We start from the raw sequence: 72,089 nt of genomic DNA, 5'->3' as shown, positions 1-72,089 counted from the left end.
GCTCTACAGAGGGCAGGCGTGAATATCAAGTGCAGTAAGTGCCAGATAGGGCAGAGTTTAGTGGTCTACTTGGGACATCGAGTTAGGAGGAGGCAAGGTTCATTCCCTCCGGGCCACAATCAAAACTATTCTAGCTTGGGAGCCCCCCAAGACCCAGGCAGAGTTGAGAGTCTGAGGGAGGCCTTGTGCACAACACCTGTGCTCAATGCTTCTGACTTCTCCAAAGAGTTCATTGGGCAGACTGATGTCTCAGAGCAAAGCAAAGGTGCCATGCACTCACACCTAAACGAAGAGGGCCTATACAAACCTGCAGGCTTCATCAATAGGAGGTTCCTTTTACAGGGAACAGAGGTATGGTGCAATTAAAAGGGAAGCTTTTGCTGTGGTCTGGGCACTGACAAAGCTGAGAGCGTGCCTGTTCAGACAGACCACAGATCCTTCATATTGTTATTGCAGATGAGAATCCCAAACTGCTGAGGTGGGTCAGCTCCCCACAGGGAATGGACTTTACAGTGGAACACTATCTTGGAACAGACCACACCAATGCTGATGTTCTCTCCACACTCTTCCACCTTAGTGACCATAACTCCCAAGGGTCTGGGTGGTTTTCCACAGTTTCTGCTGGGGTGGCACGTGTTAGACCTGGCCTCTTTGGTGTGGTTTTCCCCCTAAATGTTTGCCTCCAGATCTTCTGTTTTTGCGGACTTCATTTTACTGGACTTAGGACTCTGAGTACTTTACCATTGCTAACCAGTACTAATGTGCATGTGGTCTCTCCTTAAAACATGTTAGATTGGCTTATACCCAACTGTCTTGTATAATTTACATGTGAGTCCCTAGTAAAGTGGTACTACCTGTGCCCCGGGCCTGTAAATTAAATGCTGCTAGTGGGCCTGCAGTTCTGATCATGCCACCTACTTAAATAGCACTTTAAAAATGTCTCAGGCCTGCTGTTGCAGCCTGTCTGTGTGCAGTTCAACCTGGAAAACTAAACCTTTTGCTAGGCCCAATCATTACTTTTAATACATTTAATTCACCCATATGGTAGAGGGCAGGATGCAATGTATTTGAAAAGCAGGACATGTACTTTTAAGCTTTACATGTCCTAGTAGTTAAAGACTCTTAATCTCGCTTTTCACTACTGCAAGGCCTACCTCTCCCTTAGGATAACATTGGAGTTTCCTTATTACATTCTATGACTGTAATTTCCAAATGGGTACAAGTAAATCCTTCATGCTTGCTGCCTCTGGATTTATGATGAAAAATCCTAATTCATGGTGGTCAGGTTTTTAATTACAATTTTGAAAATGCTGCTTTAGAAAGTTGGCATTTTCTTGCCTTAGCCAAGTGATGCCTGCGGCCTGTCTCTGGTTCACATGACTGGGTAGAGTTAATGGTTCGGCTTTGTGTATTCCTCCTAGACAGCAACACGCAATGGGATGCATAGGTGTGACTTGATGGGCCATCATTGTCAGGATGGCTCGGAGAAGCTGGGCCCAGCCCCACTTACACTTGAATAGGCTGTGCCTTGTCTCCACACAAAAGGCTGCAAACCTCCTGTAATTAGTCTGGACCCAGGGCCAGGAAGGCAGGGAACCTGTGCACTTCAAAGGTACACCTCTAGAAGCTTCTCCCCATTTCCTAGGCACAACCGGGTACAAATACTGGACCTCAAACACCAACTCTTCATTACTCTTCTAGACCTGTGAATGCTCTGTCAGGAATGACTGCTGTGCTGCTGAAATGACTGCTACTCTGATGGACAGCAGCTCTGAAGGATGGCTACCCTGCTGGGTGAGAGGACTGAACATGCATCTCTTGAACCCAGAGTGCCTTCAAGGACTAGTTGGCTGGCCTCCTGTTCTGAAGCCTCAGGGACATAACAGGCTTCCAACAAGCTTGCACCTGCACCTGGCCATCTGTGAGACTACCCTGCCAAGTGGCACCACCCCAGTTCTGGACCCCTGGAAGTGGGCTTAAGGTGTTCTGCCAGCCTTGGGATCCAGCAGAATGAATGTATTTGCTTTGCTGCACAGAGCAAACCCGAACATAACACATGTATCACCTTCACAGTCCCATTGGAACCACTGCTGAGCAACGCATTCGTGGCGAAGGCCCTCGCATCTCTTGTTAACTGCAGCAACGATAATGACGCCGGACTCCTCATTGCAGCCTCACAGCTCCTCAGAACACCCAAACTGCGCGCTACATCCTCGACACTAGACTTTGCATCGCAAGCCATGTCAATGGGATTCTCGATGATGACGCAGGCCCTCACATCGCAACCTCACAGCATTTCGGAACCGATGCATCGATTTGGCCACAGGATGCATCGTCGAAGCGGATCCTAAGGTACTGTGTTCAGCGGGATTAACTGGCCTTTTTAGCCGGGGAAGTCAAACACGGTTGGCCTGAACTTGTGACTTGTACCAGTCCAGCGTGACCAGATCTCCACAGTTGGCACTTTGTGCTTTCTGGCACTATTTCCCCTAAAAATCTTTAAATGGAATATCTTCGGTTCTATCAATTGGATTTTTGTCTTTTGGGGCTTGTTTTATTTATTAAAGACATTTTGAATTTCTAACTTGGCACGGGATCCCTTTTGTGTGATGGTTTCACTTTACTACTGTTTGTAGTGTTGCACGGATACTTTACACTGTGCTTCTAAGTGAAGCCTGACTGCTCTATTCCAAGCCACCAGAGGGGTGAGCACAGGTTAATCCAGGGTTGGCTTGTGCCTCACCGCGACTTGGATCGTAGTTGCTGCATGACCAAGGTTCACACCCCAGTCAACCAACAACCCAATTTCTCACATCAAACATCTCTTGTATGACCTCAAAGAGATGCTGAAAACTCAAATGGGAGCAATGTTCATGTGGATATACCTTGAACAGGTGTTGACAAAGCTAGAGGCATCTGTCTGTGGCTATTCACAGAGTGGGTTTGGGAGTGAACGTAATCCATTGGATCACACTCTTGTATTTGACTCTGACATGTGGATGGGAAAACTGGTACCTACCTCATACATATTTCAATGAGGTACAAGAAAGGGATGCCTTCTGTCTCTAATCATGTTCGCTGTGGCAATGAAGACTTTTGCCAATATTGCTCAGAATCGAAGGAGAGGGTGAGGAATACCACTAGCAGCCATCAGACACAGTGTGTCTCTATACGTGGATGACTTGCTGTTGTTTCTCAGAACTGGGAGGAAGGTTAGTGAGGCACATCTTAGGACTAAGGCCAAGTTGGAGGAAGAATTGGATTTTCCCAATATTTCCCTATATGGTGACAAACCCCTAGAACTGGGTATCACCAAAGTTCTGTGGGAACAACACTTCTATTGATAGCCAATGATCTGCATATACCACTCAACCAACAGCCGCTGAACTGGAAATCTGGGCTTGGATATGTAGTTGCTGCGGCGCTGTGTCGATTTCAGGAGGATGCTGCCCCAACTAGTAACGGGCCACAATGTATGGGCAAAGATGATGATGCTCCAGCACCTCTCACATAACTTTCTCCAACCTTCCACTGTGGGTCCCTGGATCTTTTCAAGACACTAAACACTTTATTCATCTGAGTAGCGCTCACTAAGTTGAAACGTTTGTTGTAGAAGGGCAGTTTGGAAGCACCAGAGTTGGACTTTGTAACTTGGTGACACAATGCTGTAAGCAGCCAGGGGGGTTAAGGGGTGTTGACCTACAGATTGAAGAGGTTTCCAGCACAAGATGAGAGGATGGAGTACTTCCCAACCTGTTTGTGGGTAGCAGATCTGTGACTAAGTAGCTCTTTGACTACTCTTCGTGACCCTGAACTGTTGAAGCAAGGGTGCAATAATGACCAGATCAACTTGGCTCTATGACCCAGCCCTGACCTTGGCAGGCTTGCCACTCTCACTGGGATACCTGAGACGCAGACAGTTGGAGAAATGGATGGGGGTGGGATTAAAGATGGAGGGGTATTGCTACTCTGCCAACAAACTGAGACCCTGGTGTCGCTGACTAAGAAGAAGGGCTCTTGAAAGAGCAATTTCTCCTATATGGAAGGATGCTAGGCTCATTTCGCAGTGGTTGGGGGATGCTGCACGAAGGAGGAAAGCAGGAAGTTGGTGACTTGTTTTCACACGACCTTATCTAATATGATGAAGACGAATTTAACCAGTAGTAGACACCCCTTGGACTGTACTACTTGAACATGATAAAAAGTATATAGAAATTATCTTTCATCCCAAAGAGAATTTATGATTCACAACCTGAATACACCACAGTGCCCTAAAGGCACATACGAGGATGGTACGGGATTGCGCCTTCATAATCATATTTCGGAATAGGGTAACTCCGCCATTGGGAAGAACCGGATAGGAAAGGTTTATACTCACCAAATTCGTGTCTACTAGGGATATTGCCATGGCCAAGAGAAAAATAGTCTGCACTACATTCTTGAATCCGATGCTACCACTGACCAAAAGAGCGATAACGATGGCTTGGAAATCGGAAACTACCCCTAGAGGGAGCGGCACAGAGCAACAGAGTTGAACAGTAGGTACTAAAAGGGCCACCAGAAGGAGGGACGTGGGAGTGTGTCGACCATGACTCGACTGACACATAACCACATATGCAACTTATATAAAGGCTGTAAAGTATATCTGAGTGGGGATGTAGGTGACCTGCACAGCTTTCCTAATAGTAATCCGTCCCACCCCCCCCCCCCCCCCCCCCCACTACGAAACGGGGACTTCGCACCAGCAGACTGCATAACTCGGTCTACTTTAACCGTGAATTGTGACACCTGATGCCCACACAGCCTGTACGGTGAGTGTTTTTATGTTTCTGATTGACCTGTATTGATAGAAAACTGACCAATTTCCATCCATGCATGGAAGCACAGAATACGCTAGTGTCACAGATTCAAACAATAATACTGATTTGCTAGATATGCGTGTACTACCAGTATGGTGGTATATGTGAATATGCCTGCATACATGAATACAATTGTTAAAAATATGATAGCTAATGCCAACAGACTGTGCATGTTTTTGGTATATGTGGTAAAAGGCCAATCTCACACTGCTTGAACCTTTTTCATATTTATATGTTTTCGTTTATCTGAAATTTGAAATGCTAAAAAAGAAATGGAAAACTTTTCAAATCCACATTTGTCAACCTTTAAATAGATGGTATTTTTGTAGTTGCCTTAAAATTTCATTCATATGCATTTGGTGTTGCTCTAGAGACGCAGCTAATCTATCATATTTTTTGGCTATATGGTTATAAAGACATCCAAGAGCGCCATACACAGCACATCTATAAACCTATATAAGTGAGTGTTTCCATAGAAATAATGTATGTATGAAACGTTGTGTCATAGTGGAAATAATTACTGTCAAAACAGTTTATGAAATCATTCTTTTTGAGGCACTGGGCCATATCACATAAAGTGAGCACTGGAAGTGCTAACTTAAGAATCTATTTGCCTCAGTTTTGGGATGACTGGTGCCTGAACTGGTTGAAGGCCTGGAGCAGCAGTATTTTACCACCATAGACAGTGATAAAGAGTTGTTTGTCACGGGCACTTTAAAGTAAAGAGATGCTTTTGGCTGTAAATGAGGCAGCACGTGTTGGTGTCTCTCAAGTGATTACAGACCACAACTGAAAACAGCACAATAACAACACATAACAGTACACAAGACAACATTCAGTCAAAACTGAAAACAAAAGTCAACAAAACAATTGAATAATGCAGTACAAAAGCACAACAGCACAACAAATAATACGACACATCACACGCACCAAAATGCAACACAACAAACATGCATAAATATTCTTGTCGTGTTACAACCTTCACAAATCTGTTTTCATATTAATGTGGTAGAAGATATTTATACCAAACGATGTCTAACTTAAAACTGAATAGCGCCTGTCAAAATGTTTTGCCATCGGGCTCCCCAGTGTTTTGAAAATTGTGTCTAAATAATATCGTTGTCACCCTGTATAAAGAACCTTCTTGAAAAAAATAAGTGTGATTTATTATTGCTTTGGAAAAACATTCTCATTCGCCCAAGGAGTTCCATAATTCAGGCCAGCCCTGAATTTACATTAACAACTAAAATGGCAACATAGCAGGAGGTATGCTTACAAATGGGCCAAAACCCAAATTAAAGATTTTTAGAAGAATGTCTCTGGGGGCTCAGGACGGGGGCGAGGTTATCATCCCCCTTGCTCTCGCGCAAAGCCTGCCCAGCCCTGAGCTTCTTAGCTGTCAAGTGAACAGTATCAAGCCCCAGATTGAGAAGAGAAAGTAATACTTCTATCTAATGCACACATCTTTACGAACCAGCAAAGAGCTGATGCAAAAGATTGGTAGTATTTTGTCTGTCTCATAAACATTGTGCTGCTGTGCATCAAGTCTGTTTACCGAGCACATCATTTTCCGATGGGCACATAAATGTATTTATGTTGTCTAGCATGGAGATCCAACATAGAGTATAATCGATGCCAAATTTCAGGATTTCCAGATTTTTACACAAAATACATTTACATACAGTGACTATCAATGGAAAAATATTTACATAGTGATTATCTTGAAAAGGGTGGGAAGGAATCTTCCGTCTTGGATAAAAGCGAATATGCTATTGTACATTTTGCAGACTTTGCTTAGACAAATTCTTAAATCAGAGATTTCTTCTGAGACCTTAACTGTCAATGTGTTCCTCGTTCAAAAGGGTGACTATCTCTCCCCTAACATCTCTAACCATGGTGGGACTGAAAGCAGGCATATTTAAAACATCAGCAATGAAGTTGAGAGAAGTTGGGAAACATCACTGTTTGCAAAGGAAGGCAAAATTGCCATAGTTCGCCCCACATTGCCGCAGATGAAGTTTAGCTTCTCCTACCCCTACTCCCTCGCAGCCGGTTGTCCCACCTCATGATAGGCAAGACTTGAGGCATCAATGAACCGGCTTCTGAACAGTAGTTTTCCTCACTTCACTCAGAGCTAATATGAGTTGAAGCGTGGAAACACAATAAATTACTTCCCAGCAAAGATTCCACACTACTGTAAGCCTTAGGATGGGCTCTTTCCCAACACCAAATGGAGTTTACATCACCCAGGAGCAGAAAGGAGGAGGTATCAGCAGTGCATTCACAGCCTTAAGGAATAGCAGGAAAGTTCCAGCAGTCGCAAAGTGCCCCTTTTTCTTTAGCCATAAATATTTTTTCTATTTCTGATTGTCCAAACTTCAAAAAACCAATAAAGTTTGTGAAATGGAAAGTTGTGAAGAATGGACGTTGCTACTTCGCACACACCTCACTCCTATTTGTAGCTCCTCTTTTTCCCATTACAACTATGAGCCAACAAGTCCCAGAATGATAAGTGATGCTCAATGAAAAATCAGTAGTGTATGAAAGTTTCTCTCATGACATGGAGCCGGTTGGCAGCTATTCGAGTTATTTCTTGTTCATCTTCAATGTTCCTTGAAAATGACAACAACAGATAGTCTATAATGGCATAAATCAATCATTGCAAGGCAGACTGGAAGTTATCAAATGTCATTCCAGTCTGCCAGCTTGGCTCAGGGCACCTTTGTGTTTTTAAATACCAACAAAATCTGTGAGGAAACCAATCCATGTGAAGTGTCCAGTCATCCCACTGCTCGCAGACAGGTAATTGTCTTTATAATTGCATTGCTTTACTGAGGATAATGGGAGCAGATCAAAAAGGAGCATATCACTGACTGGAATCAGCAGAGTCAATCCTCCTGCCTGGGCTTCTGTGCAGAAGAAAGTCAATTTCAAACCCTCCCAGACTGCCCTGAGCTAAGGGGTCAGTGAAAGCAATTTGCATTTGGAGAGTGGGCTCTGACTGCGCGGGTCTCCTGTGCAATATGCCTGCCCCGCTGGCGGGAGGGACGATGAACTCCTTAAAGGTGGCGACATTCATTTCGAAGACTGTCATAAGTGGCAAATTGGGCAAATGCTATCATAACTTCATTCCCCAGCAGTGTGCTAAGCGGGCTCCTTCCCACGTCAGGGTCAGGTGAAGTGGAAGGATGGGTCAAGTGTGTATACAGAGTGTGTGCTTTGAAGAGCTCCTTAAGAAGACAGCCATTTTCTGGAGGCCACGAGGGCCTCTCACTTATGCAGCATTATCATTTCTAAGGTGCATTTTTCTTTAAACCCTTTTTCAGTTCTTCACGTTATATTGTAAATTATAATATAAAATACGGTTTGTGACAATGTGCAATCATTCTTTCAATTTTTTTAGGACTGGATAGTTTTTGATAAAAGAACTAATGCATTCACCAACAATTTTAAGAAGGATCTGCTTCTCAGTAAAGAGCACTGGAGCTTTTTCTGTAAGCCTCGCTTCAGACAGGTTTAGCCATCTATTGGATAGAACTATTGTCTCCAATGTAGATAGAGAGAGCTTTACGTCAGCCCCTTACTCATGTTTGGATGGCTTTGTTGACTATCTCACTTCAATGGCTTTGTACCCTATTCTTTCGTTTGCCCCACCCAAGAGCATTTCAGTCTTACATTGTTCTTATTGGATGAGTTGTAGCCTTCCGCTGCTTAGTTTTTCAGTCAGCACTCCACGGAAGTGCGTGTGTTTCTTGGTCTCTCTCCTGCGTGTTGCTTTCCCCTCATATTCATTCCACCACCCAGCTCACATGTTGCTTCCTCAGCTCCTCTCTGTCCTGCTTGTCTCTTTATTTATTTTTTAAAACCCACACATTCAGCTCCTCAATTGTCCCCCTTCCCTTGCTCCTGACACTCATTGGTGTTTACTTTTCCTTTCCTTACCACCGGTTCTACCATTGGGTCCCCATCCCTCCCCACCATGACCCTTTAGCAGTAATAATAATAATTATAATCATTATAATTATTATCATTAATGATATTATCATTGTTGCTGTTGTTGTTATTATTATTTGTTTTTTTGGATGGCGCAAAGCATGGCTGTCGTTCTACAATGGGTTTCCTTCGCAAGGAAACTCATTTGCAGAAAGCCTATGTAAACCCCAGCGCAATCGCGCGGTGTGGAAAATAAAGAGATAAAGTAGTCCGGAAACCATGCTGAAAACATCGAGCCTCATATTTTTTCAGTAGTATACCAGTGCTGTGTAGGTGGGCTAAACCCTGGAAAAGGCATGACATATGCATGCCTTTCACAAATGAACGCAAGCAGATTTTAAAAGGCAAGCCTATAAACCAATGAAAGTGACTGACGTGGCATGGGCGTGGTTAGAAGCCTAAAGAGAGATTACAGAGGGGATGGAGCACTTTGCGCACGCCCCTAAAAAAACTGCCTTTGCAATGCTTTTTAGTCCTGGCTAAAGACAGCTTCGGGTGTCTACCCAACATTACGCCATCACAATACACCCATTACAACATCCGTATAGCATACAGAAGGAGGCCATGGGTAATTTTTAAACACACTTTCTTAATAGGTTGATCCTCATTTAGGCAGAGCCTTTCTGGGTCACCCGTCATGTACTTTTATCAGACAAAATCATTTCATGGATGTGTACATTTTGTGCAGTTCTTTCTGGCAGAAACTGGTAAATAAGAAAAAATGATTCTTTGTTTTGTTGTTGGTAGTATTCTTTTTTAATGCAAAAATAGTTGATTTGTAATACTGTGTGGGTGTTGCTTTCAGGTATGCATCATGTTATGTTTTTGGAGGGGACTTAGTGGCATACTTATAGGCTCCTAACGCCACCTTGCGCCACATTAATGTAATTATTTTTTATGTTAATGTGGCCCAACGAGGCCAAAATCCCTGCGCTATATTTACAGAGTGGTGCAATGCATGCATTATGCCACTCTGTAACCCTTTGCGCTACATTATGCCTATTCCAAGGATAATGTATGCAAAGGGGGCGTTCCCCCATTAGGGGAGCCGTAAAAATGGCGCAAGGAAATCTATTAGATTTCTTGCTCCATTTTTTAGGGCACTTTTAACACATGCTCAAGAGCAGGTGTTAAAAGGAGGCTTCTATTCTTTAGAATGGGCCCCTGTGTACTTTGCAGGAGTAGCGCCAATATTTTGGCGCTACTCCTGCATAGTACATCAATAGCGTCATGAAAAATTATGCTATTACCCCTACCCTGCACCATGGTGTGCCATATTTTAAATACGGCACATACATGGTGGCGGTAGAGGGGTGCTAAGAGGTGCAGGGAAAGTGGCGCCACGCTCAGTGCAGCACCACTTTCCATAAATCTGCCCCTTAGTACTTTCTAGTGTTTGAAGCCTCAGCTTTGAAGGTCTCATACAGCGAGGCCCAGGGAACATATACTGTGCCACAACGTTGACCATGCATGTATCATTCCCACTGAATAAGAAGGGGAATCCCCTATTGTAATAGGGCCCCACATGACCCTGATGACAGTGAGAAGTTGCTGTGCATTCAGTGATGAGTATTTTTCTTTCCTTTTTTTGCTTTTGGTGAGGAATTTTATGCGTTTATATGTTGTGCCGTAATAACAACATGCAGAAGGTATTTTCACACTTGATTACACCTACATATTGATATAGTACTGTTGTCTTTGAAACAAATTTTCTGTTTCCTGTAGATGTGCATTTAAATGACCCTTGTTAGCTAGGCCTCAATTTGGCTCTAAATACAATTCTGACCACAATGGAAGTCACCCTTGTCACTCATGTCTTTCCCCTGCACATCTCATTGTCTGTCATTTCTGCACCACATAGTCAAGCATTGTTTATTCCCATTGTCATTGTTCATGCTGCCTTCAATGAACCCGACTCAGGGCCTGATTTAGATTTCAGCAGACGGGTTACTCCGTCACAACGGTGACAGATTTCCTGTCCGCCAAACATAAATCCTTTAGGAAATAATGGGATTTATATTTCGGGGGACAGGACATCCATCACCGTTGTGACGGAGTAACCCGACTGCAGAAATCTAAATCAGTCTCTCAGCCATGAATGCAACAATTTTTTCTAGGTCCTTCTGCTAGATCTCTGTGCCCTATTCATTCATATAACACACTTGAGACAGACTAATTTCGGGTGATTTTGCATTTCTCTGTATTGCTGAGAGCCTTTATGGCATTGTCTCTGTATAACCATGCTTTTGAATTTTGTGATTAAAACCTTTAACTTTTCCACTGAACTGGAACTTAGCTATCGAGTGGGCCAATTTACTTAATTGACTGTATTTCTGATACTTTGATGCCCTGGGTAGTGCCTTTACGTGGGGACACATTGTCTCATGAAATTGAGGTTTAATACCATCTCTGATCCAACGAATTGTGGACATTCCAAGGTGAGTTTTGGTGTGTGTAAAATGTGTGGGTTCAACGCACCCACAAATATTGATAACAGAGGATGGTTGCACGTCAAAGAGCACTTCCGTCTGCTATAAAAATTCCCTTTTACCCAGTCCTTAGTGTTAGTGGGTTTCCCGGTATGGATTTTCCTGGTGGATTTTGCCAAGGACCGTACTTTCAGTGCTGTTCCTGAATGATTTGGACTGTAAGTATGACTAGTGTGTAATGATTCTGAAGATCGAGAGTGCTTTTGGTGTGTTATAGAGGTGTTGAGTTATGTGTTGCATGATGGATTGTTATTCTGTATTTGAGGCTTTTGGTTATGCATTGTTGATTCTGGGTTCAATTAGTGGTTTAATCCCCATGTTTTTGATGTACTATTCTTATTTCTGACTTGCATTGAAAGACTTCTATTTTTTTTATTATTGGTTGGTTTGGTTATCGGATTAGTTGAAATCCAAGATCTGGACACGTTGTTACACTTGTATGCACAAAGACAATGGGCCTCATTCCGACCCTGGCGGTCATGGACCGCCAGGGCCGTGGTCGGAGGATGCACCGCCAACAGGCTGGCGGTGCATCAAGGGCAATTCTGACCGCGGCGGTAAAGCCGCGGTCAGAAAAGGGAAACCGGCGGTTTCCCGCCGGCTTTCCCCTGCCCCTGTGAATCCTCCACGGCGGCGCTGCAAGCAGCGCCACCATGAGGATTCCGACCCCCTTCCCGCCAGCCTGGTTCTGGCGGTTTTCACTGCCAGAACCAGGCTGGCGGGAACGGGTGTCGTGGGGCCCCTGGGGGCCCCTGCAGTGCCCATGCCAATGGCATGGGCACTGCAGGGGCCCCCTAACAGGGCCCCACATTGATTTTCAGTGTCTGCACCCGTCGCACAAAAGCAACTCTTCCGGCTCCATTCGGAGCCGGCTTCATCGTTGCTGGGGCTTTCCCGCTGGGCGGGCGGCCTTTTGGCGGTCGCCCGCCCGCCCAGCGGGAAAGTCATAATGACCGCCGCGGTCTTTTGACCGCGGTACGGTCTTCTGGTGGTTCCCGCCAGGCGGGCGGCTACCGCCGCCCGCGGGGGTCAGAATGACCACCAATGTGTTTTGCATGGCGCTACATATACATAGATCGGGTTTCAGGAACTTTCTTTTCTAGGAGTTTGCATGTCTAACCTATGTTGACTCTGTTGTTCCTAGGTGCACAGGGGCAATTCAGCGCAATGAGATATGCTGTCATCTCAACTGACGACACTGAACCGGTTACACAGACTTTACTGGAATCCCTTTTTGGAGCATTGCGCGCAGATATAGCTACACCTAACAAAAGATATTAAGGGCCTCACAAAGGACATAAACGAATAAGGGGATCTTGTAGACACTCTTGAACACACTGGTGACACACAAGGAGAAGAACTGGACGCCCACTGGCTTGAAATACTGAAACTGCAAGATAGGAATGCGGAACTCCGATACCAAGTGGAAGACCGTGAAAATCGTTCTAGGAGAGCCAACAGAAGGATTAAAAGGGTCCCGCTGCATGCAACCGAAGAGAATCTGGAAGAGTACATGTGCAGACTATTCCAGCATATTGCACCGGACCTCTCTGCACAAGAGATTATTATGGACAGAGTTCACAGAGCTGGGAGACCGGCTATATCCCCAGGGCATCCACAAGACATTTTAGTTTGCCTGCATTATTGCAGGCAAAAATAAATCATCATGGCGGCAGCACGAGATCGCAACTACATTGACTTTAAGGGTTATAAAATCTGGTTGTATCAGGACCTTTCACCCATAACACTACAGAGACGCTGCCAGCTATGGCCAGCTTCAGAATTCCTTCAAACGTGAGGAGTGAGCTACCGCTGGGGCCACCCCTTCAGACTCACATTTGTGTAGGAGGCAGAAACTTACAGTGTATGCACCCTGGAAGAAGCCCAAATTGTGGTACCCTTAACTGAAGACCAAAATGAGAAAGAACTACATCCATCGTAACAAGTTCAACGGACTCATTGCCACCTCACAAATGCCCAACAAGAATGAAGAAGGCAAAGACACTAGGGCCTACTGCAATGGAAAGCCATAGTGAAAGGGCGGCTCTACTCAGACAGTTGAAGCCTCATGAACGCACCTCTGATATGGATAATGACTGAGGGATAACTGATTGACACAGGCATTGCTGACTCCTCATATGAGCATATTTCCCTCTCTGAAGGCGCTCCTCGGCGAAGGGCTGGGGAGGCCCATCTCTGATTGCTCAGAATACATGATCCGATGTCGGGGTCCTTGACCCCACAGAAGGGAACCGAACACGGACTGGGAAGCCTGGCCATTACTGGGGAAGACCACACTGGTTCTTGTTTTTGTTTATATGTTTGTTTCTCCATGTTATCTCTTTGTATCGTTGCCTCTACATACTATGCAGTACAAGTTCTCAGTGGCATGACATAGCTACATATGGGGAATTCATTGGCTACCCTCATGCATACAGGGACACATTTCACAGATATGTAGTTACACCCCGAACCCATAATGATACGTATTATTAGTTACAACATCCGGGGGCTTAATGCACCTGTAAAGCAGTTGGCATTTCTATCCTCGATACAGGACTTTGGGTGCAATATGTGTTCAGTACAAGAAACACATTTAGTCCAAGCAGATTGGAAACATCTACGTTTTAAGTGGTTTGACAGGCAATACTTCTCTTCGGGTAAAGGGAAAAAAGCCGGTGTGGGTATTCTAATGGCTACCCATTGTCCAGGTAGGGTGAATCAGATTCAGGCCAACATTCCTGGCAGATTACTATCACTTTGCATTACACTACACTTGCGTACCTTCACCTTGGCTACACTATATGCACCTAATGACCATCAGGAGGATCTTATACTGGAGGCCCTAGATAAAGTGATGGCCATCACAGATAGGGCTGTGCTCATTGGAGGGTACTTTAACTTAGTGCCAGATCCAAGACTGGATCGGTCGGTGCAGCGAGTGGGACAGACAGGGGCATTCTCAAAACAGAGCCTGGAGAAATCAGCAGATTATGGGCTTACAGATGTTTGGCGGAATCGTCACCCTACAGAGAGAGATTGCACTTTTTATGCAGCAGCTCGGCAGACGTATGCATGAATCGATCTCTATCCAGCTACAACTCCCTTTCTACAATATATCACACAGGTAGATATAGGCACAGCAGCACTCTCAGATCATGTGCCACTCCATGTGACAACATCTTCCCCCAACCCAGCCACACAGCAGCATACTTGGCGTCTTAGCCTCCGACTCCTTACCAGTGAAACACACATCTCCAAAATGACAAGTATAATTACAGAATTTTTACAACACACTGACCGCCCTGATACACCGTTAGCGGTGATCTGGGACGCGTTAAAGTCAGTACTTAGAGGCTGACTAATTGCATTGGCGACCCCACTCAACAGAGAATGAAGGGATAAGAGGGCCGCCCGACAAGTGAAAAGGCTAGAAGAGGAGCACAAACATTCAGGATCCCCCAAAATACACAGACAATTGAACACAGTGCGTAAGCAATTATGGGCGCTGGACATAGACAGGGCAACATATGCCCTGCTTTGCACTAAACAAAGGTACTATGTAGGGAGCAACAAAGTGGGCCACTTACTAGCACATCGCTTCTGGGCCCAGACAACCAGAAAGAGGGTGGAGGCATTAACAGGCCAGCAGGGAGAATGTATTGACCAAGATGAACAAATAGTTCAAGCTTTTGAACGATGTTATGCCCAACTCCACATTGCTGAACCTTTGCTAGAAAGAGACCATACATCTTACCTGGAACACATACCAATATAGCGTCTGCCTAAGGTGGATGCTGGACAGCTGGACCGGGACATACAGCTAGATGAGGTACTTTCAGCGATCTCCTGGCTCCAACCCGGCAAGGCCTTGGGAAGGGATGGCTAACCTGTTGAATTTGATAAATTGTTCGCTAAGCAATTGGCCCCAATCCCAACACATCTGTACAGATCATTCGGGGATCTGTGCTCCCTTATAGCCTCTATGAAACTTGCCTCTATTACAGTCCTGCCCAAGCCGAGTAAAGACCCATTATATTGCTCATCATACAGACCAATTTCCTTAATCAGCATCAACGCCAAGATCTTCATGTCTATATTGGCGAATCGACTGGCCCAGTCTCTCGAATACTGGCATTGATGCTGTCTATAGAGGCCAAAAAGGCATTTGACCAGGTATATTGGCCATATTTGTTTGCAGTATTGCGGAGGGTGGGCCAGGGCAGGAGACTCATTGACTGGTTACAATGCACTTACAATTGACCTCAGGCGATAGTTGGGGTTAACGGGTTAATGTCATCCCATTCCCGGTGACTAGAGGCACTAGACAGGGCTGCCGGCCGTCTCCATTACTTTTTGCACTGTATATGGAACCCATGGCAGAGCGCATTAGATGAAACCCCTTGATAACAGGTATTACAATGGGGGGTCGAGACCATAAACTAGCACTATATGCGGATAATGATATTGTGATTCTAACGCATCCCCTCCATTCCTTGCCTCCACTGATGGTAGAGCTAGAGCTCTTTGGGACAGCTTCTGGATTTAAAGTGAATTTACAAAAATCCCAGTTTCTAAATTTAACCAGGCCCATCAGGGACCTCTGGACAGTCAGTCACCCAGCCACAGTCCCAAACCACCACAAAGCCTCCCCCCTCAGGAAACACCACCACAGCACCCACCCAGCGGGCCCATCCCTCTGTCCCCAGGACACTTCAATCAGCAGTGTGTCCACCACTACAGGGACCCCAGGCAACCCGACAAACACAGGACGATCAGGGACCTGGGGTCAGTGGCAGTGGACACACGGTTCAGGGGATAGAGGCATAGGACAACAGGGAAGATGGGAGGACTGCTGTGCAACAGGGGGGAGGACAGGCCCAGGTAAATGACTCTCCACGAGTGACTCACCAACATCCTGGGAGCATACCACCATTCCCAGGAGACCATGGGCCAGATACTGGCCTAGCTGCAGGAGACCTAGCAGCTGCAGGAGGGACAGTACCTGGGGAACAGGGAGGACCTAAGAGACATCCACACCACTCTGGTCACCATTGCAGGGGTGCTGACAGGCATGGCCAACACCATGAGGGAGGCAGTGGCACACCAACGAGCCCCTGACACTAGCCACACCGAAGAACAGCCCTCCACCTCCGCCCACGCTAGTGGACTGGAGGCCCCGCCACTGGAACAACAGGCCACCAGCACCCCACCCCCTGCAGAAGGAGAACCACCACGCAAAAGGTCCAAGCAATCCACAATCCCCTGATTGTCACCCTTGTATCCCACTCTGTCACCATGTCCACCTTGAACTGCCATTGCTCCACTTCCTATGCCCCCTTGGACAATGCACCTGTGATACCAATGGACTGGACTCTATCCTAGACATTTCTCCACCATCAACCCAGCCCATTGCAATACCCCCTACACATATTTTCACTGAAATAAACACCCTTGGAACAAATACAATTATGGAGTCTGTCAATTGATTGAAATATATATTACTTAAACAAGCTGTAAACATAGCAAATGAAATATTCAGTTATATTTACATAGGTATGACCTGTAGTGGGCAGAAGTAAACACACCAGGAGCCAGAGTGGGGCACAGATATCTGAAAGTAAAGATAGCAAAGGGTACAGTAAGTGGCCATAGAAATAGGGAAACCAGGCTGCCATGTACAATGTCCAACAGAAAACTGCAATGGAAGCTGAAGTTACAGTGTCTTACCTGTGTGTCACTGGAAGTACTGTTGAATTACAGTAGTTCTGTTGTCTATATCCTCTTCCTCTGCCTCCTCTTCGTCACTGTCCACAGGCTCCACCACTGCCACACGACCATGCAAAGGCTCATCCTCCTGCAGAAAAGGCACCTGCCTTCTCAAGGCCAGGTTGTGTAACATGCAATGTGCAACGATGATCTGGCACACCTTCTTGGGTGAGTAGTACTGGGAACCACCAGTCAGATGGAGGCACCTGAATCTGGCCTTCAGGGGGCCAAAGGTGCACTCAATGATCCTCCTGGTTCGCCCATGTGCCTCATTGTAACGTTCCTCTAACCTTGCCCTGGCATTCCTCACTGGGGTCAGTAGCCATGAGAGGCTGGGGTAACAAGAGTCACCTGTAAATATCGAGGGATACCTGTTAGCCACACACTTACCCTTAGGGCCAATTCCACACCCATATACCTACATCAAGTGGGTGGAGACCATGGGCTCACCTATTAGCCACACCCGGTGCCTCTGGAGTTGAGCCATCACATATGGGATGCTGCTATTCCTCTAGATAAAGGCATCATGCACAGAGCCAGGATACTTTGCATTGACATGGGAGATGTACTGGTCCACCAAACACACCATCTGCACATTCAGAGAGTGAAAGCTTTTTCGATTTCTGAACACCTGTTCATTTCTCCGGGCGGGGGGGTACAAAGGCAATATGTGTACCATCAATGGCACCAATGATGTTGGGGATATGTCCTAGTGCATAGAAGTCAGCCTTCACTGTGGCCAAATACTCCATCTGGGGAATACGAGGTAGCTGCGCATGTGTTTCATCAGGGCAGACAACAGTCTAGTCAGCACGTTTGAGAACATAGGCTATGACATCCCTGATGCCATGGCCACTGTCGCTTGGAAGGAACCACTTGCCAATAAATGGAGCACTGACAGGACCTGCGCTAGAGGGGGGATACCTGTGGGGTGGCGGATAGCTGAAATCAGGTCTGGCTCCAATTGGGCACACAGCTCTTGGATTGTGGACCTATCAAGTCTGTAGGTTAGGATAATGTGCCTGTCCTCCATTGTCGCCAGGCCCACCAGAGATGTCTCCATCTCCTATTCATCCTCAGTAGTTGAACTCTAGGTTGAAAAACGGTGAGCAGAAGATCATATTCAAACATATACTCAGATTAATATGCAATTTTTGTTTTACAGAAACAGTATGTGAACTTGTAAGTCAGTTGATGTGCCTATGTCTGATGTGACGCAGTTAGGTGCCATGGCCTGTGCCTCCCTGAAATGGCGGCTGCCTGACCTGTGAGGAGGGACAAGTAGAAACGAGGTAATTCCGCTGGCGCTGTACGCCGTTGCGGTCAACCACCGCAGTGCAACACCACATTGGTTATCATTGGGGCCTACGGGTTCCAGGAGTCAATGGCGATGTACGCCAGATGTGACCGTATGCACCGCCACGGACATCACCGCCATTTTCTATCTGTTCACTTACTTGCTACCTGACGTTCAACAGGAGAGGACCTAAACTGCAAGTGCTGCTGTGACTTGTGTCTGGAAGCGACCATGGCTCGAGTATCTGGGGAAAGGGCCCCTGCCTTCACTTCCGAGGAGTTGGAGAGACTGGTGGATGGGGTCCTAAGCCAGTACCCTTTACCTTATGGTCCTCAAGTCCAACAGGTGAGTACACTGTGAGCATTCAGATTCTTGACTTTGCACGCATTAAGGTTTTACCTGGGTGGGGGATGTGGGCTGTGGGTGCCCCTAGGCCAGGGCGAAGATGGCAGGGTAGGTTCCATGATGGGCAAGCTCAGATGCACTCCAACCACAATAATGATGGTGGGCATCTACTACTGGGCAGGGTCCTGTGGGTTTCAGGTGTGCAGCTAATGGCGTTAGGCATTGTACCCCATGGGCTGATGACTAGCATTGTAACTGGTAGTGCATGGCCTAGTGCATAGGGCTGTTCCCTGTGAGTTGTGTACACCAACAATAGTGTTGTTGCTGGCATTGACCAAGTGTATCCTCTGTCTCTCCCTCCAGCTTTTTGTTTTGTCACCCTGTTCTTCTGTGCATTAGCATCATCTGGCGCAGGAGAAGAGGCACCGGCGACGGAGGGAGCTGCATCCCACATGGGCCCGGAGGCCAAATCCACTGACGGTGAGGGCACCAGTGGGACGGAGGGCGAGGGGAGCACCACGACGGAGACAGGAGGGTAGAGTACCAATAGTGACTCCTCCTCCAATGGAAGCTCCCTGGCAGTGGCGGACACCTCTGTGGCCACCCCAACTACAGGTACAGCCGCCCCCGTACCAGCACCGCCTCCCAGCAGCCCTTCAGCGTGTTTTCCGTGCCCGCTCACCCAGGAGGGTGGGCATCTCCTTCACCCCAGGCACCTCAGGCCCTGCCCCAGTCAGCCCTGCTGCCATCAGCGAGGAGGCTATTGACCTCCTGAGATCCCTCTCTGTTGGACAGTCACCCATACTGAATGCCATCCAGGGTCTAGCAGGGCATTTGCAACAAATGCATACCTGGAGGGCATTCACTCTGGCGTGGCGGCCCAACAGAGAGTATTCTAGGCTCTGGTCAACTCACTGATGGTAGCCATTGACCCTGTCTCCAGCCTCCCCCCTCCAACCTCCTCTACCCAGTCCCAGTCCCCTGAACCCCAGCCTATCCCAAGCACACCTTCAAACCTGCATTCACCCAACACACAGAAGTGGCTCAGGCAAACACAAGCACCACAATTCATCCCACAGGCACTCACACAAGCACCATCCAGATGCAGACACATCAACATCCACTGCCTTCACTGTGTCCCCCTTCTCCTCCTCGTCCACCTCCCTTCCAGTAGCTTCTCCACTCACACTTGCATCCACTACCTCCATCACCATCACGCCTATCACTACACGCCCCTCACTGGCAGTCACCACCCCCACATCCATGCACAAGTCCCCTGTGTCCTCTCCCACTGTTTCTGTGACCCCTCCTCCCAAAGTACACTAACGAAAGCACACAGACACCCAACAGCCATCCACCTCACAACAGCATCCAGCCCATGCACCTGCACCCAAACACAGCAGACTGACACCTCCTACAACCACTCCCTCCTCCTCCACTCCCAAACCTTCACCCTCTTCCCGCCCCAGTGTCCCTAAGAAGCTTTTCCTCACCACCATTGACCTATTACCTACCCCTCCTACCCCCTGTCCTTCACTTCAGGCCATGGTGGCCAGAACCCAGCCCACCAACTCAGCCACCCAGTCCACGGCCACTGTGGTTTCTGCAGCTACTGTAGGTGTGAGAGGCTCCAAGGAGGCACCCGTCAGCACAGCCAGTGTGGCAGCACTACCTGTCAAGGCCAAGAAGGGGCCGCCACCTAGCAACGGTAAGAAGGGGACACCAGCCAGCAAGGAGAAGGAGGCACAACCAGCCAGCAAGGGCAAGGAGGCACCACCAGCCAGCAAGGGGAAGGAGGCACCACCAGCCAGCAAGAAAGGAACACCAGCTGGCAGAAGCAAGGAGGCACCACCATCTGCCAAGGGCAGGAAGGGGCACACAACACCAACCATGGCACTTCAGCCATCCGAGGCTGCAGGGGAAGGGCTGGAACCCCCACCACTGACAGCTCCGCCACCTGCACCACGGCCAGCACCGCCACCTGCACCGCGGGCAGCATCACCACCTGCACTGCGGCCTGCAGCCTCACTGCCAGCAGCAGCAGCCCCAGTGGGCAGCCATGCGAGGCTGCAGGGGAAGGGCTGGAGCCTAACCCCACCACTGACAGCACCGTAACCTGCACCGCAGCCAGCAACGCCACCTGCACCACGGCCAGCACCGCCACCTGCACTGCGGCCAGCAGCACCACTGCCAGCAGCATCAGCCCTAGTAGGCAGCTGTCGAAGGCTCCAGGGGAAGGACTGGAGCCTCCCCCCACCACTGACAGCACCGCCACCTGCAGCGCAACTGCCATCCACTGAGCAGCTGTCACCGCCGGCGAGCAGTGTGTAGTAGTGACTACATGGGCTGCAGTGCATCCTGGCCCCTGCAACACCTGTCAGTGTGACACCCAGGTGAGAGACTGTGACCTTGCACCCTCCAGGATGAAGCACACTGGGCACAAACCCCCCTCCAGAACCAGGGAAGAAGGCATCCACTCACCCCCTCCTTGGCAGGATGAAGCACACTGGGCACAAAGCCCCCTCCAGAACCAGTGGAAGAAGGCATCCACTCACCCCCTCCTTGACAGGATGAAGCACACTGGGCACAAAGCCCCCTCCAGAACCAGTGGAAGAAGGCATCCACTCACCCCCTCCTTTGCAGGATGAAGCACACTAGGCACAAAGCCCCCTCCAGAATCAGTGGAGAAGCCATCTACTTGAGAGACTGTGGCTTTGCACTCCCCAGGACCAAGCAGTGGGCAAACCACCCACTTGAGAGACTGTGGCTTTGCACTCCCCAGGACCAAGCAGTGGGCAAACCACCCACTTGAGAAACTGTGACTTTGCACTCCCCAGGACCAAGCAGTGGGCAACCCACCGACTTGAGAGACTGTGGCCTTGCACTCCCTATGACCAAGCAGTGGGCATGGAGCCCCCTCCAGGCCAGTGGCGTTGTACCATCTTCCGGCTGAGGTGCCCCCCTATTCCCCGTCCCCCTGAGGTGCCTGTGTTTTTTCGACCTGATGCCCCTGCAGTGTTCTCTCCGCATTGAGGCAGGAGTCAAGTGTGGCCTTGGTCTATGTGTTATGGCCCCGTGGGCCACAGACATTTTGTAGTGGGCATTGTCCCTCCTTTTGTATATATTGTACATTCTGTTTATTGATTTAAGGAAGTATTTATCTAAAACTGTACTATTACACTCATTTTAATCGATTCCTTTTGTCCTTGCGTTATTCCTGAGGGTTACAGGGTATATATGTAATGTTGTTGCATCTGTTTGTGTGTATGGTGTTGGGCGTGAAGGGGGGTGGGGGTGTTGCGTGGGTGTGTCACTCTCTTTTTCCTCCCCCCTCCCTTGTGTGCTAGGTGCAGTACTCACCGTGGTCGTCTTCGCCGGCGTTCATGTTCCTGATGTATGAGGAGGTACACCAGCATTGTAAAAATGAGCAGCTCGGGCTCCATGGCGTCGTGGTTCTTCCTTGAGTATCGAGAGGTGAGTCATTTCCCTTCAGTGTACTGTTTCCGCTATGCTTTTGATGACGTTGATACTGCCCCGGAAAAGGTGGCGGGTGGATAGGCCTGCTGTAATGCTGTGGGTGATTGTTGGACTTTTTTGCTACTGCAGGGTCATTCCCAATTTTTTTGCCTCCTGCCTCCTATTTTTCTGACCTGTTGCTTTTGGCTTTTGAACTCTGAGGTGCCAGGGCCTGTAAATCAAATGCTACTAGTGGGCCTGCAGCACTGGTTGTGCCACCCACATTAGTAGCTCTGTAATCATGTCACAGACCTGCCACTGCAGTGTCTGTGTGTGCAGTTTTAACTGTAAATTCGACTTGGCAAGTGTACCCACTGGCCAAGCCTAAACCTTCCCTTTTCCTTCATGTAAGACACCCTTAAGGTAGCCCAAGGGCAGGGTGCAGTGTATGGTTAAGGTAGGACATCTAGTAATATGTTTTATATGTCCTAACAGTGAAATATTGCTAAATTCGTTTTTCACTGTTATAGGTTAACATGGGGGCTACCTTTAAATCTGATTAAAGTGTAGATTCACTTTGGTAGCGGATGGACATGTGGAGTTTGGGATCTCTGAGCTTACAATTTAAAAATACATCTTTTAGTAAAGTTAATTTTAAGATTGTGTGTTTGTAAATGCCACTTTTAGAAAGTGAGCATTTTTTTGCTTATACCATTTCTGTGGATTCCCTGTCTGGGTCAGTTTGACAGTTGGACTCGTTGCACCTCACACTAAACAGTCACACAAAGGGAGCTGGGGTGTAGACTGCATATCCAGATGAGCCATCTGTGCTAGGAGGGAGGGGAGGAGTGGTCACTCACACCTGAAAGGGATGTGCCTGCCCTCACACAATGCAGTCTCCAACTCCCTGGTGAGTGTCTGGGGCCTGGCCTGGGCAAGGCTGGATTTCACATTCAACAGAGACTTTACTTTGAAGTAGGCCTACTTCGAAGGAGAAATTGGGTATAAGAAGGCCACCCAAATCCACAGACTTTAGGAACACTTCTGGAAACAAGAGGAACCTCTGCCTGGAGAAGAGCTGAAGAGCTGAGGAAGAAGAGCTGCCCTGCCTGTGACTGTGCTTTGTGGAGCTATCCTGCAGTTGCTGCTTCTGCCAGAGTAAGAGGGCAAAGACTGGACCTTGTGTGCCTTCCAGCTTGAGAAGAAATCTCCAAGGGCTTGATTTAGAGCTTGCCTCCTGTTGTTTGAAGTCTCAGGGACAGCAAAGACTTTTCTCTGCCAGCACCTGGAGTCTCTGGAGAGACTCCTACTCTGCCCTGTAGTGCCCATCCAGTTCCTGGGACCCTGAAAGGAGAAGCTGGCAGCCTAAAGAAAATGAAATCCACGCACAGAGGGCCGTGCGGGGAAAAGATTGACGCAACTCCGATCTGGGGCTGAAGAAATGACGGGCCGTCGGCTCCGCAGCTGAAAATTGACGCTGGCCAGAAGCGCGACCGAAGAATCGGTGCGCGAAGCAGGAGAAATGATGCGCAGCATTGCTGACGGAGGCTGGGAGATTGCAACCCACGCTGCATGGTTTTCGGATCATCGTGCGGCTGGGTTTCCGGCTCAAGTACCGCTGGGAGTGTAAAAACAACGCAAGGCCTGCCCGGACCCGAGAGTGTTGACCGGATAGACTCATCGCTCTCCTGCAGAGAGAGGAAACGACGTGCCCCGACCTGGCGAAAGGAGGTCCCCCTCGTGAGTGGAATCAACGCATCGCAAGCCCTTTTTGACAAGCACTCGCCTGTGCGGAACTACTCTGAGGATGAGGACTAATCTGAGGAGGAAGGCATTGGTCCTAAGGAGGGAACAGTAAGAGATGATTAGCTCCTAGCTCGAATCCGGAGTCTGGAAGAGCTAGAAGCAGAGCTTGAGAGGGCTGAGGAGAAGACAGCCTTAGCCCTGGAAAAAGAAAGGTTGGCAGCTCAAGAGCTGAGCTGTGAAGAGCTGAAACTGGAAGCCATAAGGGTTGAGTCCAGTTCAGATGGTGGCAACAAAAATCTTATATCCAGTGCTGCTGAAGAAGTACACATGGCCAGAGATGTGGTGCCCTACTTGAAGGAGGGAGTTAACACACACCAGGAGGTTCAGGGGTATGAGGTAGCTCCAGTGATGCGCAGGGTCCCTGAGGTGGATTGGGGAACTGGCATGGGGAGTCATATTCCTACTGGTGTGAAGGACACTCTACTGACTCTAGGTGAGAGTAACAGGGAGAGGGGTTCCCCCCAGGTAGAAGTCCTGGTTATGGAGTGTGAAGACATCCCAAAAGAGTGTGGGTTGAGTGTCAGGGACAATCAGGTACTGTCTCACCAGTCTCAGGAGGGTGATGTGGGGTGCATATGTCTAGTCCTTATTTTCCAGAGCTACGCCAACACCAGGTGGAGTGGGAGTTCTCTGACCCCAGGGAACTTACACTGGAGGCAGACCTCTGGGTGAGTACCAGAGAGTCTGAAGAGGCATTTGGGGGTGCTCCTGAGAGGAGTGGTGTAGGTATTTCCCAACCAGGTGAGGTAGGGAAGGATTCTAGAGTCCCAGGTAGGTCCCAGTATAGTGGGATGGGTGAGGGACCCCATGTCCAGTCTCAGAGGAGAGGGAATGGGGATGGGCTGAGGCCAAAGGTGCCCGAGAGCCGGTCCCAGGTCCTGGAGGGTTCCATGAGGGAACACCAGGAGGGGAGCCTGGCCTGTACCTTAGGGCCATCTGTTGAGGGAGACCCCACAGTGTCAGGAGATCTTGGAGGGGCGGCTGTAGTCAGCGTCCCACCAGTTCTGGTGTCTGGCAGTACCACTCCCAGTGAAGGGGTGCAAAAGTCCAGACAGAGGGTTGAGAGGGGGTTGTGGACCCCAGTGGAGAACCTGGAGGGTCAGGGGCCAGCTCTGAGATCAGAGCCCCCCAGGAATGACCTTGGTGAGACCATTTCTAGGTTGGGGGGAATACAGACTCTGCCAGATGTGCAGGGGTCAGGAGACCTGCGCCAGCCAGACTCCTGTGTGGCCCTTGGGGACAGTGTGTCCCTTGAGGAGGGTAAGTGTGCCCTCCTGGAAGTCCTGGTGTGCCAGGCAATGGTTCAACCGTAGAGTGGTGACTCTGAGCTGGATGCCAGGTTCAGAGGGTAAACTCTGACCTGGTGGAGAGTAGGTATGCCCCCCAGGAAGTCCTGGGTTGCCAGGCAGTGGTCCAGTCTGAGGGTACATACCCTGGACTGGAGGAGCAGGTGCAGGGGGTAAACCCTGACCTGAAGGGGGGGCGGTTTGCCCAATCACCCCCCATGGTGTGATTTCAAGGGGTACTCTCCCTAAGGGAGGGGTGCAGAATCCTGAGAGTAGGGGTGGGGGAGAGCGAGACTCACCCCTGACCCCAGTGAAATCTAAGGGTACAGACCTTGGACTGGAAGGTGTCCCCCCTGACCACCTGGTGGAAGGGGCTACTGCTAACAGTGCCCCTACCATGTTGTCTTCTGGGGGGCACTCCTAGTTAGGGGGTGCAGGACCCCAGAAGGGAGGGCAGGAGGAAGGAAGCCTCACCTCTGGCCCTGGTCCAACCTGAAGGTATAGACCCCAGGTTGGAGGCCCAGTTGCAGGTTAACATCCCTGCACTGGTGGGAGAATTGTGCATGACTGCTCCTACAAGCACCCTGACAATTTTGGACTCTGGGGGTTCCACTCCTGCAGGGAGGGTATGGACCCCCAGAGGGGAGGACCAGGGTCAGGTTGTCATCCCTGGCCTGGTGGAAGAGAGAGTGGTCAAAGTGTGCCAGGCACCTGGGGCTACCGCCCCCCACTCTCTACAGTCACAGTGGTTGGAGAGGCCTGAGGTTGGGCTTTCATCCCTGACAGTTGTCAGGGGTCACTGTGCCTTGCTGTCCTGGTGGACAGAGTTGCCCCTGGGTGGGGGGATTTGAGTCACACCCCGGGGGTGGAGTGGGCAACACCACTGTGTTGACGCTGATGGTACTATCTGCCCATTGGGATACATCTGTGAGCAAAGTAAAGTTACGTGCTGCACAGATGGTATCTGCAGATGTGGGTTAGCTTAGTGGGCCCTGAGAGTATGGAGAGAGGGATCCAACTAGAGTCAGGAAGGCGTAGAACTGGAACATGCCCCTGCTGTTGTGGGCCTGGGTCCTTGTTCTATCGCCCCAATCAGGGAAGTACATCAAGGTATTGATTGTTCCCCCCGGGCTTTAGGCTGGTAGGGGGTCGTGTTGGACTTTTTTGCTTATGCAGGGTCATTCCCAATCTTTTTGCCTCCTGCCTCCTATTTGTCTGACCTGTTGCTGTTGGCTTTTGAACTCAGACCACTTTACCACTGCTAACCAGTGCTAAAGAGCATAAGCTCTATGTGTAAATTGTATTGTTGATTGGTTTATCCATGCTTGGTACATTTGGTTTACTAGTAAGTCCCTAGTAAGGTGCACTAGAGGTGCCAGGTCCTGTAAATCAAATGCTACAAGTGGGCCTGTAGCACTGGTAGCTGTACATTGTCTTCCGCCTGGCTGTTGGAGGTTACCGCTGCAGTGTTTGTTGCTACCGCTGTGGCGGTCGGTGTGTTAAAGTGGCTGTCTGTGTTGGCGGTTTCAGAAGTGGTAATGATTCCATTTTTTTTACCGCCGGCCTGTTGGCGGTATTACTGCCGCTTTATCACCGACCGCCAGGGTTGTAATGTGAGCCTTAGTTACTGTTGAAGATGTGGGGCTTGTGGATCCCTCGCCTTACCATCTATTACCTGCAGCCCATCTGTGATATCTAGTAGAGGGGAGCAGGTCCCACACGGGAAAACATTGGTACTTCATAGATCAGGCTATTGCAGGATCCATATATGGAAGATACCATGGCTTCCTAAATCCTATAGACCGCCAGGAGTGTATATCTCTCCTATTCTGAGAACCACAATGGAGGAGTGGGATAGAATACATACGAATAAGATGTTCTCCATTCGCATTTACCCTCCTCACCACCATCATGAATAATTCAGACTTCTTCCCAGCACACCAGGGCCCTAGTTATTTAGCATGGCAGCAAGCAAATTGTAAAAGGATTGGTGATTTTTTTGATGAATCAGGCTTACTGACTTTTCCTCAAATCAGGCAACACTATGGTCTTCCTGAAACTGCCTGGTGGCAATAGTTAGCTGTCACACAACCCTCAATTTGAGAAATGGCTCCTGACTAGAGGCACTGACAAACGCATTCTCTCTGATATCTATACTTTTCTCAATAATATGCTGCCTCCCTGTAAATATCAGGCACAGCATCGGTGGGAAAAGGAATGTGAGCGCTCCTTTACACCTCTGGAGTGGTTAGATAACCTTAAGCGGGACACCTCCTTAGCCTGTAGCGTAACAGGGAAGGAAACCCTGTTGAAAGTTGTGCATTATTGGTATTGTACACTGGCCAGAGTAGCTAAGTGGAGGGGGAATTGGGAGGCACACTGCTGGCGGGGATGCACACAGGAAGGGACATTGATTCACCTTCTTTGGAAATGTCTGAAACTCCATCAGAGCTGGTCTGAGGTCCTAGATGTCCTTGATAGGATGTACAATATTCAGATACAGAGATATCCAAGTTATGTCCTTCGGGGCTTACTGGATGTTCTACATTATACACTGACATCCTTACGGGGACAGGCTACTACATTAGCCATCTGCACAGTTAAACAAGTGTTGTTGACACGTTGAGGCAGAGACACCATACCTACTCATTTAGACTCGCTCCATAAACTATGGAACCTGCTAAGCATGGAGAAATTGACTGCCACAGCTGAACAATGTCTCCCCCAATTCGACAAAACTTGGGGACCCTGTCTGACATATCTTTCACATGAATTTATAGAACTTACATGCCCGACATACTTACGACTACTCTCTCTCACCTCCAAAGACCCAATATTAGCCCAGCTCTGCATACTATAGGCGATGATCCTGAAGGACAGTACGCCATGATTCCCACAATGGACGTACCACCGTAATCAGCCGCTCAATAATACGGGCATTTCTTTTCTCTTTTTCTGCCTTCACTTACTGTTAGTTCTTTCTTGTTCCTCACTAGCCTGAGGTTGTAGGTGTATGATATTGCAAACTTTGATAAACTAAATAAAAAGATTTGAACCTAAAAATCAAATTCAATGGTGAAATTAAATTCTTAACAACTATTTAGGAAAAGTAACTTTCAGAATGTTACCTTTTCCTGCCATCAGCTGCCCATGCCAGTGTTTGATCTTAATGAGATGTAAAAACAGCACAGAGAGCAAAGACAAAAACTTAGGTCTGGTGACAGAATTGGCTGGAAGTGAGGTATGTGAGGCATGTGAAACCTGCCAACCCAGAAAGAGGAGCTGGGGAAGATCATGATTTTATTTTGCTTCTAGGGGAAAAGGGTGAGGACTACCCATTCATAGTTTAGTGTAAGGAGAGACCTGGGAGGGAGAAACTATTTGATCTCAGAACACATGGTAGGTAGCCTGGCTCTGTCCCAGTGAGAGGGGAAGCTCGTCCCAGAACTAGTTCGATATAGCTTAGAAGGATGGCTCTGCTCATTTCCATAAATACACCCCTGAATGATGCCCTTCCAAGGGCAGAAGGCCTGTGCCATCTTGGATCTACCTAAGACTAGCGCACAATGGAATAGTTTGCAATATGGCGTAATGTAAAAGTGGGTAGGGTTGGCGCCCAGAACTTTATTCCCATTGGTGTCCAGAAGTTACCCACTCGTTACTCAGTTGTACAAAAATGGACCTAACCACCAGCTTCTCAGAACTCTTTCTGGAACTAAGGAAGAACAGAAGAGGACTGAACTTGCTGTCTGAAACCTATGAGGAGTTCTAAAAGGCTAAATCTTCTTGAACTTGTACCTATGAGGAGGAAGTAGACTCTAAGGGTTAGTTGGCTGACTTTCTGTGTGGCTACAGGGATACAACATGCTGCAAGAGATCTTTTTTCTTAAGTGCCCAGCTGGATGACCAGTAGCAACTGGAACTGGACTGGGCACTGATGGTTTCCTCTGCTGGACTGAGTGCTTGCATCTAAGGTATGTCCATGAGGTCCTGGGAGCATTAGCAATGACCAAGGGGACCTGCTCCAGAAACTGAAAAAATGGAACTTAGGAAATCTTTGAAATTCCAAGACCTCCAAAGTGTCAGTGTGACCTCACGCCATACAACTTCATACCCTCATTGACACATTAATTCATCCATCTACACACCCATGTATTAATTTGGCCATACATTCATCTTATCTCAAATCAACCCATTCACCCATGATTCCTCACTGTCATCTGTCTATCAATGTATTTAGTCATTCATCCAATCACTCGGCCATTTGCTATGCAACCCAGCATTGCCATTAATTCAGCCATTCTTCAGTCCAGCCCCGTATTCTTGCCTCTTCCTCCATCCAGACAGCGTCCTACTCTCATTCATTCCTATATCATGTTATCTTCACACTTGTTCACTGCTCATGGCATTTACCCATCTCACACTCCACTGCATCCATCCAGTGTCACACTTTCATCCAACAGCATGGACAGACAAGCTCACCCATCAATAAAGAAGTGCATTCTGTTACAAACATGCATTGTCAGTGCTTGTTCATCCCTGTTACTCAGACGTTTTCTATTCCTTGAAAGCCAAGCCGCAAGCATCAGGACTTTACTGCAGATCACCCGCCTTCAAGGTCAGATGAAATTACCTCCATTACTCTCAGTAAGGCTTGCTGCGTGGGTCCATAATTGAAAATGTTATTCTTCATTAGTACATCCTCAAGTCTTTATGAGCTTTACCCTCACAACTGGTTCTCTCCTAAATCATAATTGTTCCTCAACTACAGGATGCAATGAGTGAGAAATTCCAAACAATTTTGCATCACAGAAGTGTCAGCACAGATATTGGAAACAGCTAATACACACCTGCCCACCCAGCCTTTCTGTAATCTTTCTACCTATAGCAAGTAGCAGACCTAATGTTGTCACCTGCCATTCTCAAGCGTGCCCGTAACAGTGATCCAGTGTGCCTGCCCCTGTCCAACATGAAATATGACATTATAAATTTAACCCCACCACATTTCAGCAGAGCCTGTTCCCCTTAGCCACCAGTTTCATTAAAAAAAATCCCTCAATTACTCCTGAGCACATCCCTTTAGCACCATGTATGGCGCTTTGTAAGATGATTGGTGTTCCCACTGTCAGAATATTATTTTTATTTTTTCTGCTGTTCCTTAAAAGTCCACTGAATATTCACAAACATTTTTGTATTGCCCATGTATCAACGTTGGAGAGATTTGAGCTTTAGGGTAAGTTATTGTGTATTACTGGAATAACGGTCATGTCATGTCATGTCATGTTATGTTACAGTACGGTACAGCATGGTACAGTATGGAATGGGGTGGTATGGTATGTTATGTTGTCAGACCCGGTTCAATGGGGCCATGGGCCAGCAGGTGCCTCTGGGCCTGAACTGCGGGTGTTGTGGTTGTTATCTACCATTGCTCTGCTAACTGGGCCAAGTACAACCCCTTCAGCACTTGACACTTAATGGCAGTAATGGCGACAATCACAGGCTTTTCAGGGAGGTAGTGTAGGTGGTCTCAAACTCAAGTCTCAGCAATCACCCAGCACATGGTGAGAACAGACATTTTGAACTGTGAGAGACTTAGCACACCATTATCTTTGAAAGGGTTAATCTGCACCTCAGTTTGAATCAGGCTAACACATTTAATCCTGAGGAAGACCCACCATGAGCACTGCTCCTGCATGCGAGATTGCAGCCTGCCACATACAACCTCGCTGAAGATGAGACTGAAGCACACACACCCCAAAGGAGTCTCACTAAATTCATGGTTAATGTGCCTTCCAAGAAGTGGGAGAAGTGCTGCACATTGGCAAAACCAAATAACTCTGCCACCACTGCTCTGTTTATGAAACCCATGACAGGGATGGTAGTTCACTGTCAGTTCTGTGAGGGTACACTTGGTGCACCCCTCCGGGTCACAGGTGTCAGGTCCAGGAGCTCACCCACATCAAAAGACAGCCCGAGGCCTCTGTGAACACACAGTGTGAGACCTGGGCCAAACTTTTTTAAAAAAGGATATCAAATGCGTTGAGCTCTCGTGGCAGGGAAAAACAAGTGTACACTGTGCAAGGGACATTCCTATCCAAATATATATTATGTTTCTATAGTGTATGTCTTTTACATAGGCACTCATACAACTCAAAAAAGACCCTCGAGGACATAGCCCTTGAGCTTCCCACCGCAGTAACAGGCTCTATAGTCTAAGTTGGTCATCATAAACATGGCGGTGTGGGCCGCCATGCCGGCGGTGGCGGGAAAACCCGCCAGCCGGCATGGCGGGCCACACCACCACATAAACAACACCATGAAGGCCGCCATCGGCAGCCCTCACTCATCAGGCAGCCTGGCGGTGGTCGGAATCTTTTTACGACAGGGCAGCGGTGCTGCCCCTTGGATAATGATCCCTAATCCTCCAGCCTTTCCCCAGCCGGGAAAACCGCCAGGGAAAGGCTGGCGGAGGGGGTTCCCCGGGGGTACCTGTAGAGATTTAATGTAATATAGATGGGTTGATATTAGAATGTCATGAGCATGATGGAATTCTAGAATGGAAGAGAGTAAGCTGGGAGAGGGAAAGGAGAAGGAGAAGAGGAAGGAGTTCTGTAATGGTGATGCTGTACTTGGTTCGCTGGAGATGCTACACAAGTAATTAGAAATAAAGGAAAGATGGAATTAAACCACGCCTGAAGACTCATCTTTACATTGGCGACGAGGGGCCATACTGTGCAGGAGACGGTTTAAGCATCTTCAGTCCTGGAATCAGATTAATTAATCAAGAACTTTTGGAAAGAAAAAGAAAAAGAAGATGGTGAAGACTACAAAACAACTTTATAACATCGATCTCTATTGGATCTGGTGAGCAAAGGAAATTCTAACAACTTGTGCTTGAACTTTCAATATTTTTAACAATCAATTAACAATCAATTTGTGCGAGGATAAGCTAAAGTCGTCTAGTATAACTGAGGTCGATTATACTATTATAACTATCACCTCTAGCGCGTCAATAACAGACTGTGTATTTTTAAAAGGGAGAAAAAGAAAACAAGAAAGACGTGTGTGGCGCGCGACAGCTATGAACTGAGCCTGCTGTTAGTAACGGCTTATAAACTGCGTGTGCATACGGCACGTGATGGAAGCTCTATAGTGCTCGCGGCCAGCACTATTCAAAGAAAAACTTGCCGCGAGCACTAAACAGCGTGCGCACACGGCACGTGAAAGAAACTGTGTAAAGCTCTGAGTGCGGGCAGCTTTATTTCAAGAAAACACACACGCCGCGAGCACGATAAACAGCGTGTGCACACGGCACGCGAAAGAAGCTGTGTAAAGCTCTGTAGTGCGGCCAGCTCTATTTCGAGAAAACACACACGCCGCGAGCACCATTAGAGCTAATAAATAACAGAAGAGAATTTTGAATAATTTATAATAAATTCAGGAAAAGGACTTACGTAGAAAATGTAAATCTGTATCTTCAACATCGTTGGTCTTGATTACATCAATCTGAAAAGTAGTAGAAAGTAAAGAAGGACTAGGAACAAATTCTAGGAAACTAAGGAAAGACTTAATAGAAATTAGATACTTTGCTGAGGAAAGACTAAAAAAAAAAAAAAAAATACAATACAATTAATTAATAATTACAATAATAATATTGGAAGAAGATCTAAAGGAATTATGGGTGATCAAAGTATCTCTTCACCACCACCCTTTTTACCAACCCCGGGAGAACCATCTATTCCATGGAAACAGTGGAAAAATATATTTTCTACCTACTTACTTGCAATTGGGGGTGATCGTTACAGTCCAATCAGAAGACAAGCGATTCTTCTTCATCATTTAGGTATAGAGGGAAGAAGAATATATGAGGATCTACCAGAGGTTTCCTTAGGTATGGGTGATGGTCGGCCCTCCAATTTATTTGAAATGTCCTTACAAATGCTAGATTTGCAATTTACACCTAAAACTAATTTGGTTTTAGAACGCCATAAGTTCTTCTCGAGGATGCAGAATCCTGAGGAAGATATATCATCATATGTAGCAACCTTACGTGGACTTGCGGTATCTTGCCGCTTCGAACAGTTATCTGATTCTCTGATAAGAGACCAGATTGTAAGGTGTGCTTACAACAAAAAGATAAGAGAGAAACTACTTATGAAAGATCCTAATCTGGAGGAAGCTGTACAGATCGCTAAAGCAATGGAGCACACGGCTGTATGGTTACAGGAAATGGGTGGTTTGAGTAGAGAAGAAAAGCAAAATATTGTCAATGAAATAAGGGATAAGTGTAAATTTTCAAGTGGTGGAGTGAAGAAAAAATCAGCAAAGAACTGGGAAGACCAAGATCGGAGAAGATTTGACTCAAGGGAAGTAAAATGTTATAGGTGTGGTCCGTCTGGACACATTGCTTCAAGCAAAATGTGTGCTGCGAAAACCGCTATATGTCGCAATTGTGGAAAAAGGGGACATTTTGCCAAAGTTTGTAAATTTAAAAACAACGAAGGTAAAGGACGTGCAATCCAAGAAATCCAAGATGTGTGTGGAAACTTGGAAGAAATAATTTTAACTGTGGATGAAAGCGTCATTGATCCAGCTCCTAGTGTTAAAACTGCGAGTGTTCACGATGTGATACACAATGTTAATTTGGAAAGTACAAATGTTTTAGAGAAACCTCATGCCCAGATGTTGTTGAATGGCATCCCAGTTAGGTTATTGGTAGATTCTGGAAGTCTATTTACCCTCATTTCTAAAAAAAACTTATGAGGAAGTATGGGATAAGGTTGGAGAGGAGAAAATGGTGGAGCCAGACATAAAAGCTGTAGGGTATGCGGGAAAAAGAATACTGATGAAAGGTATGATTTGGATGACAATTGTTTTTAAAGGAAGAGCAGTTAAAGGAAGAATATATGTCACAGACTTTGGTACCAATCTATTGGGTTGGCGCCACCAGAAGGATTTAGGGATAGTCTTAAATCCCAATGCTAAAGAACCAGTAATGGTAATGGAGAAAGAAAAAGTTGATCAAGTTAATGGAAACTATCGTCATCCTTTAATTCAAAAGCATCCATTAGTTTTCTCTGCAAGACAATATTGTCCAATCTACCACCCTCTCTATCTGGAGGGGCAGTGCAAGTTGAAGACGGATTTTTAGCTTGTTGCTAGGCTGCTTGCATTATTACAGAATCAGAACAAGGCTGACCTGTAAGGAAAGTTGGTGAATTTCAAGAAGCTTTACATTTCTCATCCAGGTTTGGAATGACAGCAGTCACTGAAGCTGGTGTTTTCATCAATTTCAATCACTCCTGCCAGATGTAATCAACAATGGGCATAGATCTTACAGTACGCTGAACAGCATCCTTAAATCATGAAAGAAATCATTCAGATTGTTTAGCCGGGAGATGCAGATCGAAATGCTTGGACGCTCTTTCCAGGATGTCATGAAAGCCACCAATGTCAGCTGCTGGTGAATCCTCTGTATGCTGGTCCAAAAAGAATCACCCTGCTCCCCTTGATTCCTGCATCTCCAGCAGATGTACTGGAGGTAAAGGTGAAACCTGTGAAATATCTTGTGTCATAGGTGTAGGAATGCCCTTGTCTGAACTAAACAAAGTACCTTTTACTGCCTTCGACAGGGTCTTCCATGGGGTCATCAAATACACAGCCCTGGATGGAATTCTCGTAGACGTAAGTACTCGGGATGGACCCGAGAGCTTTGATGGAGTAGCCAGCGAAAGCTGTGCCCTCGGTGACTATCTGGTCGATGACGCTGGTGCAGTCGTCTGTGTCTTCATTGACAAAGAAGATGCGGTTGTCGTCGACCTGTTTGTCGGCGGTGTGGATGTCGCCATAGTCACCGGAATAGAAGGGAATATCTGGTACGCTGTCGTCACTGCCGACAAAGCAGTCGTCAACACAATGACTCTTGTCAACTAATCTGTAGATGGACGTATTTTCTTCATCAATGCCTCCTTGAATGGAGTAATAGCAGCAGATGGAAGTGAGGAAGTAGATGTTTTGTGAGAAGAAAAAGGTTCAGCAGATTCCTTGCTTTTAAACCTCTCAACTTTGGCTTCCTTACTATGTGATTTAAACCTCTTTAAATTATCAAATGAGGAGAAGCCCTCATTTTTCTGCTTCTTTGAGGAAGAATGTCCTGTTTGTTCACCCTCAGACTCAGCTTCAGACTGTGATTTCTTTATCTGAAGCCAAAGAAGCAGTCTGGTCTCCTGATCCTTTACGGTCTTTGCTGAAAAAGTGCAACAGTATTTGTACTCCTTAGGTTTGTGTTGAGGGTAAATGCAGTACAAATATTCCTTGTAGAGGTCCTCAGAGAATATTCCTCATTTCTCCCCCACAAGACTTACAAGGCGAGAAACGCCCCTTTTTAGATCCCTCAGACATGATCAAAAAATCCAAATAATACCACCAGGCGGCACCTCAGATGTTGCCTGGAGGTTTAGAAGTCAATGGAGAGCTGTCAGGTCAAAAGGTGAGATCTGAAACTCTATGACTGAGCAGAGCTCAGGGAAACTCCCTAACACACGGTGTGCAGTAATAAATCTGAGGTATGGTGGCTTTGCAGGGGGTGAGTATTTCAGGGTCTCTGCTCTTATTGCTCTGAAACAATGTGAATTGGCTACCAATATCCATTGTTTTTAATAGGGTTTTAATGCTAATGCTTTAACATTGCTTATATTACTGTTACCGTGGGACTCGCACCATGATGACGGAAGATTTAAACATGTGAATCTATGAAATATACAACACTGGAGAACTTGAAAGTCCATCTCCTACTTTTTAAATACATTGCACCCTGCCTTCTAGGCTTTCCTGTACCTTCCCTAGGGTTGACTTATATGTATTAAACAGGAACGTTTCGACCTGGCAAAAGGTTTATTTCGCCAGGTCGAAGTGGCAGTTAAAACCTCACCTGCAGGCTCTGCAATGGCAGGCCTGAACCATGATAAAGGGCTACTTAATGGGTGGCACAATCAGTGCTGCAGACCCACTAGTAGCATTTAATTTACAGGCCATGGGGACAGGTAGTGCCATATAACTGGGGATTTATAAGTAAATCAAATATGCCAATTGGGGATAAACTGATATTACCATGTTTAGAGGCGAGAGTACAAACACTTTAGGACTGGTTAGAAGTGGCAAAGTGTGCAGAGCTCTAATACCAGAAAAGGAAGGTCAGAAAAAGAGGAGGAGGAGGAATGCAAAAGGTTGCATGGAAGACCAAATCAAAGCTGACAGGTCTAACAATCTTTTATTCCATTCCATACCCTTTTGCCGAGCAAGACTTGCTAGAATGTTGAATGGTTTTAGTGAAGTCCCACAAGAACTTTGGGAGTGATTTTTTTTAAATCATCCCTTTTTTACAAAGAGCCTGAAATTAACTTTGGTAGATACGGTATATGCAGTCCCCATGGCTGCAAACTTTACTCTTGCAATGGTGAGGGTACTACGTCCACTAAATTTAGAGATGTCCACTGGCCAAATGGATATCTCTTGCATTTCTTGGAACTGTTATCATGGTGGTTTCTGTAAATGTTTTGAAAGTTTGATAGAGCCATACATCAAACTTTCAGCTTTTTAAAAAATGTATGAAAATAAAATCCGAAATTACGATTTTGTTCTTGAAAATAAAAAAGTGATGACCCTCTGACCATGGGATTTTTTCCCCACGGCGAGAGGGTCATTCTGTCTATTTTCTGCTCCTTCTCACAATTTGTTTAAAACTTTGTGGAGCTAGGTGGGGAAGCCACAGTCCAGGAGGTGGCACTGACATGGGATGGCTAGGGACAAAAGGAAGGTCTTGGAATAGCAAAAGGGGCTGTATAAGGGGCTAGGATCACCCAACGGGAATCGGGGTCTCCAGGCCAGGTCATCAGCTAAAGTGGTCAAAAGCATGGGGTGTAGTGAAATTCAGCAAAAAGGAAAAAGAGTGCGTTCAAGGCCTTTTGGAAAGATTTTCTGCAGATGTAAAGGCTTTTCATGATAGTAATATTTTGCACCGTGAAACATTATACTTGAAAGGGGAGGTGGCAAGAAGGTTGACATGGTGGTAACACAGCGATTGTTTTATAGCACTGGGTCTAATATTTTGACTGAGGTAGGGCTGGATGTACCTGCTAGGCCCATACATGTCAGGCCTAGGTTCCTGAATAAATTGTGCTCCACTATGGAGAGCCAGTAAAACGTTTGGAGAAAGGGACTTATATGCGCTCTACTTTTGAGAACCTCTGTGTGGCTGCAGCGTTTTGGACTTAATGTTGCCTTCCTGTTGGTGCTAGGAAGGTTCATTTAGAGATATAGGCCCTCATAATGAACACAGCGGTGGAAACACTGACTGCCAGCGTCCCCTGATCCCCGCCGGCCGTATTAGGAACATTCCTCTGGGCCGGCGGGTGGAAACATTGTGTCCGCCGGCCGGCCCAGAGGAATGCCTGGCCGGGACATTGACAAATGGGGCAGTGACCTGCGCGATGCCAAGTGCATGGGCAGTGCAGGGGCCCCCAGGGGTACTGTAAAGATGAGTCTTCAGGTGTGGTTTAATTCCATCTTTCCTTTATTTCTAATTACTTGTGTAGCATCTCCAGCGAACCAAGTACAGCATCACCATTTACAGCACTCCTTCCTCTTCTCCTTCTCCTTTCCCTCTCCAAGCTTACTCTCTTCCATTCTAGAATTCCATCATGCTCATGACATTCTAATATCAACCCATCTATATTACATGACATCTCTACACTTCTCCCCCCTATATGATATACAACACCTAACAAACATAAAGAAGATAAATAAGATTTGATATATATATATATATATATAAAAATAAAAATAATACCATAAACACCAGCTTCCACTAAGAGTACTACAAATATATAAGAAAAATTGCATTCTAATGTATCAACGATGAATTTTGCACACACTTCCCATACTCCAGGAAGTACCATCCTCTAAAACTACTACATTTCGTTTGACCTCCTTCACCAGTTGAGGAGCAGAGTACTTGCTGTCCCCCTTCAACAGCACACCACATCTCCTTGTCACTACCCAATCTCCTTTAACTATGTAAGTATGTTTCACACTCATTCTTTTATTATATTGCTGGATATTTTTCTTTTGCATCTCTTCTACATTCTTTTTTATAGCGTTCCTGTCCACTCTTACATTTCTTTCAGCTTTTAACCACACCGGGCATTCTTTCACACCAGGCATTCTCCCCTTGAGAGACACAAACGGTGCTACCCCAGTGACCGAATGTGGAGTTGTGGTATATGTCCACATCATTTTACATAGCTCTTTTTTCCAAGAAAGACGATTAGCTAATGCCAACTGAATATTATCCATTATCACTCTGTTCACCCTTTCGACCAAGCCATTGGCTTGTGGTCGAAAGAGAGCAACTCTCTCATGACTAATACCCATCCTCCGTAGATATTCCACCATTTCAAGTGACACGAATTGTACTCCATTATCAGACACAATAGTTTTTGGAATACCTTCTTCTAAGAAAACTTCTTCAAAGAATTCTATGACTTTTGCAGTATCCACATGGTCAACACTTTTGACTACAAACCATTTTGAGTGGTAGTCGACCAGCACAATAATGAATTTACTCCTAGTACCCAACCTGAAGACGGGACCAATGAAATCTACAGCTAATTTTTCCCAAGGTCTTTTTGGAAAACTCATGGGAGCTAGAGGAGTTTGTCTTAGAATCTTAGTTTTGTCACTATTACGACAAGGCACACACTGTTTCACAGTTTCTTCTACTTGTTTGTCAATTCCTGGCCACCAGAACAATTGTCTTATTTTCCTTTTCATCACTCCTCGTCCTATATGTCCCTGGTGTGTTATGTCAATAATGTGCTTCCTAATACCCTCTGGAGGAACAATTTGATTCTTCCTATATACCCTACCCTCCAGTATACTCAGTTGATCCTTAATCCTATAGTAACAAGACACATCACTATCTTGTTCGTCTTCATATGTCCACCCGTTAATTATCTTACTTTCCACCTTATTCATAACCAAATCCTTCACTTTAGCATTCGCCCACTCGATCTCACTTAAGGCCAGCTCACCCAAGATGGTGCCCACAAAATCCTCAACTACTTCACTCACGAGTTCATCCACCTCCACAGGCATTCTAGATAAACAATCCACCACCACATTTCTATTACCTTTTACAAATTCCACATCAAAATTATATTCCATTACAGATAATAACCATCTTGAAATTCGCGGTGTTATGTTCCCTTCCAAACCTCGTCCCCCTTTAAATATATAAATCAAGGGTTTATGATCAGTCTTTAATTTAAAAGGCACTCCCCACAAGTAAAACTTGAAGTGATTGATTCCCCAGCAACAAGCCAAGGCCTCTCTTTCAATTACCGAATACGATAATTCCGCACCCTGCAGTCTCCTTGAAGCAAACCCAACAACATACTCATCGCCATTCTTCCTCTGTGTTAATACTGCCCCTATTCCAACATTACTCGCATCCGAAGTCACAAACGTCTGTGCTGATACATCAAAGACACCTAAGGTAGGAGCACTCAAAATACATTTTTTTACATTCTCAAAAGCATATTTGCAGTCCTCACTCCACTCATATATTACTCCTTTTTTCATCAATCTCCTTAAAGGTTCCACAACCTCTGTAAAATTCTTTATGAATTTGGCACAGTACTCTGCAAGACCCAGAAAAGATCTCAATTCATCTTTGTTAGTTGGTTCTGGCGCTTTCTCAATAGCAGCCACTATGCTTTTCTTAGGTCTAATGCCGTTTTCACTAAGCAAATGTCCCAGATAAGTTACTTCAGTTTTTCCAATTTGGCACTTCTCCTCCTTAATGGTTAAGCCCTTTTCCTCTAATCTGGACATCACTTTTTCAAATAAGAGGTCATGCTCTTCTTTGTTATCACCTACAATCAGAATGTCATCTTGAAAGCATAACACTTTCTCCAAATCTCCGAAAATCTCCTCCATTAATCTTTGGAAAACAGCTGAGGCAGAGGCTAATCCAAAAGGCATCCTCTTATAGCGGAACGCCCCCAGAGGCGTCACAAAGGACGTCAAGTACCTAGAATCTTCATGTAAATTAATCTGATGATATGCTGATGACATATCCAATACACTAAAGATGCATCCTTTTCCTTTTACAGACAACATCTGAGAAATGTTAGGCAATGGTTGTCTGTCCACCCAAATGTTTTTGTTCAAATCCCTAAGATCGATGCATAGGCAAATTCTTCCTCCTTCCTTAGGTGCTACGACGATGGGAGCGAGCCATTCTGAAGACTGAATAGGTTCAATGATGCCATCTTGCAACAATCTATCCAATTCCTTTCTTAGTGGTTCCTTCATTAAGTTAGGTATGCCACGCACTTTGTGAACAACCGGTCTAGCATCTCTCTTTAAAATTATTTTATGAGAAAATCCTCTCAAGACCCCTAGTCTTGCAGAGAAAACTAATGGATGCTTTTGAATTAATATTATTAATTTCTGATAGAGCCATCCTGCAACTTTCTTCCAGCCGGAAGACATCTACGCATTGACTGCCTTGAGTAGGAGGATGCTGTTGTTGTCCTATATGGTTGCTGAGAAGAGTATGATGGTCGAAAAAATTGTTGGGCGTAGGATTGATACCTACTTTGCTGGTACGGCACTCAAGAAGTAAATTGTCCTCTGCCTCTGCCCCCTCAAAAGGATAGGAAGCGCCGCTGTTGTAAAGTGAACGAGCAGTCTCTGTGTCTAAGGTTATTGACTTTAAGGCATCATCCACATTTTTTCCAAACAAGTTTTTCCCATAAAAAGGCATGTCCAGGATTTTTGCCTTCACTTCTGGGCAAAACAACATTGCTTTCGGCCACCCTTGCCACTGCAAGATGGCCGCTCTTGCCATCTGTCGAAAGGCAGTAGAAGAGATGCTCATGGCCGCTTTGATGATTTTTGAAGCGGCCTTTTCCCCTTCCATAAGTATTTCTAGAGTCTCTTTCCTCTTGTCCTCAGGGAGATATTCCATGAATGCTGACATGTTAAACCACATCTGACGGCCATATCTCCCCAGGGTGGCCAGCACTTTTGAAGCTGTGATAGATCTTACAGCCATGGCCCTGAATCACTTCCCAATAGTATAATAGTACAATTCGTGTCACGTGAAATGGTGGAATATCTACGGAGGATGGGTATTAGTCATGAGAGAGTTGCTCTCTTTCGACCACAAGCCAATGGCTTGGTTGAAAGGGTGAACAGAGTGATAATGGATAATATTCAGTTGGCATTAGCTAATCGTCTTTCTTGGAAAAAAGAGCTATGTAAAATGATGTGGACATATCCCACAACTCCACATTCGGTCACTGGGGTAGCACCGTTTGTGTCTCTCAAGGGGAGAATGCCTGGTGTGAAAGAATGCCCGGTGTGGTTAAAAGCTGAAAGAAATGTAAGAGTGGACAGGAACGCTATAAAAAAGAATGTAGAAGAGATGCAAAAGAAAAATATCCAGCAATATAATAAAAGAATGAGTGTGAAACATACTTACATAGTTAAAGGAGATTGGGTAGTGACAAGGAGATGTGGTGTGCTGTTGAAGGGGGACAGCAAGTACTCTGCTCCTCAACTGGTGAAGGAGGTCAAACGAAATGTAGTAGTTTTAGAGGATGGTACTTCCTGGAGTATGGGAAGTGTGTGCAAAATTCATCGTTGATACATTAGAATGCAATTTTTCTTATATATTTGTAGTACTCTTAGTGGAAGCTGGTGTTTATGGTATTATTTTTATTTTTATATATATATATCAAATCTTATTTATCTTCTTTATGTTTGTTAGGTGTTGTATATCATATAGGGGGGAGAAGTGTAGAGATGTCATGTAATATAGATGGGTTGATATTAGAATGTCATGAGCATGATGGAATTCTAGAATGGAAGAGAGTAAGCTGGGAGAGGGAAAGGAGAAGGAGAAGAGGAAGGAGTGCTGTAATGGTGATGCTGTACTTGGTTCGCTGGAGATGCTACACAAGTAATTAGAAATAAAGGAAAGATGGAATTAAACCACGCCTGAAGACTCATCTTTACAGTACCCCTGGGGGCCCCTGCACTGCCCATGCACTTGGCATCGCGCAGGTCACTGCCCCATTTGTCAATGTCCCGGCCAGGCATTCCTCTGGGCCGGCGGGCGGACACAATGTTTCCACCCGCCGGCCCAGAGGAATGTTCCTAATACGGCCGGCGGGGATCCGGGGACGCTGGCAGTCAGTGTTTCCACCGCTGTGTTCATTATGAGGGCCTATATCTCTAAATGAACCTTCCTAGCACCAACAGGAAGGCAACATTAAGTCCAAAACGCTGCAGCCACACAGAGGTTCTCAAAAGTAGAGCGCATATAAGTCCCTTTCTCCAAACGTTTTACTGGCTCTCCATAAAGGAGCACAATTTATTCAGGAACCTAGGCCTGACATGTATGGGCCTAGCAGGTACATCCAGCCCTACCTCAGTCAAAATATTAGACCCAGTGCTATAAAACAATCGCTGTGTTACCACCATGTCAACCTTCTTGCCACCTCCCCTTTCAAGTATAATGTTTCACGGTGCAAAATATTACTATCATGAAAAGCCTTTACATCTGCAGAAAATCTTTCCAAAAGGCCTTGAACGCACTCTTTTTCCTTTTTGCTGAATTTCACTACACCCATGCTTTTGACCACTTTAGCTGATGACCTGGCCTGGAGACCCCGATTCCCCTTGGGTGATCCTAGCCCCTTATACAGCCCCTTTTGCTATTCCAAGACCTTCCTTTTGTCCCTAGCCATCCCATGTCAGTGCCACCTCCTGGACTGTGGCTTCCCCACCTAGCTCCACAAAGTTTTAAACAAATTGTGAGAAGGAGCAGAAAATAGACAGAATGACCCTCTCGCCGTGGGGAAAAAATCCCATGGCCAGAGGGTCATCACTTTTTTATTTTCAAGAACAAAATCGTAATTTCGGATTTTATTTTCATACATTTTTTAAAAAGCTGAAAGTTTGATGTATGGCTCTATCAAACTTTCAAAACATTTACAGAAACCACCATGATAACAGTTCCAAGAAATGCAAGAGATGTCCATTTGGCCAGTGGACATCTCTAAATTTAGTGGACGTAGTACCCTCACCATTGCAAGAGTAAAGTTTGCAGCCATGGGGACTGCATATACCGTATCCACCAAAGTGAATTTCAGGCTCTTTGTAAAAAAGGGATGATTTAAAAAAAATCACTCCCAAAGTTCTTGTGGGACTTCACTAAAACCATTCAACATTCTGGCAAGTCTTGCTCGGCAAAAGGGTATGGAATGGAATAAAAGATTGTTAGACCTGTCAGCTTTGATTTGGTCTTCCATACAACCTTTTGCATTCCTCCTCCTCCTCTTTTTCTGACCTTCCTTTTCTGGTATTAGAGCTCTGCACACTTTGCCACTTCTAACCAGTCCTAAAGTGTTTGTACTCTCGCCTCTAAACATGGTAATATCAGTTTATCCCCAATTGGCATATTTGATTTACTTATAAATCCCCAGTTATATGGCACTACCTGTCCCCATGGCCTGTAAATTAAATGCTACTAGTGGGTCTGCAGCACTGATTGTGCCACCCATTAAGTAGCCCTTTATCATGGTTCAGGCCTGCCATTGCAGAGCCTGCAGGTGAGGTTTTAACTGCCACTTCGACCTGGCGAAATAAACCTTTTGCCAGGCCGAAACGTTCCCGTTTAATACATATAAGTCAACCCTAGGGAAGGTACAGGAAAGCCTAGAAGGCAGGGTGCAATGTATTTCAAAAGTAGGAGATGGACTTTCAAGTTCTCCAGTGTTGTATATTTCATAGATTCACATGTTTAAATCTTCCGTCATCATGGTGCGAGTCCCACGGTAACAGTAATATAAGCAGTGTTAAAGCATTAGCATTAAAACCCTATTAAAAACAATGGATATTGGTAGCCAATTCACATTGTTTCAGAGCAATAAGAGCAGAGACCCTGAAATACTCACCCCCTGCAAAGCCACCATACCTCAGATTTATTACTGCACACCGTGTGTTAGGGAGTTTCCCTGAGCTCTGCTCAGTCATAGAGTTTCAGATCTCACCTTTTGACCTGACAGCTCTCCATTGACTTCTAAACCTCCAGGCAACATCTGAGGTGCCGCCTGGTGGTATTATTTGGATTTTTTGATCATGTCTGAGGGATCTAAAAAGGGGCGTTTCTCGCCTTGTAAGTCTTGTGGGGGAGAAATGAGGAATATTCTCTGAGGACCTCTACAAGGAATATTTGTACTGCATTTACCCTCAACACAAACCTAAGGAGTACAAATACTGTTGCACTTTTTCAGCAAAGACCGTAAAGGATCAGGAGACCAGACTGCTTCTTTGGCTTCAGATAAAGAAATCACAGTCTGAAGCTGAGTCTGAGGGTGAACAAAGAGGTCATTCTTCCTCAAAGAAGCAGAAAAATGAGGACTTCTCCTCATTTGACAATTTAAAGAGGTTTAAATCACATAGTAAGGAAGCCAAAGTTGAGAGGTTTAAAAGCAAGGAATCTGCTGAACCTTTTCCTTCTCACAAAACATCTACTTCCTCACTTCCATCTGCTGCTATTACTCCATTCAAGGAGGCATTGATGAAGAAAATACGTCCATCTACAGATTAGTTGACAAGAGTCATTGTGTTGACGACTGCTTTGTCGGCAGTGACGACAGCGTACCAGATATCCCCTTCTATTCCGGTGACTATGGCGACATCCACACCGCCGGCAAACAGGTTGACGACAACCGCATCTTCTTTGTCAATGAAGACACAGACGACTGCACCAGCGTCATCGACCAGATAGTCACCGAGGGCACTGCTTTCGCTGGCTACTCCATCAAAGCTCTCAGGTCCATCCCGAGTACTTCCGTCTACGAGAATTCCATCCAGGGCTGTGTATTTGATGACCCCATGGAAGACCCTGTCGAAGGCAGTAAAAGGTACTTTGTTTAGTTCAGTCAAGGGCATTCCTACACCTATGACACAAGATATTTCACAGGTTTCACCTTTACCTCCAGTACATCTGCTGGAGATGCAGGAATCAAGGGGAGCAGGGTGATTCTTTTTGGACCAGCATACAGAGGATTCACCAGCAGCTGACATTGGTGGCTTTCATGACATCCTGGAAAGAGCGTCCAAGCATTTCGATCTGCATCTCCCGGCTAAACAATCTGAATGATTTCTTTCATGATTTAAGGATGCTGTTCAGCGTACTGTAAGATCTATGCCCATTGTTGATTACATCTGGCAGGAGTGATTGAAATTGATGAAAACACCAGCTTCAGTGACTGCTGTCATTCCAAACCTGGATGAGAAATGTAAAGCTTCTTGAAATTCACCAACTTTCCTTACAGGTCAGCCTCGTTCTGATTCTGTAATAATGCAAGCAGCCTAGCAACAAGCTAAAGATCCGTCTTCAACTTGCACTGCCCCTCCAGATAGAGAGGGTTGTAGATTGGACAATATTGGGAAGTGATTCAGGGCCATGGCTGTAAGATCTATCACAGCTTCAAAAGTGCTGGCCACCCTGGGGAGATATGGCCGTCAGATGTGGTTTAACATGTCAGCATTCATGGAATATCTCCCTGAGGACAAGAGGAAAGAGACTCTAGAAATACTTATGGAAGGGGAAAAGGCCGCTTCAGAAATCATCAAAGCGGCCATGAGCATCTCTTCTACTGCCTTTCGACAGATGGCAAGAGTGGCCATCTTGCAGTGGCAAGGGTGGCTGAAAGCAATGTTGTTTTGCCCAGAAGTGAAGGCAAAAATCCTGGACATGCCTTTTTATGGGAAAAACTTGTTTGGAAAAAATGTGGATGATGCCTTAAAGTCAATAACCTTAGACACAGAGACTGCTCGTTCACTTTACAACAGCGGCGCTTCCTATCCTTTTGAGGGGGCAGAGGCAGAGGACAATTTACTTCTTGAGTGCCGTACCAGCAAAGTAGGTATCAATCCTACGCCCAACAATTTTTTCGACCATCATACTCTTCTCAGCAACCATATAGGACAACAACAGCATCCTCCTACTCAAGGCAGTCAATGCGTAGATGTCTTCCGGCTGGAAGAAAGTTGCAGGATGGCTCTATCAGAAAGTGATATGCCACAGGCAACAGTCACCTCAGTCCCACATCATTGATTCGGAAATCCCCTCTCCAAATTGTACAACAGCATCTCTTCCAATAGATGGGTGTTAAACATAATCCATGATGGTCACACCCTGGAATTTGTTCAAAAGCCTCCCAATCTCCCTCTACAAAATTCACTTACTTCTTTCCACAGATGCAGTAAAGGAAGTCCTGTTATGTCAATGCAACACAGGGTTTTATTCCAACTTCTTCCTCATCCAAAAGAAGTCAGGAAAGTGAAGACAACGTAATGGGTCTAAGGCTCTTAAACAAATTCATCAACAAACAGCCATTCAGGATGTTATCCCTTCAGGAGACTCTGAAGATCACAGATACAAGGGATTACATGACTTCATTGGACCTCCTGAATTCATATTTCCATTTCCCTAACGTTCGAGGTGGCAGGGTGCCATTACCAATTCAAAGGGCTTCCTTTTGGGGTCTGGTCTGCTCCCAGAGGCTCCAGTGGCTGCCTTTCTGAGAAGATCAGGACTCCAGGTTTTCCGGTACCTGGATGACTGCTTAATAAAAGGACCCACTTATCACTTGGCAAGAGAATCGACTCCAGCCTGTCTACAGCTTTTCAAATCTCTAACCCACAAGCTGAACAAGGATAAACCATCCCTAATTTAATCCAAAACACCCATATTGCTTGGGCAGTCCTCGACACAAAGGTGGCCAAGGCTTTCCCAACTGCAGACAGAATTAATCACCTCAAATCACTCACGACATCCCTCTCGACAAGACGGTCCGCTTCTGCGAGAAAATAAAAGTCCACGTTGGTAATGATGTCATCCTGCATCCTTTTGATTCAAAACCATCATCTTCACATGCCCCCATTGCAGGAAGAAGTAGACGACCAGTGGATCCAGTACCAGGGCACCTTGGAGGGCACAAATTCATTACATCCCAGATGAGGTTGGCAATGTTTTGGTGGAAGAACAAGGACAATATCTCTCAGAATCTCCCATTCATTCCCGCACAGCCTCATATAGTGATGATGACGGGTGCCTCCCTACAAGGTTGAGGAGCTGACTTGCAGGAAAATGGACTATTCAGGAAGCTTTGTCACACATAAGCCTTCTGGATTCGAAAGCTGTCTTCCTAGGCCTTCAGGCTTTCCTTCCCAGGCTCTGCAACTCTTCTGTCTTGGTGAAAACAGACAACACTAAAAGTTTGTTTTATCTCACCAGACAGGGAGGGACGCAATCACAGGTTCTGGGGGCGCAAGCGCAATAGATATGGAAATGGTTACTGTCCAACAACAGCACCTTGAAAATAGCGCATGTCCCAGTGGTACAGAACAAATAGGCAGGACTAACAAACAGTGCCACTAGTGGGAACTCAATCAGCGTCTCCTAATTTTTTCAGTGTTGGGGTTCTCCAAGCCTGTATCTTTACCCTAATCATCACAACAAGAAATGCAACTTGTACGCCAGCAGGTACTCTCAACTGGGGTGGGACTCCCACCATGATGATGGGGAAGATTCAATTATGTGAATCTATGAAAGATATCAATGCTAGAGAACCAAAGTGTACAGGTAAGTAACTTGTTTTTTTACATGTCCTGGTACTGAAAAACTCTTACATTTGTTTTTCACTACTACGGGGTCTATCTCTCCCATAGGATGACATTGGAGTTGCCCTATTACATTTTATTATAATTTCCAAATGGGAAGAGATAATCGGTTCATGTTTGGTATCTCTGGAATCACAATTTAAAATCTTAACTTATGGTGTAGCAATTTTTAAATTGCATTTCTGAAAATGACACTTTTAGAAAGTTGGCATTTTCTTGTCTTAGCCATTTGGTCTCTGCAGCCTGTCTCTAGTCACTTAATTGGGTGTAGTTGACAGTTGGGATATGTATATTTCTCTTGAACAACCACACACAATGAGAGGTTATATGTGACTGGTTGGGCTATTGCTGACAGGATAGGAGGGAGCAGCTGGACCCAGCCTCACTTACACCTGAATATGCTGTGTCCTGTTCCTAAATAAAGGGCCTAAAAACCCTGCATTATCACTTCAGGACAGACAGGATGGGGGAGGCAGGAAGTTACTTGCGCTTCAAACAACTGTCTAGAAGCTTCTTCTGCTTTGTAGAATCAGGGCACCAGGGTACAAAATATGGACCTCAGACACCACCACTGCAGAACACTTCTGGGCCTGTGGATACTGTGCCAGGAAGAAGGACTGCTGTGCTGCTGAAGAACAGCCACTATGCTGGACTGTTCTCTGCTGGATTCCTGCTTTGCTATGCTGGCCTGCTGCTCTCCTGACTGGGTGAGAAGAACTGGACCTTTGTCTTTTGAACCCAGAACAGAGCAACTATAAGAGCTAGTTGGCTGGCCTCCTGATCTGAAGCCTCGGGGACACAACAGGCTTCCAACAACCTTGAATCTGTACCTGGACTCTGCCATCTGTGATCCTACACTGCCAGGTGGTGCCACCCCAGTGCTGGTCCCTTAGAAGTGGACCTAAGGTGATCTGACAGCCTGTGGATCCAGCAAAACAGACGCATCCCTTCTGCTGTGCAGGGCAAACCCGATCACAACAGACCCATCGCTGCTGGTGTGTGAATTGGGTCCTTCGCAAAGACTTGCATTTCCGCCTCAGGCACATTGCCTGCAGAACTGCTACTGCGCGATGCATTCTCGGCACAGGCCATTGCATCTCTCAGCGATGGCAGCCTCCACAATGACCCTTGACTCTGCATTGCAGCCTCACAGCTCTTCAGAACCGACACATCACCCCAACTGCGCATCACCAGCCAGACATTGAAATTAGCATTGCAAGCCCGGACGATGGATCATCGTGGTTGATGCAACAAGACCTTGCACCACAGCTTCAGCTCATCTCAAAACTGACGCATCGTCTTGGCTGCACAACGCATTCTTTGACTCTGATCCATGCATCATTACACAAACCGGCATTTAAAGGTACTTGTATTCAGCGGGCTTAAGTGCGTTCCTGTAGCCGCACACGCTCCATTGTGGTGGGCCAGAACTTATGACTTTGTCCCGGTCCAGCGTGACCTGGTAGCCACATGTTGGCTCTTTATGCCTTTTGGCACTATTTTCATTCAAAACTTTAAAATTCAACATCTCCAGTTCTGCTGGTTGGACTTTTGTCATTTTGGTCTTGTTTTATGTATTAAAAATTACTATATTTTTCTAACTCAGTTGTCGTTTCGTTTGTGGTGTGATTTCACTGTGTTACTGTTTGAAGTGTTGCACAAATACTTTACACATTGCCTTTAAGTTAAGCCTGACTGCTCTGTGCAAAGCTACCACAGTATTGAGCACAAGTTAATTTGGGGTTTGCTTGTGCCTTACCCTGAAAAGGTTTGTGGTTGCTGCTTGACCAGGGCTCACACTCCAGTCAATCAACAGCCCAATTTCTTACAAAGGTGCTGTACCATTGGATTTTTCATGTTACAGTTAGGAATATTTAGTAATCCTGACTTCCCCATTATATCAAACTGTGTACTCATTTTGAAAATCATTTCAGCTCTTGTATTTCAATTCTTTTTTGCACAAATCCTTCGTTTAGGCCCTAGATGATAGGAATAGTGAACTGTGCTCCAGTATTATGCATTTTATATCAGTGATTTTAGTTCTGTGAGGCTTGGCATGCTAGCCATGCAGGCATATGCAGCACAGTTAGTCATGAAGAATGATTATCATTCTTTAGATTTATGCTTTAGCTTCTTCATTCATAAATTAAAAAACGAATGTCAAATACTTTCTGTGCTTGATTCACAAAGGTAAACTTAGACGTTTGGTCTAAACTTAGAGTTTACCGCTTTGGGAATTCACAAAGGACATTTATGAGTACTATCTTTAGATCCACATTCGGAGCTGATCTCCTAGTGGGGACCTACAGAAAGTATTTGTAAATGCCCTTTGTGAAGTCCCAAAGTGGTAAACTTAGAGGTTTGGTCTAGGTTCAGACCAAACGTCTACGTTTACCTCTGCCTTTGTGAATGGGGCCCTCAGTTTTGCAAGACTGTCGGTTGTGCACCTGCACAGAGTGCTGCTGCTGAGTTTTTTTCTCCTTCTATGGCTCTCCCTTTCTCCTTTGGTTCTCTCTCTTTTTCTCATTTCTTTCTCTTTTCACTAGTCTTTTCTCAACTCTCCTTTCTTTTCTTTTTTCCTTCTACTCTTTCTTTTTTGTCATTTAGTTTTCTCCTTCTCCTTTACTTCTTGTATGCATTCCCTCTCTCCTTTTCCTGTATTTTGTGATCCTTCTACCCTTCTCATTTCATTCACTCCTTTTTCTCCATTCCTTCTATTTTTATTTTCACCTTCTATTCTCCCCTACTCCTTTTCTTTTTTCCTTGTCTTCTTTCATTTCTCTTCTGTTTCTCCTTTCCTTCACCTTTTCCCTCCTCCTTTCCTTCTCTTCTCTCATTTTCTCCTTCTGCTTCTTACATTCTCATTCATTTTTCCCTTTTCCTCCTTTCTTTCTCTCATTCTTTTCTCTTAATACTTTGTTCCAATTTTCTCCTTTTCTCATTTTCTCTACTCCTTCTCTCATTTCCCTCTTTCTCTCCTTTTCTTCATTTCCTTTTCTCGTTTCTCATTTTCTTCTTTCTCTTCATTCTCATTCCCTTCATTCTTTCTTCCACTTTTCCTTTCCTCCTTTTTGTTCCTTCTCTTCTGGTTCTGTTTGTCTTCTCTGCTTGTCTTTTTTTAACCTTTCATTCTTTTGCTCTCACCTTTTTTACCTCTCCTTTTCTCTCATATTTTTCTCCTCTTGTTTTTCTCCATTCCTTTGCTGTTGTTTTCTTTTCCTCATTTTTTCCTTTGCCTTCCTTCTCTCCCCCACTTTGACTTTGCTCCTCTTCCCATTTTTCATCTTTCCTTCTCTGCTTGTAATGTATTTCTTTCCTGTTTGTTCGTTGCAACTTTTTCTGCTTTCGTCCTTCTCTCCCTTTTTTCTTTCATTTCAGCATAATTTGTTCCATCCTTCTTCCCATCCCTACATGCATAGATTCAAGTTTCATGGCTGCCTCACTTATATGAAATGTACCGGGTAAAATACATTAATGCTGTTGTTCCTTGTAAATATATATATTTAAAAATAACTTTCTGCTTCTTTTCCTTGTGTTCATGAATCAATGAACGTCAGGCCAATCTAGCAGGTAATGGAAGTGTTTAGGAACTTGCCTCTCCAGTGAGAGCTGTGTCATCCCGAGTACTTATTGCAAGATAGAGAGACGTAGTCAGACACTCACTTCATGGAGGTATTTCCTAAACAAAAATTAAGAGACAGAGTTTGTGCCGGGGTACCCCATAGGTAAACTTTTTCTGATATTACTCTTAAATGCTTTAAGCTCATCGCAGTAGAACTGGAGTTCTCCAGGAACAGCCTTTGTTGTCTGAGTCTTATTTAACCTTGTCCAGTTCCTACACTGGGCAGTAGCTCAGAATGGTTTTAATTTATCAGAAGTAGCTCTCAATATAGGAAAGGTTGGAGACCCCTGGTCTAGATACGGCCGGCGTCTACCAGTGACTTCTTAGCAGTCCCGGTTCTGTGTTGTCAGGAACAGGTGGGACGGATTCTGCTATTGCAAAGTCAGATTCCGACATTCTTCCTTCTCTGGGAGACAGATGGTGGGAACCAACTGAGAGGTCAAAGCAATCAAGGCTGGGAATTTAGTGATGCCTGGGTCCCTGGGTGGGGAAGACGCATGACACTCTTGTCGCAGTGCTTCTGCCATTAATTTATTCTGCTCGTGTCCTAGTTCAGCTTTGCCTCAGGCTGCGAGGTCAGCAATCAGGATGCTTTGGAAAACCGAAGTGACAAGCGGCCATTTATCACGCATGCTCTACAGCGTGGGCTGGGCAAGGCGAAGCAGGGGCAGGCTCTTCTGTGCCAGAGGGATGCTTCGCTGCCAAGTGTCTGCAACACCTGTGCTCCTCTCTGACTCGAGGCACTTGAATTCAAACTCCCACCGCCCTGAATTCCTCAGGGACAGGAGACATGGACATGAATCGTAATTTCTTACGGTAAAGAGGTAGTGATCAGGGCTGGACATAAAATACAAAAAATAAATGCTATCAGATTCTGCGACACTGGCTATGCGCTCACAAGGCCGAATCCAGGGACATAGTTCATATTCATGAGATAAACGCACATATAATTGATTTCAGTGGGTGTCCTTTGCATATCCATTGCTTGTACTGAAATGGAGTGGCCGGCGAGTGCGCCATGAACTGTAAAATAAAATGACACGTGTATAGCTTTGTCAAATACAGTATCTATTTTCATAGGTAATAGCTCTACAAACTGACTGTAGGTGAATGTAGCTTTTTGTATTTATTATTTATTTATTGCGTTTACTATCATTAGAAAAGGTAGGTTTGATGGTGTGTACCCCCATATTTTAGGGGTCATATCTGTTTCGGCCAGATGTATCAAAGGATTTTGCATTCGCAAACGGTGCGAATTGGTAAATTCCACCTTTTGCGAATTCAAAATCGCCTTTCATGATGTACGAAAGGCATTCACTGTGCAAATATATGGAAACGCTAAAATAGCAATTCCTGGCAACTGCGACAAGTAAATGCAAATCGCATACTACGATTCACAAATTCCGTATCTCAATGCAATGCATTGAAAAGTCACAATTTGCGATTATTCGCTGAATGGCTTTTTTCACGTGCAAATTACCACAAAGTGAAATCAGGTGGTAAACAGGTGCAACCTATATAAAGAGGCCCAGAATGATGGGGAGGAGAATGAGAATTCTGGCATGTTTGAGGAGAGGGAGGAGGAGACAGGAGTGCATTTTCAGAGAGTGCACCACCCTTTTTTTTTACCAGACATGATACTTGACCTGATAGCTGATCTACAACCCCTACTGCAGCGAAACACACATAGGACCAATAGCATACCCACCCATGTGCAGGTATTATGCTCCCTGCATCTATTAGCCTCAGGGAGCTATCCAGGGGTCATAGCAGCACCTGGAGGGGTCTCACAGAGTGCTCTCTCACGCTTCTTCAATGCATTTCTCAATGCCATGCTTAGCAAAAATCAACAGCACATAAGATTCCCCATCACCCCCCACAAATTACTACAAACAAAATTCAATTTCTAACAGATTGCCCAATTCCCACATGTAATAGGCTCCATCGATGGGGCACATGTAGCTATCTGTCCACCATCGGCCACTGTACCTCTCAACATTACTTTCTACGTCCACGCACTCCACTTGAGTGCTAAGTGGACTCGTGGCACCTCTTGTTGCGGGTTCCAAGACAGTACTGTGTCTGGTACTGCGACGCCTAGGATCCATCACAGGGGCTGTCAGACTGCTGAGGCTAGAGAGTTCCTCACTATCCCCACCACCCAGTTCGCTGTTTGTAGCACTCTATGCTCTCTGCGTTGTCTGCAAAACATTGGTGATTTGCACCAATCGTTGTGCAACGTCCCTACTGCAATGTGCCATCTCCATTTGTATGCCCACAGCACGTCATGATACCAAAGCAGTTGTGGTTGTGAGCCTATTGACAGATCTACAGAACCCATCCAAACGGCCCATCAATTGGTGATGGCACCTACAGTGGCTGACATGTTCCTGCTGCATCACAGTGCAGAGTTCCCTAATGGCGTTTGTCATCTCCTATGCGTTTTCTGTTGCTGTTTGCTGCCCCTTATGCAGCTTACACATGTTTTCATTGAGAGACTCAAACTGCTTGTGCATTGATCCCATGCTGTCATTGTGAGACTCAAACTGCCTGTGCATTGTGCCCATTTTATGATCAATTGAAACCAACTGCCTGTGCATTGACCTCATGTGTTTACATTGCAGGCACTGCACTTTCATCATGGAAGTCTCAAGGTCACCAGAGATGGGCCCTCACCTTCCTCTGTGCACTGTCTGCCTGCTTCACGACGCCTCCTGAAGGGAGTGGACTAACGCAGGGGCAGGGACTGCTGTCTGTCAGTGCTTTAAGCCTCTGGGGGTGGTGTGGGTACTTCATCCGGTATTTCATCATAGTCCAGGTTATACTCAGGGAAAGGTAGCACTCTTGCCCCGCTTCTAGTTGGTGCCTGTATGAAGGACTCACTGTTGTTTGAGTTGGACTGTGGCTGAGTTTCGCTATCCCCCACATTTCCACCTTCTGCTGCGTCAGGGCCCGGAACATCTGCGACAGCAATGTGCAGCATGTCATTCTTGATTAGTATTCAAATAGTTGTGTAATAGTATTAAATTTACACTGGCATAATATCACTGAGAGTCTCTTGTGTTGTTTCTCTGTTTGGTTTTACACTATCTTGCTATTTATGTGGTAGTTGCACTTTAGGGGTGTGGACTACCACTCCCATAAGGCGTTGTTGTGTTGTATGTAAGATGTAGCATGGACTACGTATCACACTGCTTTGCTATGTTCTATGGATCATTTGTACATGCACACATGGGGAAACACATCATTAGTGCCCTTACCTTTGCTGGTGCTGGGTGTGCCTGAGGTGTCAATGTCAGAGACACCACTGACAGCTTCAGGAAGCAGTGTGGACTCCACCATGTCTTCCATTGGTGTAGACGGTGTCTGGGTGGGTGGTCCTCCTCCGGTGCTCCTTGCCTCCTTCGGCCTGCTTGCTACCCTCTCTTTGGCACGTGAACGCATGTCGTACTAGTGCTTGCGTATCTCCTCGACGGAGCACTGCGCAACACCCACTGTGCATATTTTGGTCTGGGTGTCTGACCACAGTTTCCTCTTCTCACTTTCAGGTACCTGTAGTGAGTTTTTTCCAAAAAGTTTGTTGTGGTTCCTGACTACCTCCCCAATGAGCACCTCCAATTCCAGCTCACTGAATTTGAGTTTGCGCTTCCTGTCTCCTTTCTCCTTCACATTCCCATTAGTAGCCATAATCATGTTTGGTCCTGGTGGGTCTCAAGACTACCTCCCTGGTGCTTGGCTGGGTCTCTGGAAACAGCATGGACTGACTCACTTCCTGGTTGTGATGTCATCAGGGTGTTCCAGGTTGCCGTTTTCTCAATTTGCAATTTGCAATTTGCAAATACCGATTCGCTATTTTTTGCGATTCGGTATTTGCAACTCACAAATTGCGATTGCGACTTTTAAGAAATCACTATTACCAACACAATTTTCATACATCCCATTTTGCATTTCTAAAATAGAGATTTCTTAAAATTCGCTATTTAAGAAATGCAAACCGGGAGCTTGATACGTCTGGCCCTTAGTTTCCTAAAGCCAACAAAGAGATTATATTCATTTTTGGTGGAAAGAAAATACGATAAGTATCTCTTACCTTCCCAATTTATTATGATCATGTGAACTAATGGTGTAAGGAGGCAGACCAGCTTGTCAGGCAGTCTCTTAAATCTGCAGGTGATACAGCGGAGCCCCAATGTTGCTGGTCTTCTGTGCTTTGTGAGATGACCTCACAAGATCTCTGACATTGATGTATAGGGGTCATGTTGTCCTTAATTTTATCATTTAGAAGATTTTCAGGCTTGTTAATGTCTATTTTTGCATCACTTTCCCCAAGCCCTTACAGCGAAACAGAAGCCATACTAGCAATAGGGAAGATGTCCTCTAAACCCTTATAAAGAACAAGCAGCTTTCATTCTCTTTGGTCTTTCTGCAGTTTTGAGGCTGAGGAGAGCACAATTCTGGTGAAGACTCAACCAATGTGCTGGGATAACTGGCTCAGCTGTACAATTGAAGCATTTCTTCTACCATACGGAAGCCAACAACTGTGCATTGGTTGTCAAGAAAATTCCATGCAGAGGCTGCATTGTGCTGTCCGATAGGTGTTCTTCCTCTCACCTCCTACAGTTCAAAATTTACACACCTCCACTGGTTCACATGTTAGAGCGTCACCAAGTGCATTCCCAAATGTACTTTGGATATATCTAAATCCACACCTCAGACGACACCGATTGGATGGAAGACATTGGCCCAAATTTCCTCTTTGTTGAAACATCCAAGAGCCTTGGTCGCCCACTGGTCACATCTGAGAAAGTAAGATACCTTGGTTTAATTTTGGCAACGTCCTGTGATTCACTTTTTCTGTACTTAGTGGATGTTAACATAAAGTTGTCATTGCTCAGGAAGAACCTGGCTCTAGTGCAAACCAACCCTTGAATTGAATTGGCCTGAGCCTTAGAACCAGGACAGTAAAGGCCATTAATAGGTTGTTAAGACTACTGAAATATTTATCCAACGTCTGCCTCAATCTCCGAAAACACAAAGCCGTTTATAGACTAAAGTCAAATAAAAAAACTGCACCATCCTCGGCGGCCTCCTGCCGCAAAGGACTCTATTACCTTGAAGATAAACCCACCACTAAAGCAAGGCCAGACACCTGTGATTGATGGCGGCCGCTGCGTGGTAGGCTGAGCAATACCACTGACCTGGTCAGTGCATTGCTCTGCCTCCCGTGGCTCCATCGTCTAAGTAGAGCCCTTTCCATGGCTCCTCTGAACTCCTGTCTCCTGTCTGGAGTTTGAGGCCCCCCTCCACCCGCACGCTTCTGCCTGCACCTCATCCCTGGTGTCTAGTGGGACGCGCTGCTGGTGCGCCAAAGGCAAGCCCATCTGCGCCCGTCCGCGCTGTGACAACTCCCAGGGCCAGAACACCTGGCTCACGTCCCCCCCACCGCCGCCACGCACATCTTCATTATGACGACGTCACCCTCCACGCCCTCACCACCAGCCACTCTCCCGCCTGCCTTCAAGCCTCCCCGCAGACCACCCGCGGACCCTTCTTCTGCTGGAACTGCACCTTCACCAGCCTCACGCCAACAACACACCCACCAAGACAGGACTCAACCATCTCAGATGTATCCTCCTCAACACCCGCTCCATCCACAAGCATGCATTAGAGCTATGGAATCTACTCGACTCAGCCTCCCCAGATGTCGCCTTCCTGACCGAGACCTGGATGAACCCCTCCTCAGCGTCTGACATCACCATAGCCATCCCGGACGGCTACAAGATCACCCACAGGGACCGCTCCAACAAACCAGGAGGAGGCATCGCCATCATCCACAAAAACACCTTCACGATCATGACCAACACCGAGGACACCCTCAGCACCGCGGAACTCCTGCACTTCTAAATCCACACTGACCCAAACACCACCCTTTGAGGGACCCTCATATACAGGCCCCATAGGCCCACAACAGCAGTTCAGCGACTACATTAACGACATCATCAGCACGCACACTTTCACATCCACTGACTACATACTCCTCGGAGACTTAAACTTCCACCTCGAGAAAATCGACAACAACATCGCCACCCTGCTCGACAACCTCTCCAGCCACTGCCTCAAACAGCTCGTCACAACACCAACACACTCTGCAGGACACACACTCAACCCTATTTTCTCCGCCAGCAATCACGTCTCTTTCAGCCACACCACCGAACTCCACTGGACAGACCACCGCTGCACCCAACTCTCCTTAAAGAAATCCACAACACACCACCACCCACAACGGATCCCTCACTGCTGTTGGAACAAGGTCACTGAAGACCAACTTATCATGACCTTCTCCCAGAACCCACCCATCAACACCACCAACACTGATGCATTTGCCCGCAACTTCAGGCAATCGGTCGACACCTGTGCCAATACTCTCGCCCCAATCAAGAATCCCTCCAATAGACGCACCGACAAAAAGGCCTTCTGGTTTACCACCGACCTCCATGAATCGAAGCAAAGCTGCCAAAGACTAAAAAAAAAATGGCACCAAGATCAGACTCTCCACAGACACCACCAACTCATCCGAGTTGGCCAAAAGAACCGTCTTCAAAGACCGAATCCACAACAACACACACAGCCACAAGGAGCTCTTCAACGTCATGAAGGAACTCTCCAACACCAACGACATCCCGCCATCCCAAGACCTCTGCGGCTCCCTAGCCTACTACTTCCACCGCAAGATTGCAGACATCCACGACAGCTTCAGCACCCAGACCCCCCCGGCAACCACCAACACCACAGATTCACCTCCGACCAACCTCCTGCTCTCCTGGACTCCCGTCAACGACAACGACACCATTGAAATCATGAACAAGCACCCACTCCAGCTCTCCATCTGACCTCTGCCCTCACCACATCCTCAACAAAGCAAGCTCCGTCATCGCACCCCAACTACGGAAGATCATCAACAGCTCCTTTGAGTCCGCCACCTTCCCGGAGAACTGGAAACACGCCGAGATCAACACCCTCCTCAAAAAAACCAAGAAGGACCCAAAGGACCTCAAGAACTTCCGGCCTATCTCCCTGCTCCCCTTCCCGGCAAAAGTCATTAAGAAGGCCGTCAACAGACAACTAACCCACTTCCTACAGGGGAATTGCACCCTGGACCCATCCCAATCCGGATTCCGCAGCAACCACAGCACAGAAACCGCCCCTCATCGCCGCCACCGATGACATCAGAACCATACTGGACAGCGGCAAAACCACAGCCCTCATCCTCCTGGACCGCTCAGCCCCGTTCGACACTGTCTGCCACCACACACTACGCTCACGCCTCAGCAATGCTGGAATCCCCGACAGACCCCTGGACTGGGTCACCTCCTTTCTCACCGGCAGAACCCAGAGAGTCCATCTCCCCCATTCCGCTCGGAGGACACCTAAATCATCTGCGGCGTACCCCAGGGTTCGTCCCTCAGCCCGACCCTCTTCAACATCTACATGGCCCGCTCGCTAACATCGCCCGATCCCACAACCTCAACATCATCTCGTACGCCGAAGACACCCAGCTGATCCTCTCCCTCACATAGGACTCCACCAAGACCTACTTCTACGAAGGAATGAAGGCCATCGCCGAATGGATGAAGAGCAGCTGCCTCAAACTCAATTCAGAAAAGACGGAAGTCCTTATCTTTGGCTCCACCCCCTCTGCATGGGATGACTACTGGTGGCCTGCCACTCTCGGAACCACTCCGACTCCGACACCGACCACGCACGCAACCTAGGATTCATCTTGGACCCCTCACTATCCATGACCCAGCAAGTCAACGCCATCTTCTCCTCCTGCTTCAACACCCTCTGCATGCTCCGAAAAATCTACAAATGGATACCCACCGAAACCAGAGGAACAGTCACCCAAGCCCTCGTAAGCAGCAAACTGGACTACGGCAATGCCCTCTATGCAGGAACCACAGTCAAACTCCAGAAGAGGCTGCAACGCATCCAGAACGCCTCCGCACGCCTCCTCCTGGACATCCCCTGCCACTGCCACATGACAGACCACCTGAAAGACCTGCACTGGCTCCCAGTCAACAAGAGAATAACCTTCAAACTGCTCACCCACGCTCACAAAGCACTGCACAACACCGGATGAGAATACATCAACAAACGACTCGGCATCTCCGCTCCAATTACCTCGCCCTCGCAACCGTCCCATGCGTCCGCAGAACTACATCTGTTGATAGATCATTTTCACACCTCGCTGCTAAAACGTGGAACACTCTTCCCACCCACCTGCGCCAGACCAAAGACCTCCTCTAAGGTTTTCTCTATCCAAGACTCTGAATTGTTGGGGAGTGTTGGATCATGCATTAATATTTTCCTGGCACAGCAAAATGCATCACAGGAGTACATTTATTAACATATATTCCAACAGCTCATTGCCTTCCTCCTGCATTATATACATTAAGGTTTAGTTACAGCCCCAAAACCCATATGATTTAAAAACATAGCACTTGATTTAGAGTTTGATGGGAGGGTTACTCTGTCATTAGCGTGATAGATATCCCGTCCGCCCTACGCAAGTACCATAGGATATGATGGAGCACTTTCACCATGACCATTTTGGTGCAAACTCGAGTTTAGACTGCGCTCACTATGATTAATCTTTAGTTCCAGCTGAGGCTGTCAACACAAATAATACATGTCAATAGCGTGAAGCATATTAAGCCTCACAAAGAAACCCTATAGTATAAGATTTGCAAGCCATTAAGGTTTATTAAGGATTAGCAGAGTTGCAAAGTCACATTGTCAGTTTTGTTGTAATTTATTAGCAAATACATGAATGCATTGATTAATGTACGTATTTCAAAGGAATTCAGATCACAAAAGCATAGACAAACTAGTATATAGGTGTGTCAACTAACACAAAAAAACTCATTTTCATATGAAGAGGACACCCTACCCAGCTAACCTAAAAGAAATTTTAGGGAACTGGGGATAAAGGTGTCAGAATGGAAGGCAGTAGTAAACATCAGCTTGCAGGCAAATGGAAAAATAATTTCTCTTTAAGAGTCAGGTGAAACTTCTAAAAAAAGGAAAAGACATCTGAATCTGCATCTGCGTTGCATTACTTTAAATCATTCTTTCTGCATTTTGCAGCATAAACGTATGAACAAGTATTTAATACATATACAAGGAAAATGAAATATATACATTATAAAACCCGAATCATCTCAATCATCGGAGACCTGATAGAAATACAATAAAGCTGTATCGGGCACTGTGAAATATAAAAAATGCTTTAAAATATAAAAAATAGGACCCATTCCAGTTCCAAGTTGTGAGCTTTTAAAGCACATTTCACAATAACATAAATATTAAACGTATGTTAATATAATCAGCTCTTCAGTCACATACGTTGCACTATTTACACATTCAAGAAACAATTCATTTTCAGTTTATAAAATTGCTTATAGTTAAACTATGGGTCTGGTAACACCACTAATCCCTAGGTAGCATTGCTTCAAGATCTAGCAGTATTTATCAGAATGGAAAGAAAGGAACAGAAAGGAGTAGGTACACCATGGCATTAAACCATTGTGAATCATTGTATGTAGCAGATCTTCAGATTTCCCTTTTAGAAACAGGCAATTTGATCCTGAAAATCAGTAAATTAACAAATATTGTAATCTCACCTTTCCGGGAGAGGGCGAGCAAAACGATTATAAGGTTCAGTTAATCCTAATTTCAATTTTAATGTCACCTCTCCTATGGCTACTTTTAGGACACAGAAACCCTGTGGCAAAATGGCCAGTATTTGTCAAACACGAAAGTTCCTCGCATACTTTATGAGAGCCCTCAAGTTCTTATTCAAAATTTGACATAAAAATTCTCACATACATTGGGCTAAACATTAATGGTTAAGTAGAAAGGCCAATAGGTCTAAAACATCATGGCTGCACCAAGTTAAATCAAGTAAGATGCTGGTTATGGTTTATTATATTGCCTTTCATCTACATTGGTAAATACTGTTTGAGCTAATGGCTATCAAATTATCCATATGACTTACCCTTGATAAGGATCACACGTGTCCCCGCGAATAGTGGGCCGTGCAACGTGCTCTCAGCATTCCTCTTGGTTGCCATGTTGGTACTCTTTATCTATGAGTACCATGTTGTTCAGGCACATGAGCATGAACATTTAAAGAGGACTGCTAAAAGTGGTGTGACATGTTATTTGCTTTATATCATTCATATTCATGGTTAATTAAATAGCACATTGTTCAAATATAAGGTCAGCACCAAAATGAATTATTAATATGTCTTCACTCAGACCATACGTTATAAGGTTGTTCAGTAACTTTGGCGTAAATTTAAAGAAGGAAATTCAAGCATGGGTGTAACTTCATACACATGGCATATTCACAGAAAAAACTCTGGGCGCCGTGTTGTCAGTATATTCAAATGCTGTTTTTATGCAGGTTATCTGTTGTAATGGTGATCAATAATATTAACATGAAAATAAACAAAGAATTGCCAAAGCCAATGTGACATTATGTATATGATGTGATCATGACACAATGGTGGTCATTACAACCCTGGCGGACGGTGTTAAAGCTGCGGTAATACCGCAAACAGGGCGTCGGAGAAAAAAAGAGAATTATGACCCTGGCGGAAACCGCCAACAAAGACAGCCACTTTAACACACCGCCCGCCACGGCGGTACAGACAAGCAGCGCGGCGGTCACCGCCAACAGACAGGCGGGAGACAATGTGCCGCCCATAGTTTCACAACCCGCCGATCCGCCACCTTTTCCGGGGCGGATTCACCGTGAATAAAAACACGGCGGAAACAGCTTTTGCAATGGGAAAGCGCTCACCTTAAGACAGTCCACGAGGAACGAGGACTCCATGGAGCCCGAACTCCAAATACTCCCTGCGCTTGTCTTTCTGCTCCTCCACGACCAACATCTACGTAGGCGCCGAAGACAACAGTGAGTACTGCACCTATGACATAGGGGAGGGGGGAGGCAAAAGATAGGGGGACACCCACGAAACACCCCCACCCCCACCATCGCATATTACAACGTACACACCAATGCATCCACAAAAATCACAGTAACAACCCACAATCCCCCTGGAAGAATGAAAAGACAAAGCGAAATTCGTTCAAACATTGTAATGTTGCAATGTACATGTCTTGCAAAAATATACAGATATATACGAATTTCAGGCCCAAATATTTACATTATGAGAAGTAGTGCAGATAAGTACATAACAATGTCCGTGCACCAACAGTCCAAAAATGCATGGGCGAGGCCCACCAAATATACCTGACCACAATCGGAGAGAACACTGCCGGGGCATCAGATGGAAATACTACAGGCACCTCAGGGGGAAGGGGGGGCACCTCAGCCGGAGGAGTGCAAAGCCAGATCCACGACGGGGCTCCATGCCCACTGTGCCATCCTGGGGAGTGCAAAGCCACAGTCTCTCAAGTCTCTACAGTGGGTGGGTTGCCCACTGTGCCATCCTGGGGAGTGCAAAGCCACAGTCTCTCAAGTCGATAACATACTCCACTGGTTCTGGAGGGGGACTGGTGCCCAGAGTGCTTCATCCTGTGCAGGACTGAGTTAGTGGATGCATGTCTCCACTGGTTCTGGAGGGGGACTCGTGCCCAGACTGGATTAGTCTCCCTGTGAAGGTTCCTGTCCTGTCACTGTCCCAGCTGCACATGGGATAACGATGCTTGATGTGGCGGTCTATTCATTCTTACCCAGTGCATGCCCTGTTCAGCAGTGCTTTGCCATGGCGGTGCTTGCCCTGTTCAGCGGTCTTCACCATGGCGGTATTTGCCCTGTTCAGCGGTGCTTGACTTTGCAGTTTCTGACCTGTTCAGCGGTGCTTTGCCATGGCGGTGCTTGTCCTGTTCAGCGGTCTTCACCATGGCGGTCTTTGCCCTGTTCAGCAGTGCTTTGCCATGGCGGTGCTTGCCCTGTTCAGCGGTCTTCACCATGGCGATCTTTGCCCTGTTCAGCGGTGCTTGACTTTGCAGTTTCTGACCTGTTCAGCGGTCTTCGCCATGGCGGTCTTTGCCCTGTTCAGCGGTGCTTGACTTTGCAGTTTCTGACCTGTTCAGCGGTGCTTTGCCATGGCGGTCTTTGCCCTGTTCAGCTGTGCTTGACTTTGCAGTTTCTGACCTGTTCAGCGGTGTTTTGCCATGGCGGTCTTTGCCCTGTTCAGCGGTGCTTGACTTTGCAGTTTCTGACCTGTTCAGCGGTGCTTTGCCATGCGGTGCTTGCCCTGTTCAGAGGTCTTCACCATGGCGGTCTTTGCCCTGTTCAGCGGTGCTTGACTTTGCAGTTTCTGACCTGTTCAGTGGTGCTTTGCCATGGCGGTCTTTGCCCTGTTCAGCGGTGCTTGACTTTGCAGTTTCTGACCTGTTCAGCGGTGCTTTGCCATGGCGGTCTTTGCCCTGTTCAGCGGTGCTTGACTTTGCAGTTTCTGACCTGTTCAGCGGTGCTTTGCCATGGCGGTCTTTGCCCTGTTCAGCGGTGCTTGACTTTGCAGTTTCTGACCTGTCCAGCGGTGCTTTGCCATGGCGGTCTTTGCCCTGTTCAGCGGTGCTTGACTTTGCAGTTTCTGACCTGATCAGCGGTGCTTGGCCCTGGCAGTTCTGGTACGGACATTGGTGTGTGGCATGACGTTCCCTACACTGGGCATTGGTGTGTGGCATGACGTTCCCTACACTGGCCATTGGTGTGTGGCATGACGTTTCCTCATAGCCCACCTGGGCTGTGGCAGCCGGGGCCCTCCTGGGCACTGACTCCGGCTGTGGCGGTGGTCTCCTGACCAGTGACGATACTTGGGCCCTCCTGGGCTGTGACTCCGGCGGTGGTCTCCTGACCAGTGACGATACTTGGGCCCTCCTGGGCAGAGACTCCGGCGGTGGCGGTGGTCTCCTGACCAGTGACGATATTTGGGCCCTCCTGGGCTGTGACTCCGGCGGTGGTCTCCTGACCAGTGACGATACTTGGGCCCTCCTGGGTTGTGACTCCGGTGGTGGCGGTGGCCTCCTGACCAGTGACGATACTTGGGCCCTCCTGGGCTGTGACTCCAGCGGTGGTCTCCTGACCAGTGACGATACTTGGGCCCTCCTGGGCTATGACTCCGGCAGTGGCGGTGGTCTCTGGACCAGTGACGACGGTGCTGGCGGTTGTGTCTCGACCGCCGGGAATGATGCCGCCCTTCTCCGCCGTGACACTCACAACAGGCTGGGCAGACTTCCTCTGGCCCTTACCCACCTTTGGTGGAGTCACAGCTGACTCTCCAATCCCCTTGGAACCCATGTCAGTTGTTTTCCCACCAGGAGTCTTCACACGGTCCCGTCGTCCACTCTCCGATTTCAGAGCCTTGACAGGGGGTGGGTTGCCAGTGCCTTGGCTCCGGGTCACACTGCCTGCCCTGGTGGCCGGTGCACCCCACAAACCTTGAACAGGCACCACTGGTATTGGAGGCTTTTTGGCTGAGGCGCTACGACGGGACTGATGAATTGGAGGGGGGGGGTGGGGGCAAAAAGGTCAACTTTACAGAGGGACAGTTTCAGACGAACACTGGAGGGGGTCTGGGAGTGGAGGAAGAGGAGGTGGTTGTAGGAATGTCACTTTAGGTGTTTTGGGTGCTGGTACTGGAGGCTGTCATGAGGTGGATGGATGTTGGGTGAGTGATTGCCGGCGTTTGTGTACTTTGGGAGGGGGCGTCACAGACACACTGGGAGAAGACACAGGGGACGTGTAAATGGCAGTGGAGGTGGTGATTGCGGGTGAGCGGCTTGGGGTGCTGGGTGTCCTTGTGCGATTCATGGTGCCTGTAGATGTGGTGCGTGCAGGTGTGTGTGTAGACAGGACTGGGAGGGAGGAGGGAGAAGAGGAGGAGGGGGACAAAGTGGAGGCAGTGGATGTTGCTGTGTCTGTACGTGGGTGAGGCTTGCGTGAGTGCCTGTAGTGTGTGTGGTGCCTATGTTTGCTTGAGCTACTTGTGTGTGCTGACTTGGGTGCATGTTGGTCTGTAGGTGTGCTTGGGATGGGCTGGGTTACAGGGGATTGGGTCTGGGTGGAGGAGGTTGGAGGGGGGAGGCTAGACACAGGGACAATGGCTGCCATCAGTGCTGAGGCCAGAGATTGCAGGGTTCGCTGAAGGACAGCCTGACCAGAATGAATGCCCTCCAGGAATGCATTACCGTGTTGCAACTCTCGTTCTACACCCTGGATGGCATTCGCAATGGTAGACTGCCCAACAGTGAGTGACCTGAGGAGGTCAATGGCCTCCTCACTGAGGGCAGCAGGGGTGACTGGGGCAGGGCCTGAGGTGCCTGTGGCGAAGGTGATGCCCACCCTCCTGGGTGAGCGGGCACGGGGCGAACGCTGGGGGGCTGCTGGGAGGGCGGTGCTGGTAGGGGAGGTGGCGGCTGTACCTGTAGAAGTGTGGCGCACAGATGGTGTCGCCACCACAAGGGAGCCCCCATCGGAGGACGAGTCCGTGTCGCTGGTTGGTGATCCGGTGGCTGACGTGAAGCTCCCCTCGCCCTCCGTCCCACTGGTGCATTCAGAGTCCGTGGTGTGGCCCTTTATGGCCATGTGGGATGCAGCTCCCTCGTGCTCCGGTGCCACTGTACCTCCGCCTGATGATGCTGATGTACAATAGAACAGGGAGAGAAGAAAAAGGGGGGGGGACAGAAGAAAGACAGTTTGAGTGCATGGCATACCGCTACCATTGGGCGGACAAGACAGACACAGCAGCCCCCTGCATCACGCCGTGCTCCTGCCCTCTGCATATGCAATTTCTGGGATATGGCCTACATGGCAATGGTGGACATCTGCACACATGGATGCCACAGCAGCAACTATACCTGTACTTGGCACTGTACTGAGGTGGGGTAGAGTGGCACATGGGCTGCATTACAGAGGGGCCTAGTCTTCGTGTTTCTGGCTGGCCTAGGTACATCCACAGGCCTCCTCCCCCACCCAGACCCCTCTACTGCGCGCAAAGTCCGCAGAATGAGGTTGTACTCACCCCCTTGTGTCTGCTGTGACGCCCTCAAGCGTCCACCCAACTCCGGGTAGGCCACCACCAGGATCCGGAACATCAGGGGGGTCATGGTGCGACGGGCACCCCTCCCACGTTTGGAGGCCATCCCCAGCTGAGCCTCCGCCGTCTTCTTGCTGCAGCGGCGAATGTCCTCCCATCTTTTCCGGCAGTGGGTGCCCCGTCTCTGGTGGGCCCCCAGGGTCCAGACCTCCTTGACAATGGCACGCCAGATGTCCCTCTTCTGGTGGGCGCTGACCTACATGACATGCACAAGGGAAGAGGAACAGTCATTACCAACTGCACCGTCGATGTGAGTGGCCCCCTCCCTACTCTGGCCATGTGGCCCATTCATTCACATGCATTAATGTTCTATGAACTCTGCCCCCTTCCCTCTTCCAACCAGCCCTCTCCACCCAGGCCTAGCCCATACAACGTGCTCCCTGTGTACTAACCTGTTGGTCTGGAGGACCGTAGAGTAGCGTGTACTGGGGGAGGACCCCGTCTACCAGCTTCTCCAACTCCTGAGCAGTGAAGGCAGGGGCCCTTTCCCCAGACGCAGCAGCCATCGTCGCTTTCAGACTGAGGTCACAGCAGCACTTGCAGTGTAGGTCCTCTCCTGTCGAAGATCAGGTATCTAGTGATGAAACAGATATAAAATGGCAGTGACGTCCGCGGCGGTGACGTGCGCTGCGGTGCGCATCATCACCGCTGGCACACCTGTTCATTGGCTCCCTGGGCCCATAGGGTCCTATGCTAACCAATGCAGCAGTGCGCCGCGGTCTACGACCGCCAACCGCGACAGTGTGCAACGCCAACGCAGTTACCCCACAATCCCATTGTCCCAGTTTAGAGGTCAGGCAGCCGCCATTTCAGGGGTCCACATGGCTATATTTACCTCTGCGTCACACATAGCTAGGCCTACACTCAACACACATAAAGGAAGGGTTTTGTGAGTGGTGTAGTCTTGTGTGTAAGTGTGGGTACATACCTGGATGGAAAATGACTGATTCGTCGCTGTTGTCCTTCGTAGGCACCGTCAGCTGGGACATGTGAGAAGATGGCGGAATCCTCCGGTGTACCGTCCGCTGGTGGACCTGTTGACAATGGAAGAGCGACATGTCATCGTCACCTACAGGTTTGACCGTGCCACAATCCAGGAACTATGTACCCAGTTGGAGCCAGACCTGATGTCACCAATCCGCCATCCGACTGGAATCCCGCCTGACGTGCAGGTGCTGTCAGTGCTCCACTTCCTTGCTAGTGGGTCTTTTCAGACAACAGTGGCCATGGCATCAGGGATGTCCCAGCCTATGTTTTCCAACGTGCTGTCCAGAGTGTTATCTGCCCTGCTGAAACACGTAAGGAGATACATCATTTTCCCTGAGGTGGAAGATTTGCCTACAGTGAAAGGTGACTTCTATGCCCTTGGACATATCCCCAACGTCATAGGTGCCATTGATGGGACCCATGTAGCTCTGGTCCCCCCCACAGGAGTGAACAGGTGTACAGGAACAGGAAGAGTTATCATTCTATGAATGTTCAGATGGTCTGTTTGGCAGACCAGTACATCTCCCAGGTAAATGCTATGTTCCCTGGCTCAGTGCATGACGCCTACATCCTGCGGAATAGCAGCATCCCTGATATGATGGCTCAACTCCAGAGGCACCGTGTATGGCTATTGGGGGACTCTGGTTACCCCAATCTGTCCTGGCTACTGACCCCAGTGAGGAATCCCAGGACCAGGGCAGAGGAACGCTACAATGTGGCCCATGGGCAGACTAGGAGGGTGATCGAACGCACCTTCGGCCTCCTGAAGGCCAGGTTCAGGTGCCTCCATATGACAGGTGGTTCCCTATTCTACTCACCGAAGAAGGTGTGCGAGATCATCATCGCCTGCTCGATGCTTCATAATTTGGCTTTGCGACGCCAGGTGCCTTTTCTGCAGGAGGATGGTCCAGATGATGGTGTTGTGGCAGCTGTGGAGCCTGTGGACAGTGATGAGGAGGAAGCTGAGGAAGAAGACAACAACAACAGGGAGTCAGTCATACAGCAATATTCCCAGTGAGACACAGGTGAGAACATTTACATTTTTACCATTACATTAACTTTCACACGTCTACCTCTATCCTGTATGTCGATTTCAACCAGTATTTGGTAACTGAGTTGTACCTTTCCATTACGGTTTCACAGGTGTGGTTACCAACGTGTCATCTGCTTGCATCCTTCAAGGACTTGTGATGTGTGACATAGGTATGTTGGCTTTACAATAGGAAACGCATTATGACACTGTCATTGATAATACATATTTACTAAATCACAGACTGACTCCAGATTGTTTTGTGTTTCAAGGGTGTTTATTGAAGTGCTCAGAAATTGGGAGGGGTTGTAAAATGAGGATGGGTGATGGTGGAGGAATGTCCATGGCAGAGTCCAGTCTATTAGTCTCACAGGTGCACTTCCCATCTGGGCATAGGAAGTGGAGCTGGGGCAGTTTAAGTATGGACAGGGTAACAAAGTGGGACAGTGGGAGGACAATCAGGGTGGTCTCATTTCCTGGCTGGGGTCTTGCCATCTTGCTCTGTCCTGTTCCTGGATCTCAGGGACCGCTTGCGTTGTGATTGTCCGTCTGCAGGGGGTGGGGTGCTGGTGTGGTGGTCCTGTGGCGGGGCGTCCTGTCCACTAGCGCCGGCAGAAGTGGTGGGCATTTCATCGTCCATGCTAGTGTCAGGGGCCCCTTGGAGTGCCACGGTGTCCCTCAAGGTCTGCTGTATGTCCTTCAGCACCCCTACGATGGTGCCCAGGGCGGAGCTGATGGTCCTGAGCTCCTCCCTGAACCCCAAATACTGTTCCTCCTGCAGGCGCAGGGTCTCCTGCAACTTGTCCAGGACCGTCGCCATCGTCTCCTGGGAGTGGTGGTATTCTCCCATGATGGAGAAGAGGGCCTCGTGGAGAGTGGGTTCCCTTGGCCTGTCCGCCCCCTGTCGCACAGCAGCCCTCCCAGTTCCCCTGTGTTCCTGTGCCTCCGTCCCCTGGACCGTGTGCCCACTACCACTGCCCCCAGGTCCCTGTTGTTGTTGGGGTGGTGGGTTACCCTGGGTTCCCTGTAGTGGTGGACACACTGCTGATTGACCTGTCCTGGGCACGGAGGTTTGGGCCCGCTGGGTGGGTGCTGTGCTGGTGTTACCAGAGGGTGGAAGGTCAGTGTTGGGCTGTGCCTGTGCAAGGGGCACCGACTGTCCCGAGGCCCACGATGGTCCGGCTGGTCATCAGGATCCAGTAGGGCAGAGCTGCTATCGTCACTGTGGGCCTCTTCTGGGGGTGGAGTGGTGTTGTCTGGACCCTCTGGTGTGGTGACGGTCCTTCGGGTTCCTGCAGGGGCATAATAGCATGATTAATGCATTTGTGTGTGTGATGGGTGGGTGTCTGTGTACCCCAGTGCAGGCATTCCTGTGTGGGTGCTTGTGTGGTGATGGTTGGGGGGTGTTATGGGTATGTGCAGTGGGCATGCTTTAGTGCTGGGTGTCCATGCTTTGTTGTGTCATGCAGGGCTTGGTGTTGGGATGGGTGGTTTGTGTCATTAGTACATTAGTGAGGATTTGGAGTGATAGGAGGGGGGTGAGGGTGGGGGTGTGTGATACCATGCAGGTAGGGTGGGGGATATGATAGTTAAGATTTGACTTACCAGTGTCCCATCCTCCACCGACTCCTCCGAGGCCCTCTGGATGCATGACGGTCAAGACTTGCTCCTCCCATGTTGTTAGTTGTGGGGGAGGAGGTGGGGGTCCGCCGCCAGTCCGCTGAACCGCGATGTTGTGCCTGGAGACCGTTGAACGCACCTTCCCCCGTAGGTCGTTCCACCTCTTCCTGATGTCCTCCCTATTTCTTGGGTGCTGTCCCACGGCGTTGACCCTGTCCACGATTCTGCGCCTTAACTCCATCTTCCTGGCTATGGAGGTGTGCTGTACCTGTGAGCCAAATAGCTGTGGCTCTACCCGGATGATTTCCTCCACCATGACCCTGAGCTCCTCCTCGGAGAAGCGGGGGTGTCTTTGGCGTGACATGGGGTGGTGTGTGTGATGTGTGGGGCGGTGTGAGTGTTGATGTGTGTGGTGATGTGTAGTGGTGTGTGGTGTTTTGTGCGTGGATGTGGTGTGGGTGATGGTGTTGTGTGCCTCTGTGTGGTATGATTGTCTGATCTGTGCTATCTCTCTGGCCTTCGTCTCGGATTTTTGGTCGTAGGGGTTTGTGGGTGATGTTGGTGTGTGTTTTATATTGTGTTGGGTGTGTGGGAGTGGTGTGTGTATGTGTATCCGGTGTGTGTATTTTGAATTGTCCAATGTGGCGGTGTTTTGGAGATGTGTGTGTATTTTGAGCGTGGTGGGGTGTACCGCCAATGGAATACCGCGGTTGAAAGACCGCCTCGTGGATTCGTGGGTCGTAATAGCATGGGCGTGTTTCTGTTGGCGTGGAAGTGTAGGTTTTGTTTCCGCCAGTTTAACACTGACCTTTGGTGTGGCGGAGTTGTGTGGGTGTCTGAATTTCGGCGGATTTCGAGATGTGTGTCATAATAGCTGTGGCGGACTACCGCCGCCGCGGCGGTGTATTGGCGGTCTTCTGCACGGCGGTAAGCGCCGTTTACCGCCAATGTTGTAATGACCCCCAATATGTTTAGTGATTTGATCTTTTGCACAACACCCTGCAAATGGCTCAATATGTGCTTTAAATCCAAACGTTATGTTATGGTTATGCAATGTACAGTAACCATAAATGTATTAAGTAATTTTCAAACATAATACAATGTTATAATGAAAACTGAACCAAAATGGGAAAGGGCACAGTATCAGCATTTCCTCCAGTCATCATGTAATGAGCAATTGCAATAATATTGATACTCTTATAAGATTTAGATTTTGGAGGTACTGGCTCAAACTACAATTACACATGTATAAAGATTAGGCACTAATCTAAATAAGTAAAATAATGCATGGCTAACCAGAAAAAGAAAACCTCTCTGACAGTATAAAAATTAACAAAATATGGGAATAAAAACAAGACCAGAGTGAATATTAATGCACAAATCTCAACCAAAGCAATGAGATGCCTACTCAATAATATGATACTTAAGGAAAAATATAAGATGAGAGAGTTTTATCTAATCCTTCCTGATTGCAGTAAACCAAATGTAACAAAGACAGCGCAATAAACATTATTTTTATGGAAAATAATGCAATTCGGAGTTGGTATTGTGACCATCCCTGCAGTTCTGAGCTTGCTCATCCATTTGGAACCTTTTCCCTCTCACCCCCTCTCTCGTTGAGCTCTTTGT

The sequence above is a fragment of the Pleurodeles waltl genome, chromosome 4_2, assembly GCF_031143425.1.
Source record: "Pleurodeles waltl isolate 20211129_DDA chromosome 4_2, aPleWal1.hap1.20221129, whole genome shotgun sequence".
Lineage (NCBI taxonomy): Eukaryota > Metazoa > Chordata > Amphibia > Caudata > Salamandridae > Pleurodeles > Pleurodeles waltl.
The sequence above is the reverse complement of the archived record's forward strand: the minus strand, read 5'-3'. Positions refer to the sequence as shown.